Here is a 70,355-nt window from a genome sequence, read left to right on the forward strand (position 1 = left end):
CGACACAATGTGGGGTCGGTTGCATTCTTTATGATGGTTCGGGGCCACGTTGATACACTGTACCAGACTACGACCATGTACATTTACAATCCCTTCATGCACTTTACAACTGTCTGCATGGCAGCAATCTCTGGGAATATCATGATGCTTCCCTCCTTGTAGTCCTAGCCTTCTTTTTGTTCCTATCACCTGCAATGTATCCCCTTGATCATCTACACTGTAGCCTGTAGGTACGGTACAGTGTGTCGAATTCAAGACATACACGATAACCTGTACATGTCCCTGTACTCGTATCTCATGAGTCTCGTTCTCGCCCAATCAAAAGTTACATTGTACGTTTAGTATTCACTTTTATCTCTCAGCCTATACACACTCTCGCTCTCTCATTCACTCGCCCGTCTCACCGTCTCCTAACGCCAAGACCAAAAGGCGAACGGCTGTTGCCTGTTGGCTTACCTCACCAGAGCAAGCTCCATCTTGGAGCCCCGCTGGCGCAGGTGGATCTTTGCATTGAGTACTGCCTGTCCCCGGCCCCCACCCCTTTCTCACGAGTAACGTTGAAGTTGCGGCTTGGGTAGAAATATCTCGACTGTTGAGTGCCCGTATTGTAGTAGTATTCTAGTAAGCAAGTTACAGGTATGCAAATTTCAATAGAAGGTTGACGGTGACGTGACACCTTGTGTCACTGTTGCTGCAAGCGACAAACCAGCTGAGGTTTCCTCTTCACGTCGGTGTACTGGTCAAAAGTGGCTAGCCGGGGATCAGGGGAATCGGCGCTAATACCACAGTACAGTAGTACCGGTTACTTTGAGCGTTATACTAAGTTACATGTACATGATCGTACATCAGTATATCCGGTATATCCGGTATATACTAAGTGCATGTGAATCATGTGCTGGAGAAAATCCGGTAGGAACTTCAGCAAGTTTAACTAGCTTGTAGCAAGTGGCAGACTAAGGGTTACAACTTACATAGATAGTGATGAGCCGCGCCCTTAATTATCATATCTAACATTAACTCATTGTCACTATATTTTCCAGGGGGGGGGGGGGGCATGAAAGCCGAGAACGTCTAACACTAACAGCAATACGGAGGATTAGCAAGACGAAATTCGCGTTCGCGTTCGCTCTCCAAGGAAAGTCGAACTCAGTGACGGGATTCGCGTTATGAGAAGGATTAGCAAACAGAATTCGCACATGCATGATGTTGACACGACGTACATTGTCTACAGACAGTACAGCGTGGTAAATTTATGACTGCCCTGACACGAATCCGCGATTCGTGTTCCGACTACTTTTCCGAACGAAAAATGCGAAAGTTCGCAATGCAGTTCGCGAACTGAAAAATGTTTGCGAACGCGAACGCGAATTTCGTCTTGCTAATCCTCCGTAATAATTGGGAACACATCTCGTCATGTACATGGATATGTACTTAGATGAAAAGAAAGACATGAAAGTGCCCTCCTGAACAAACAAGAAAATTAGCAGTGGCCGACTAGATACATGTACCGCACTAGTTAGCAGCTCAGACTCCCTGTTGCAAACACTGCTTCACATCCGCTCTCTAGCTCTGCGGCCGTCGTGTGAGAGTGATGCCGATGATATCAGTCAGATGGCATGCTGACCAGAATGATAACAATTCCCATAATACCATTACCGCAGTACTGCTACTGCTACAATAAACATGTACGTGTACCTGTACAATCATTCGAATACATTATCTACATGTACATACAGTCATGTAGCTATGCATTCGATGGTGATTCTTGGAGCGGATTAGCCAGTCTTGTTAATACATGTACATGCAAACATCAAACCGGTTGACGACTGGACGGACATTCATGTATATTCCTGTACGCAAATTGGATCAGCCTACAGGCAAGTCCGGACCTACCTAGAAAATACACTACATGCAGACAGGTGTAAAACAGCAGAACAATTTGCAAACACTGATAGTAGATAAAACCAAGAGTACATGTACTCTTGATAAAACTCGTTATGAGACACAAAATGTTGAAACCTCCGGGGTTATCAAATACTGAACGAGGGTAGACCTGCTCATTTCCTCATACAAAATACATGTATGTGCTCTGAATCATTTGGCCACGCCACCAGGATTGAGCCTTTAGATACTGTACACAACAACAACAAATTCGAACTCAAAAGAGTCCAATCACATGTTGTCCTTTACCAAAACCCACTAAAGGAGTACAGTAGTAGCAGTAGAGTATTATAACACCCGGCACCCCTGCTGGGGCTTGCTACTAGTACAATACTCTTGGTACAACTGTTACAGTCATAGTGTACACTCTACCTACCAGTTACTGATGTGCATGTGTTGCAGGAAGGAAACACTGCTTGTGACGATCTCATCGTCGCAGTGAACTCGATTTCGACTCCCTTACCTGCTTTAGCACCGATTTTTGCCAAGCGATGCTTATCAAAGTAAGTTACCACGGAACACACTGGGAATTGCACGTGCAAGAACCTGTGATATCCACTTGAGAGCGACTGAGTTCTTTCCATGATCCGAAGTAAGTTACCCGCATTTCGGCGTCACTCCTGCATTCCGCAGCACCTACATTGTACATTGTACATTATTAATTTTGATACTGGTGTATTAGTACATGAGAGCAGAGCGTTGAACTGCACGTGCACTGACCTCCTGGTTAAATGACTATGTGGTTGCAGAGCTGCATGGCTAGATATGGTAAGGAATGCATTTTTGAGGCCCACAAAAAGGCCATGTGTCAGTTCAGATAGGCCGGTCCACATCATACATGAACATTATCATCACATCGACGTATGTGACATTGCGGAGGAAAGGAGTGACTGTACAGTTTTCAAATGATGAAAATAGCACTGCCACACTGCTATACTGGTACACCCATAGAGTGGTTTCGTCCGACGCTCAGAATCGGCTTGGGCAAGAATGCTAAAATAGAGGCATGCACTTCGCTGTAGCCCGCACAGGCGGAGGTACTCAGGTAGACTACATTCCCAACAAGTGCGCATAACAGAATTGATACGATAGTGCGGAGAGCGGCATAATTAGATCTATGCTATGCAACTCTACACATACATATGCCACTGCCAGGTATGTGAAGGGCTGCCTGATCTACGCAACGCCATCAACTATCACCGCGTGGGTTACACTAGGACAGCGTTTTTAAACGGTCTCTTCAATGTTTGACCCCTGTGAAGGTGGTCTGCCACCTTAAAAACATTTTCAACAATACTGGACACAGCAATGAGTATACGTTTGAAAGGATCTTGTTGCGAATGAAGTGGGGCACCTATTCCAGGCACTAGAAGAAGTGCTTCTCGAGTGATGATGTGGCCGAAGGGGCTGACTCAATCCACTTCTTCTCCACCTGTTCACTCGCACCTCCCTCTATGCCTAGGCTATGGAGTCTGGATCCTGCGGTGTGGCTGAATCATCCACATCAGTCACCTGATGAGTGATGTCAGTGATGATCAGATGCTCTGTGGCATGGTCCGGTGTGGCGAGTCATAGTACAGTACAATGTAGCTGGAACTCACTTACTGGGCTGCAATGACTATGTCACAGTATGTGGTCTGGTGTAGCGTGATTTCAACCATTCAGTCATGTACGTTGGCAACAGGGTGGTGTGCTCAGCGATGCTCGCACCCTTGAAAGGGTGCTCAAGCAAGCACGGAATTCTGCGGAGATTGTTGCCAGAGACTCGAGATCTCCGTCTCCTGAAGTGCAGTATGGCCTATAGGCCGCCTATGGCCTGTAGGCGTGCTGTGTTTGCCACGCAGGAGGGCTTTACAATGCTGCGGAAAACAGTATGAAATGAGTCTACTTTGATGCACTGAAACGAACGAGAAATACTTTGAAAATCCGAAACTAACTCCGAACTGCGCCGGAGGCAAAATAGGGCACTTCTGTCTTTTTGATGGGTGTGAAGCACACTCCGTGTACTAATCTTGCTGGCTGTAAATCATTATCCTGGTCCTAGTATGTTACCACGAAGGTGCTACTGTCAGTGCCAGTTTGCCATCGCTTATTCCGCAGCACCTACAGCCACATTCTGCAGCAGCAGCAGGCGCTGAACTTTCGCGGAGGTTCTTTCCAGCTTGCTGGGGTGTGAACATGTGGTGGGGAGTATAGGCTAGGTGTGTGTGTGAGTGTTGGGTGTTGTGTGTTTGTGGCACGAGCACAATAGCCAATACGATCTTGTTTTTAAACTACTACTAGTAGTACTGTACACGATCTCTATTCTTGGTTCTTCTCAGTTGAGTAGCGGTGATCGTGTACCAGCAAGCGGTGCATGTGTACAAAGACAATGCTAGCTTGTACAGTCTTGTAGGTCAGTGTGCTGCCGCAGAGAGAGAGAAGGAGTGCAGAATGCAGGGCAGTGGTGAGTTGGTGCCTCTGGTACAGTGGTAGCACTGCTGTTATCTTATCCTTTGCAGCTAGGCCGACCCTAAACCGGCCGGCCAACTGTGCAGCACAGCCTGACTTGGGAAAACTGTTGCCAGCCACTCTAGACGTCCTTATACCAGCAAGGGCGCGTGTGTAAGGCCCTCTAGTGGGCGACCAGGATCAGGACTGAATTCGCCAACAACTGGCGAAAGTCCACATTCAGCGAAAACAATAACTGCCATAATAAGTAATCGACTTCACTTAGCCTATATCGGAGCCAATAACTGCTCTCACCGTCTTGGTGAGTGGAGTGCTGTGAGCTCGATTGATACTGCTGACTGAGCCTAGCGCCAGTGGATAGCCTCCGCTTGCCATTGTGCAAGTGTGAGGTCAGTCAAGCTGGTCGAAACGCTCCTTGAACTCCGTCAGGCCACTATACATCGGGACAAGCCGAGCGAGAAAAGCCCTGCGAAATTTCATTGGGCCGAGAAGGCTAACACCTTCTCAGCCATCACCCGTCACCCCTCTCTCTCTCTCTCTCGCTGTGTCCAGAATAGCGTCTGTGGTTTGCAAGGTTCACAAGGTGCGTACAACACCCATCGATCCCGTACCGTTCTCGGCCTTAGCGCCTGGCATCACACGGTCGAGAAGAAAATATACCCATCGCCTTGGTTGGGATCTGTTTGTTTGTCAGAACGGGAGGCCGTTGGTAGTAGTGACAATTTTCGTTTGTGTTCGGCTCTGAATCTTCGTTGTCCATTGGCAAAACCTATGGCCCGACGATGCTGACAAGAAGGATGTCGTTGGGACAGTGTTGTGCGAGTTTCCTCCTAGCAGTCCTGACAGCTGCCCTGCTAAGGACGCCAGTAGCAGTAATAGCAGTGCCAGTAACCCCCGCACAGGATGTCCTATGGCAGGACAACAGCTTAGCACCGGCTGTGAGCGATGGCGAAAATGTGGAGTTTGTCAATGCGTCGCTGGAGCACACCATGCTGAGAGGCAGGTGCGAAGTGCTTTGCTCGACGAGTCTCAGGAACCTCTCTGCCGAGGAAAGACAGGTAAGGGGTCTTCCTGATTGTGGACCGTGGAAGAGAAAGAATTTTGGTGCGTAGACCCACGTCTCCTTTGGCGTGGGCAACCATTCTTTCCTCACCACGTGGGGTGGCAAGGAACGGGAGGCCTACTACTCACTGCCAATCCCCCGTGATGCAGGAAAGGAGCGTTCGAAGGTATGACGCTGAATAAAGGAAACTCGCCGGCCCGGCACATTGGGTCAATTGGCGTGTTTGTATGAGGAACAATAGCCCCAGCTTCCTGTACTGTGATTGCCCTTTCCTGCGCTTCGTGTGCAAACGCAATTAGCTGGAACACGTAGTTTGCAGCGGTCAATGACAGCCTGAGCTCGAGAGATACTTCTGTTATGGCTTGTCACCATCACCTTCATCTAAGACACGGTTGCACCAGTGAACATCGAATGTGAAGTTGACGTGTAAATGTCGATCATGTGAGATGAGCAAGGGAAACTCACTCATACAATTATTATCTTGTATTCGTCCAAAACACGACTACATAATTCTAGAGTCACCAAAGAATGGGGCTCATGCACACTGGAGTAAGAATTCACAGAGTAGCATGCGATGTTCTTGATTGCTTATAAATTATTATAATCGAGGAATCTTCCATTAGACAATCTGCATAAGGATACAGACAAGTCCCCTATCAAGAACTGCACTCAGATGTCTTACTAGAACACGGAAGAAAACTGAGGAAAAAGAAATCCATTTTGTGACACCTAATAGGTTCCGAATTTTTAACATCTGGATCCCTGTGTGACAGAAGATGATGCAATTGCACAGATAGATGCCTTTCAGTATACTGAAACACAAGACGCTGTGCCTTCAGAAACTGACACGAGAATAGCAGTAATAGCCTACATCGATACACGTATTCACTGTCATCTGACAAAAAGCAGTGCAGCAGTCATGATGCGGCTTCAGTGCATGGAAGCAGCACTACAGCCAAGCCATGACTGCAACAACAGCCATGCGGTGCTGATATAACCAAAGCAGAAAAGGAAACTGTATCCGACTTGCTCAGACGCGACCACTGCACTGTCACAATGTGATCTCGCATGAATTCAAAGAATCTGACAGAGCTTTGTTGTCATCAGTGCTGTGGACTCTCAACCTTTCACACCACTCCCTCTGCTACGACTTTTTAAGTTTCACTTTAACATCACATACACACGCGCGCGTGCGCACACACACACACACACCTATATTATAATATTAATAATAATACTGTGAGTTGATCAACAACAGCGCTACGCGTGTTCATACTGCCTGAGCTGAATACGACAATGTGTGCACAATGAAGTGTTGTGGATTGTGACCCCAAGTTCTCTCTATCTGCTCCCCTAGAATTGCTCCGAGATGTGTGACGCTGGTTTCGAGAACGCTACAGCACTGTGCAGTGGTCTGGGCACATGTGGCTATGGTAGTAAATATATTTGCCAGGAAGTATGCAAGCTGCTCACTGGTACAAACACCTATGTTCCAATCAATGGTAAGTGGTTAACACAGAAATCCGGGACTTTGCAAATATGCACACGCACACATGCACACGCACACATGCGTAAGCACACATGCACACACACACACACACACACACACACACACACACACACACACACACACACACACACATTAATTTTGACCTTTCGAGGTTAAAGGTGTGCATGTTCACATACAGACACATACACACACAGGTACACACACTCTCTCACACCCATCCACACACACACACACGCACGCACACACACACACACACACACACACACACACATACATACACACACACACATACACACACACACACACACACACACACACACACACACACACACTTGGCAGGTTTTTGTGTGGAGTTTGTGTCCGCTCGAAGGCACGGATTGACTGCAAAACGTGCAATATGTGTACAAGGTTCATGTCGTATGACATACAGACAGCAGACCACCTCCACAATACGACCACGAAAGGATGAGATGGTGGGGCGCTCTGGCGGTACGGTATTAGACAGCCATGTGCATTGGGAGACATTTCCGTCTGCTTCTTGTCACCTTCACCTTCATAGACACAAGAACGGCAAAAGCAGGACTTTCCTACGCTAACAGCACATCATACAGAGAAATCCAGCTGACTTACAGCCTGCCGGGAGTATCAAACACCTCGTTATTTTTGGCAGTACTGACGCCTGTAAGCCAACTTGGCCTTCCGGACGGAAGACCCCGTCTCTCATTGGTAAGTACTTCTACATAATTTTCTAGGAGAATATTCGTCAGATATTGACAGTCCTGTTGCAAGCTCCTACCTTTGCTTTCATAGGTGGTACGACCAAATATGCAAGCAAAGTCCCAACCCTGATTATTGAGAACAGTGTGGAGTAGTGGGTATGTGTGAGTGGAGTTGGGGGGGGGGGGGGGTGGTGGGTGTGTGTGAGTGGGGTTGGGGGGTATGTGTGAGTGGGGTCGGGGGATGGGAGGGGGTATGTGTGAGTGGGGTTGGGGGATGGGATGGGGGGTTTGTGTGAGTGGGGTTGGGGGAGGGGGGGGGGGGAGGGGTGTTGCATTCAGGGCAGATTTACCTTTTATCTCTTTTCTCTTATACCGCGGCATGTGCTTATAAAGGCTGCTTTTTCGCCAATATCTACTGTTCTCCCGACTACTCAGGTTCAGAGCAATAACATGACGTTCTCAACAGCACAGCTCCTTCCGTCCACTTCCTACCGTCTGACGGTTAGCTTGCTGAGTGACGGGCCCGATCTGCTTTACACAACACACTCATACTTCACCATCGGTAAGTCGTTGTGTTTGGAATACAATAACAAACTTTAATATCACCATGGTGACATACAGACTTAGAGCGCAAACATCAGCCGAGTCAACAGCTCCTTGAACGTGTGCGTTCCGTCAGCTCTCTCATGCTACTTGGTATAACTCTCCTGCAGCTTTCCTTTCCCTGAGCCATGCAGCTAAAAGGGTCATTTTTAATCTATGCCTCCAATTGTCCTATGTGTTATATCATTGATTCTGAGCAAAGTTGTTGCTAGCAACTAGGATAAGAAAATCTGGGTATTTGGGTGCTAGAGGAGGTGTAATTCCTTTTCTCGTTTGCACTGCTGGTTTTGATCTTTCAGATGAGTTTATGGACGCAATCCCCGCTCTCAACATTACCAGTAACGCTATTCCGGCCTCGATATCCAATTCTGTGAGATTGTTTCTGCGGTTGTCAGCACTGCCCGGTGAGTAGAGATGGTCATTAAACCAACGTAGCATATTAGCGGCAACCTCAGCGACCTTAAAAGAGCTGCACAACACCAAGACTACCAGCATGCCAAACGAAGGAATCTGTGAAAAACCAAATATTTCAGTTGAAACATAAGCAATCACATGAAATTTAATATTGGCAGTCAGAGAGATAATGTGAATTTTTATCCCCACTTGTGATATTTTAGAACATGTCTGCTGTTACTTATTTGTTGGCTATCTACAGGTTTTGACCAGTCCCTTCTGACACGGTTTGGTATCTCCATGACCTCCGAGATGCCTCTTTGCACTGGCAATGACACAGCACCACTGCATGCATTCCTAACCGAAGGAGTAAGTGCTGAATAATCCAGGCAATACAACAACGATGAACCTCCTCTGGAACTTCCTACACAACCAACACACTTCTATGCTCTGTCTCCCTCCCCTCCCCATTTTCACATACACACACACACACACACACACTCACACGCTCACACTCACACACACACACACACACACACACACACACACACACACACACACACACACACACACACACACACACACATACACCCTCTTTCTCTCCGTCTATCCGTCTATTACATTACACCCTGAATGGATCACGGAAGTCGGTGCAGTTCTGCACATTTTATGTCAGCGTGGATTAAACAATGTATCGGAATGCTGACATGTATTTTTTTAACCGATTTTGGATGCACAGACTGTGGCCATCAACGTACCAGACGTGTTTCAGGAGTCACGTCACTTTCATCTCCTGTATGGCTGTGCATACGATTTCAAGGTATGTTGTTCAGAATCTAAGGCGGAAATAATCCAGAAAACATGTTTATGCATCAAGCCTTGGAAGCTACATGTGTAATGAGCATTTAAAAATTTGCTGATTCAAATATAAATGAGCTGCGGGGATGCTCAGACATCCTGTTCCTACTTTACTGTAGTTCCCGTAGAACGTGTATGATGGTTCGCTGTTCAGTTACTTCAAATGTGGATTTGTTTGCTCTAGGTGATGAAGATCTGCTAGCAGTAACTACAGGGTTTGGTTTATATATGCTGGTGCTGTGTTTGCAGGTCACAAACAGGTTGAAGACTGCCGAAGGTAAATCCGTCGGCCATCCAAGTTTCCGCGTCAGAACGGGCAGTAAGTACATGATTGCACAGACATAGAGATCATGCTAAGCAGATAGAAACCCCCAAAACATATTTCCTGCTTGTAAAAAATAAGTCTGGTCACCTTTTTTTTGCTACGTGCAAAAAGATGTCGATAGTGATAGTATCATTGTAATACCTGTAATAGGAAAGAGTGGTATTGACTAAGCAATAATTTTATACTTAGAAGTAAGAAAGTTGGTTGCTCCCCATGCCGAAGCTCGTGCTTACCCGCCAACTTGAATTCTCACTTGACTGACTCACGGCTGCCATCCAGAGCACACGACAAGTCCATCGAACCTTGCACTGAAAAGCACGACCTCTCCCGGCGTGGGGAGCAACCAACTCTCCTCTACAATTACACTGTATTTTCCGGAGTAATAAGCCACACCCAGATGTGTTGTAATGGAAACACTCACATCATCTACCCCGTTTATCACCGGATTACTGGTGTTCAAAGTCCGGCTTACGCTTCCCCTAGCTGCATCTCATGTTTGGCATTTAAGTGGTCTTTGTAAAAATAAAAATAAAAAACACCGGAAAATACGGTAATACTTCCAAGTAGTAACAACAACTGATGACAAATATTTCTGTATGACAGGTTCCACTGAATTGGGTAACAAGTAGCATATTGAAACTCCAAATGATATTTCTTGCCGGTAATAATGATGCGAGAAAATTAGCTTGCAGAGCTCTGGAATTTCTTTCGCTCATGTGCTTTACCATTTCACCGGCTTTTTTCCGAATGGATTTGTCCTTTTTCCTGTTGTGTGATGGTGTGTGCTTTACAGACCTGAACAGGGAGATCGGTCCGGTCATAAATCTAGTTTCAAAGCGGAAACGAGTCAACGGTGTCTCTTCCCTTGAGCTCACCTTCAAACTGCCGCACACCGTTCACCCTTCGGTCATAAGGCAGATCCGCGCCGACTTCTTTTTACTTCATGATGCCATTCCGTCCTTCACGGTGTTTCAGGACATCCCAATCGGGGTAGGTTTTCACTCATTCCTGCACACGAGTACATCCACCAGAATTGAGAAGCCCTCCCAGTACGTTGCGAAGTACGTGAATGTGTAGGAAATAGCACCATACTTCACTGGAGTGTAAGCCGCACCCAGATGTTTGGTCACGAAACACAGACATCTACACTGTACATGTATATCACCGTTCATTTGACAACGTAAGCAATAACGCTATAAGCCGCACCAAATTTTTGGGGGTGAAATAGGAGTGCGGTTTTTACTTTGGAAAATATGGTACCGTGTGTCGTTACTACCAATCCTGTATATGTGTTGTAATATTAGTATGCCACACACGCTGAGCATTCTGAACATGCAAAGGGAGAGTCAGAGCTATCCTCCTACAGACTGACGACGACATCTCGGCGTGATTTCTAATGATACGTACTTGCGTACGTGTGGATTTGGTGTGTGTTGCATGCATGTACACTATTCACAGATCAGTAGCTCAGACAAGATTGACATCTCGCACTTGGTTGATGCAAATCGATGCTACAATATAACGGTGAGTGTGCCTCGGGCCCCCTGGTAGAGCAACCTCTTATGGGTGCAATATCTGAAAACTTGCAATACTGCTTTGCCCCCTTTTCCCAATAGAGCTATTTCACATCTATCACGTGACCATACAAGGCAGCCATGTTAGTTCCAACTCCACTCAACCCCTGCATCACATGATGTCGACCATGTTGGTTCCACTGTCCACATGCCATGATCACTTTCTGCATAAAACTGGTCACATGACATTGATGTGGAAACAAACACTCTACACATGCACAAATACAACCATGACAACCATGACAACCATGACAAAGAATGTGTTTCTGCAGGGGCTCGGATATGGTGCTTTCTTCATATAGAGAACAGCCAATGAGATGATGGTGATGTTGTACACATCTGGATTAGGCTATTCTAGGATGACGCTTGATGATTTACTCAACACTGCAATACCGGTTCTCGTTGGCTGTGGATTTGAATTTAATATTTTCATCTTGCATCCTATTTCTCTACTGTGCAGATGTATGCAATACCGTTCTATGAAACTCCGATGTACGGACGACCAACCGAACTGCAGGTCTGCGTTCCAAGTAAGTCTCATGGCCGTAGCTATACACATATACACACGTGTGTGTGTGTGTGTGTGTGTGTGTGTGTGTGTGTGTGTGTGTGTGTGCGTGTGCGTGCGTGTGTGTGCCACCAAGCACTCTTCCGTTTACACTCACACACACACACACACACACACACACACACACGCACGCACACACGCATAAACACAAACACACATAAACACACACACACACACACCGCTCATGTGTGTTTGTTCATGCCTGATCGACCAATTTGGTTCCATTGGTTTCTTTGTGCTGACCTGCAGTTGGAATAGCACCGCTTCCGCCGCCCGTCGTACCGCCAGTGCCACAACAATTCCAGAACTGTAAGTTTGATCGCTTTTGGCAAGAATTCTGTCAATTAAGTACTGCTTTCTGTAATCTCAGCCTCTCACCCGGCTGCTTGATCAGCAGGGTGCCTTGGTCTAGATCTGATATTGGCTAGTAGTACATGCGAGGAAAGCACTAACAGAGTCACTATGGATGAGCGTTGTGAGCGTATACATGGGTTTAATGACATTATATAGAAGGCAAGTGCTGTGTCACAGGAATTAAGGCATTCTTGAGGTAGATTGCCCTTCGCCAAGACTGTTTATTATATCTTCTTCTTTTTTGTGCTGTCAACTGTTCAGTGTATCGACTGCAAGCACGGCATGTGGAGACAACAATCGCAGTAGATTTCCCCACGATTGACTTGAACTGGACTCAAATCGGAGGTGAGGCACCGCAGAGAGTGGAGGTCGTCGGCAACACTGGAATAGAGTTCAGTGACGCATGCCAGTACAGTACCAACATTTGGGTGCCTGTTTGTTGTACTCCATTGCCAGGATGGCACAGCGGACATTGTGTGAAATGGAATTCCTTTGTAAAATACGGTATCGTCTGCATACTGAGTGCAGTAATTGGATACTCTAATTGCAGAACATTTCGGTGCTCAATATTTTCGGCATGAGGGCAACAGGCCAAGTTAGGTGAACAGAATTTTTCGGTATAGAGAAGCAGTTCCCTATTGGATTATGTGTGTTAGTGTTTGTTCGGTGTATTGAAATTTTAGGTATGAAACGGATGCACCGAAAGTATCGAAAATAGAAGTACACCGAAAATTTGTGAAATTACAGTAACCCCACGTGTGTGCACTCACCAGCAGTGACATCACAGCTCCCATACTTGATCTTGAAATCCCAGCTAGTTGCCAAAGAACGCTCTGTTTATATTGTGTTCCTGCTGCGTCCTTCTGTGTACTCTTTCACTAGCCATACAAGCAACTGAGTTCAGGGTTGGACTGAAAAGTGTTCAGACCTCTCAGTATGGCCCGGAAACAAGATGCCTATCCAATCCAGGTGTCTTTGAGGCCAGCGTTGATATGAACGTAAGTATCAATTCTCCGTAACAATGCACACTAAACTGTTCGGAATGTTCTAATTATAGCCAACCGGACTAGGCCGATTTGACGATTCGTCCTCTCTGTTCTGCAATTGCATGCCAAGCGGGTGCAATTGTCAGCATTGTACGACCATATGTGGCACATCAGATCACACTGAGACTCATCCCCTCCTCTCTCTCTCTCTCTCCCCTCCCCTCCCCTAGCCCCATTAATACACCAGGATGCATCTACAATCACAGCTAATGTACAGTTCACAATTCTTCTTCGAACTTTTCCCCCTTTTCAACTCCCTCACTTTAAAATGATTAAAAGCACACGGTGTGTTAATAATGATTGTCTGTGCTTTCTCTCCTTGCAGCTGTCAACGGCATCAATTCCGTACGTGTTCAGCAAAGAGGTGTTCCCCGCACGACCATTCCCAGCTTATGGATGTGACTTCCAGGTTCAAGTGAGTGCCTGTGATAATAATACTTGGTCAACATGCCTACATCGATTGTGTTATGAACTGCCACTTTCTATTATCATAGTTCTACATTTTTAGAAGTTGTGTTTGGCTTTGCAACTAACGTTATACGGACTTTTTGCTTTCTGTTTGCTGCTTTAGCTCGCCTACAAGGTTCCTGGTTTTGATGGCTGGGTTCCTCTTTCACCGATACGTGTTAGCTCACCGTGTAAGTATGTCAGTTCATTTTGGGATTTGCGACTCTTGAACAGTGGGGCCGGGTTGCCGCAGTTGTCGCGGTACTGCTCACAGCACAGGCGACGAGTAAATGTGTGACTTGACTGTGTGCGTGTTTGTGTCTCTGTGTGTGCATGTACCAACACAGATTACTCCATCAGTGCACCAAAGGTGCGAGTTGGCCCGCCAGAGTACATCGGGCGACCGGACGGAAACGCAACCGTCATTCTTCGCTGGCTGCCACCGGTCACGCTGCCGATGAATTTCATCTACGCCTTCTCTGTCTATCTGACAAGAGTGGACAACTTCCCAGTGTTCTCACAGCCGTACAATGTCCTTCTGAATGCAACGGTACGTACTACTGTGTGTTAGACCCATGCATACATAACACTCCTAGTGCATCTTACACGGTGATTGATTATGACCAAAACGCCGAGACCTGTACAGCTTGCTAGAAACCCGTGCATTGCGTGAGTGTACCACAAGGACAAACCAACCCGGGGCGTCAGGGAACTTATTCCTCTGCCAGCAATGCATTTCACTGTGTGGATGGCCACGGGTGGCAGCCCCGCGACAACACACCGTGTGCAGAATTATAGCGTCAGCCAACAGACGTTTCTGCATTGCTGAATTGAATATAGACTACCCCGTGTACATGCCCACATGTTGATACGTATTGGTGCGTACGTACACATCCACAGATTGGTCTCTTTACATACACATTGGTACTGTACTATATACGGGCATATGCTCCTAGTGATACCGACGTTCACAGGAAATAATAGCATTCTACAACCATGAACACATTGATAGATGGGAGAATGTTTAGTGCGTTATTTTGAGATTTGATAACAAGATCATAGTAGTCTGAAAGAGATGCTTTGAAGTGAACTAACACGTGTGCGCCACCATGAATTTCTGTTCCTGCAGGACACGCATGATACCAAATACATAGTTCAGCTACCTTGGAACATCTACTCGCTGGAGCTGGGTCATTCGTACACCTTTACGGTGAGGATGCGTGCAACTGTTTGCTGTAGATGTAGATTGTGTGTGTGCGCACGTGTGTAACTGTTATGTATGTATATGTGTGTATATTAATAAATATAATAAAGTGTGTGTATGTGTTTATGTGTGTATGTGGTAATGCGAATACAAGTTTGGAAATCTGGTCATTGTTATAGTGTGTGCTTGTACCTACTTGCATAATATCCTGTGTCCTGTACAGATCTACACTGCTGTGTATAAGAGACCTGTATACCAGAGATCCAACAGGGCTGTCTATAGTGGCATCGGCATCCAAACCGTCATTGACTTGCCAGGTGAGTGCACACATACTACATGTACTGAAAGTGTTGTACTGTAGCTGGTTGAATAGACCATCTAGGAGTGATATGCAGTCGCGTGTCGAGGCGTGAGGCAATCTGAATGTGTGTGGCACCCCTGTGCTGTGCGTCTTTCATTCTGCTTCCCGTTGCAGCCCTGCCAACATCCCCCACGCCACCGCACACCGAGGTGCTGACGTCCCCCACCGTGCAGACGGCCACCGAGGCGAACGCCAACGTCATCATCGGAATCACTGCACCGGTTGGCGTCATCGTCATCGGCATTGCCATGTACACCTGGGTGCGCTTCAACAACAAGAGCAAGCTGAAGATGAACAGCCTGAGAAAGCGCGCCACCATCAATGACGACGCCGCCGCCCGTAACTTGTACCAGCAGAACGGCGGCCTAGAGGGAATCCACGTTACCACGACGAACTTTAACTGGCATGGTGAGACGAAGGACGAATGGGAAGTCGACCCCGATATGGTAACGTGTGTTGGCGAGCTTGGAGAGGGTGCATTCGGCAAGGTCTTCAAGGCTGAGCTGAAGAATGGAGGTGGTCGCAAAGCTCTGGGTGAAGGCGAGGAGAACAAAGACCTGCAATTACAGGATACTGTACAGATCGTTGCTGTCAAACAGCTCAAATGTAAGTACGCCCACACTCTGCTTAACCCTGGCCAAAGCGATACATGACTGTATTCCATGTGTACATGTACCGCTGAACAACCCCAACTGTGCAATCTCTGCTTCCGACAAACGTATCGGTTCATGCTTATAGATATACAGTTGAAGACAACTGGTGCATGCACAATATCACGAATAAGCATCTTCTCTTTGCTACTTGTGATGTGAGATGGCCATGGCAGATGGAAAACCCGGTGAGACAGTGTGTGTGTCGCTTTGTCTTCTTCTTGTTTTGTTTTCTTCATCAACAGTGGATTATGGTATTCAAGATTTGGACTTGTTCAAGTCGGAAATTGAGCTGATGAAGAATGTTGGCTCCCATCCGAATGTGCTGAGGATGGTGGGCTGCGTCGTACAGACGGAAAAGATCATGCTGCTGACCGAATTTGCCGAGTTCAACAATCTGCACAGCTTCCTGGTGACGGCTAAGGAGAAAAACCGACTGGTAAGTGCCGTGTGAAGAACGTCACCTGCAGCAGAGGTCAGCATTTGTAATGAGAACTGCTGGACGTCTGTTGGATATGCGAATCGGATGCGGTACTGGTGGCTTAGAGCAATGGGACATGCATCACAGGAAATGGAGGACGTTCGCACCTGTCACAGATTTTACGGATTCAAAAAAGGCTACATTATAATCACTGCACAATTTTGAATCCATGATGCATGTCCACAAGGGTACTCGCGTTTTGTATTGGGTATGATCTGTCAGAAATGCACCTGGTGATGTGCAGAAAAAGGTTTGACTGGGGGGATATGGCAAGAAACCATGCTTGCTGTTCTCTTATTTCTCCGATATGTCTAGCCCGGTGAAAAGGATGCGTACTACAATGACGGAACGGAAGGTGTTCCCACGGTCCAGATCAATGAGTACCATACGCTTGGTCAAGTCGACCTGCTGAGCTTTGGACATCAAATTGCTGCAGGAATGGTACGTACTACGAAGTACATGCACCATGACCTTGCTGTACTTCAAGCTGAGCTGGCCGTAAACTGGCATTTTTCCAACCGCTACCATACAATGTGAATGCAGGCTTGGCTTTACTGTCGCATGTTTACCATCATCACGCAGCTCACGCTGCACTGTCCATGTCACGTAGTGATGATTCAAGCCGTTTGAACGCGTCACACGGTGTACACACATACCCATAGCAGTTATGCGTTGAGCCCTGACGGCCACCAACTGACCATTTCACTTTAATTGCCTCTCTCTCTCTCTCTCTCTCTCTCTCTCTCTCTCTCTCTCTCTCTCTCTCGCTGTAGCATCATCTCCAGACGATGAAAATCGTCCATCGAGATCTGGCAGCAAGGAACGTGCTAGTCGGAGGCGGCAAGATCCTGAAGATCTCTGATTTTGGACTGGCAAAGGATGTGTATCTTAATGAGGAGTATGTACAGAAGACCAAGGGCAAATTGCCCTACAAGTGGATGTCCATCGAGGCCATTAGAGACAGGCGATACACCAGTGCATCAGACATGTAAGCTTGACTTGATAATATCAGTGTGTCCTTTATCAAGTGAAGGACGGTGATCATTCTTTTATGGCGATAATTATTATCAACACGATAAGGGTGCTGCTGGGTACTGACTATCTCCTCGTCCTCCAATGATTAGCATTGTTTACTACTGTTTAGCATTGACTCTTCAGCATGCAGGCATCCTAAGCACACACAACAACATGGGCACGCTTCTTGCATTCAGCAGACCGACTGTATCGTTCATCCCACTAACAGTTATCGCATCATACAGCTTGGTGCAGAGCAGGTGCACATCATCTCCATCGCTGCACGAATGACGGCGTAAAAAGCCCTTGTTAAAACCTGTATTCTGATGATTGTTGTTGTTGGTGTTGTTGTGGTCGTATTCAGGTGGGCGTATGGCATCACGATGTGGGAGTGCATGACTCTCGGTAAGTGGTGATCTTTAGCAGCAAAACACACACACCTGTGTGCATGCATAATTCATACCGACCAATACTGGAGTTTGAACTTGAGCAATGTCACTCCAGTTTTAGCACGATGGTTTTGTCATGGTGCTCGGGCATTTCAATCGCCGTTTCCTGCCTTTCGTGGATTTCCACCTGTACAGCTGCAGTACCAGATCAATGCCAGCCACCTGACCCACTGATATCTGAATCTCAACTTTCCATTTCTGTGTGTGTGCATATGGCACGGTGACGATAGGTTCTCATCCGTACCCCACGCTGTCGAACGAGGACCTGCTCGAGTTCCTGCTGAAGGGCAAGCGGTTGTCACGACCAGATGGGATCGACCAAGATGTGTAAGTGAACAATGCATGCCTGTATCTCCTTGCAGTGGCTAGAGCATGGTTCTCAGCAATGTACTGTCGGATGGGCATACACTGGGCCAGCTCCGTCAGTCTCCCATTCACTAGTCCAATTTCCATTGCAGGAGGCAGGGGGTGAAAGAGATATGGAACATCAGTTGATATCGCACTCTGCTGGTACTGCGTCTGTGCTGTTGCTACTGGTAGCTATTCTTGGTCTGCATTGGCACATGATGCGCATTTTAAAAATAATCAAAAAAAATTATCAATGCTGTCTACAGTAAAGGCTGCTGCATGCTCTAGATTTTTAACATTTGTCCCCAGTGAGATAGATGATGGCAAGTTGAGCCTCCAGTTACAGAGTGACCAATGAAACATCGCCTCTGATACAAGTGTCTTGCATTTCTGTGCATTGACTGCAACAGGTTTGACGCGGTCGCACAGTGCTGGAGGGAGAATCCCGACGAGCGTCCGCAGTTCAGCGACATGGCCAACGACTTTGCGCAGCGCTACCAGGTCAAGTGCCACAGGACATACATTGACATTGGCTAACAGCGCCGCCGCCGCCGCAGCCACCACCACCGCTGCCCAGTAGTGTAGCATGCAGCACGCCCTGACGGCTCAGCGACCTGTTGCCTGCTGTCAAGGACGGTCCCGCATGGCACGTTGTGTGCGCGTACGCAGCTCAGGCAGTAACTGGCCGGTCAGTGCTGGCGAGGCACTCTTGCTCGGACTCCTCCAAGTGGACAGCAGTATAGACATGGCCAGGCACAGCGCTGGGCACTTTTGCTTGATTTACTATTTGACGACGACTTGAACCCGCCGAAGCCACGGATAGAATTTTACGATACTGGGTACTTCCAGGAAGAATGCCCGCTAGCAGCCATTGAGCTAAACAGAGCACTGGAGCCGGCATGTCACATGCTTCGAGCAAGGTTGGTTTGGTTTGACTTCTTTTGTGTCCACTCCAGGGTTTTGTTAAAATTCCTCACTTCTATTTCATGTGAGATTGTTTCTCAGCTGGATAGTATTTTTTGGCTTTTCTCCTTTTTCCTCCTTTGTGTGATACTTGTACAAAGATGTTCGAATGTCCAAAAACCGCTTTTTCAGTTTCGTCTTTTCGAAAGTACTTACTTTATTGTAGGTACACGGTTTTCGTCATGGTTATGAATTTACCCCCCCCCCCCCCCCCCCCGTGTTTCACCTCCTGCTGCCTATATCTATTGTAATGTAACTTCAATCGAGTTCTATTCCTCAAGTATAGAAACAGAGCAAAACATCAGATTTACCCATTATTTGAACTTCCCAACAGCTTTGCCATGCACGACTCGACCTATTGATAAATTTATATACTTGTGCGCAGAGCTCTATAGTGTAAAAGTGTCGCTGCTGGCTTTGTTCACTGGTCACCTGCCCAGTGGCTGTTGTTGCTAACGTTGAGATCATGCAATTTATAGTATACCATTTTTGTAATTGTATGACAGAACGATGAGAATTACCACTTGCAGTGCGTGGGTGATGCTGGTGGCCTGGTGACATGTGGGGAGTGCATACAATACTCCCCGGTGCGGGCCTGGTAGTCAAACTGCCCCTAGCAATTCCTGGTTACGGTCAGTGCTCAGTCCCAGCCTGCCCAGATTAGGGGAGTTTTGTTTCATGTCAGATCATGCCCAGATAGGCGTTAGCCTTTGGGGCATCCTGAAAATAAAGAAAGACTATTTATGGCAATCCTCAGACAACTACTGCCTTGATCTGACATGAAAGCATTAGTCACATCTATAATGTAACCTAACCAGACGTGTGGTGCTCTGTAACTCACTGAGTATGATATACAGTACTGGCAACTGAAATCCGACCCCCTGAGCGGTGCGCTCACATCGCAAAGAATGTGAACCCACCGCTCAAGGGGTCGGATTTCAGTTGCCAGCACTGTACATGTAGCTGTGCTCTTGTGAGCATTGAGCACTCTATCAAACTGGAGGACTTTCGCTCTCTGAAAAATAAAGCATATCTTTACCCAGGGCGCCGGGCAGCTGCTGTATCCTAAAAAGACGCTGTACGAGTTGAGTGCAAGTACATGATCATGTGTGTCTTTATCCTCTACTGTCACCATAGTATAGTAGCATAGTATAGTATTTCTCTTGGGCAGTCCCCACAGACCTATGGAGTATGGTCTCCTTACGGGGCACCCACATGGTCACTGTGTGCTGAGTCTACTGAGTCTGTAGCCAGTCTAGCTCTGGCGTTGAACATAATTATGCCATTGTTGAAAGCAACAAGACTTGTCAGGATGACACACGTAACCATGACATTAGCTCGCAAAGAGTAAAGGATCAGATGCCCGGGCGTCAAGGCCAACATTTGCTACCCGGGTCGTAAATGTTGGCCTTGGCGCCCGGGCATCCGATCCTGCACTGCACATGCATGCATGCGCTGGACTCACTTGGACTGGAGTCACCAGGTCACGCTGGGCCATGGATCATGGTCATGGAGTCGTTTCCACATCGCAAAAAAATAATATTATTGATATCAACCGTGCCGTTCAAGGCGTTGTCATTGCTATGCCGATGATTATGAATGATGTCTTGTCCAGTCTTGCCTCTTGCCTTGGTCTTGAAGCCAGTGAAGGGAAACTGTGTTGGTTGCGGAGTTTGAATGATAGTGGGCTCGGCTGTGCCTTGTAAGGAAGCAGACACAGTTGTATTGCCACTGAGCTACAGAATTTAGGACTTGGTCAACACACACCGGCATATGCACACTGCGGTAGTGGGAGAGGAAGCGAGCCGCTAGCCGTGCCGGTGCCTAGCCTGCGCGAGGAGAAAAGCTCAGCGAGCCGTCCACATTGGCCGATCCATTGTTTACCACGTCCGCGACAGATCACAAGCCGTAGGGTGCGCTGGTGCACAAAGTAACTTCCCTGCTACACGGAGCCGAAAGCGCTATCCAACTGAATTGTAAAATCTGCGCTGCAAGGAAGAGATCGACTGGCAAACGCCATGGCCAGTAAAACGGGCGCACTGACATGGGAGGACAAGGCGATTCGCTTCGACGTTTCCGACAGTAACTTGGAGAGCAGGGCGGGCGAGATGGTAGTCGACTCCTTGTCGCCCGTCGAGGATACGAAAGGCAACAAAGGTGACAAAGGCAAGCTGTGGGTAACAAACTTGAGGCTGATCTGGAAGTCGATGGAACGCCGCCCGTGTCCAAACCTTTCCATAGGACTATCGTGTGTGATCAATATTTCGAGAAAGATTTCACAGAATCGTCTCCATGGTCGAACTGAGAGCATATACGTCCTGGCCCAGAATGGTCAGTCGGAACCGAGGCTTGAGTTCATCTTCACGCACCTGAGCACGGTGAAGAGCTGCATGTTCGCCTCACTCAAGTCCATACAGAAGGCGTACGACACGAGCACAATGTACCGCAACGTCAAGATGCGCACGGTGCTGACTCAGAACGACCGGCTCATCATGCTGCGCGACGAGCAGATCTTCGAAACAGTGGACGGCGCCTGGAACCTGAGTACGGACTTTGGCAATCTGGGCACGCTGATCGTGACCAACATACGCATTGTCTGGCAGGGCAAAGCCAGCTCTACGTTCAATGTCAGCATCCCGTACAGAATGCTGAAGGGTGCGCGGATCAGGGAGTCGAAGTTCGGACCTGCCTTGGTCCTGGAGACGCGGCCTTCTGGCGGCGGCGCATACATCCTGGGCTTCCGGATCGATCCGCCGCCGCGGGCCAATGAAGTGCACAGCGAGGTGGCCACTCTGTGGAAGATCTACCGCCAGAATCCAAACTATGGTGTCTACTTTGAACGTGAGAAGCGCGACGCGGAAGATGGAGTTCCACAGCAGCCACCTCGACGAGCCGCGTCAGACTTAGTCATGGAAACCGAGGAGGAAGAAGAGGCCATCAGCAGCGATGCTTTCCTAGCGTACTTTGCTGACAACGATCGCAAAGACGTCAAGAAACCGATCGTGTTCAACCAGGACCTGCAGCTGGCAGTGGAGCGACTTCCCGAGGGCACCTCCATCTCTGATCTGTGGGAGGTCACGAAGAATGCCAGAGACGCGGAGAGGAAGAAGAAGGGAAAGCCCGAGCCGGCTGCTGCTGCCACCACCGACATGGCTGAGTGAGTTGAAGCTGATGAAGTGTGATGCAATGTGATGCAGCGGGATGTGATATGGTGTAACACACAGGACAACATGAAGTCACATTGATGAAATTATTCCACTGGAAAACTCGATCGTCAAGTACGAATAGAAATTATAAGTACCATCATCGTCAGCACTAGCCGGATGGGAAGTCGGTAAACAAAAGCCTTTGTCCGTAACTAGCTGCACATCGATGAGTTACAAGCAACGGTTGTACCTGAACCCCTCGAATGGTGTATTCTTGTGACGTGTTCGCTCCTTGCCGCCAGCTTGCCTTTACTGGCTTCATGTCAACTAATATCCAACACAACACATGCTACCAGCTGAGTTTGCAGACACTTTGAAGAACGTGATAATTCGTTTTCGGAATCATCCCTGAAAGGAAGACCCACCGCCATGTGCGTGGACATACTCAGTTCTGTTATCCCCTACTGGCCTAGTCTCTCATATCCTGCTACTGCGTACAGCCCAACACCACTGTACTATACCTTTTTTACTTGAAGTTGATCTCATAGCTCATAGCAAGATACACTCCTCGCTAGTTTCTGTTCTTGATGTCGGGTTGTAGTATGATAAATTGATAATGTCTTGCCACCTGCTGGTGCTATTCTGCTACTGTGCAATCAATCCTATAGTATGTGTTCTGCACGAATTTGCAGACACAGTCACATGTGTTTTTGCTGGACTTACCGAGTGTTAGTGACCACCAGAGGGAACTCACACGTACACGATAGTTTACTTTTTTGTGTCGGTTCTCCGTGGGTCGAAATGCTTCAAAATGTGGCACGGTACATTCCAGTATAATAATTATGCTGCGGATGAGGACATGACAAGGTCCGTAACTATTACTATTACTTTGACAAAAGTATGCGCTGCACCTCTCGTATCCTCACGCTCATACCCCAACCTGGGCACTTTCCCTCTGCCCCCCCCCCCCCCCCCCCCACTGCACTCTCTAGTCTCTGCACAACTGACACCGTACTAGAAGGCGTAGATGACGAGATTCATAACACAGTCAGTGAACAACCGACTCACCTATATTGTAAGTGATATACATAGTGGCCATGCCCGCCGATAAATTACTTGAACGAGCCCAGCAAGTCAGAGACAAACCTCCCAATGCTGGAGGTCACAGATACATGTACCGTAAAGTACCGCCAGAGCGCCCCGTCTCGCGAGAGCGCCCCACCTTGATTTTAGAGCCAAGGGAAGAAAATCGTATGGCAGATTGCTACTAAGTTTGTACGATGTGAGAACCTTCGTGTACTAAGGTCACACTTGGTATGCTTTTATGTGGAGCTCGAAGGTAAACTGGGTACGGATTGACTGCACAATGTGCAATGTTTGTACAAGGTCCGTGTCGTATGACCTACAGACAGGAATCCACCTCCACAAGGCGGCCACGAAAGGACGAGATGGTGGGGCGCTCTGGCGGTACTTTACGGTACATGTAGATGGGAGGGACACAAAGACACAGAAAATAACTACAAGCAGTTCTCGAGAGCTGAGCCAGCCAGTTAAAAATGTCACATAGAAACCTGCATTAAAAAAATTGAACTAGAATGTAAAACCGTGGAAGCATGGACCACTCTCCGCAACCTTGTCTGTTAAAAAAACTCAAAGAAACCGAGGGCCAAAAGCAAGCGATTTCTCTTTCTAAGGATTCGGAAATGTTGAAAATCCAATCTGGCATTTGACTTCTCGATCAAGAATCGCAGTGGTGTACATGTACGTACAGCCCCTCTGTAGCACCGGTGGTGCTATGCTGTGGAAGCTAACTCAATACAGAACATGAAGTCGAAAGGTTGTTGGAGAACTAGCCAGAAAACCAGTTCATACCGGGACCTTCTGATCTCACTTGTCATTCAGGACTGCAGTCAACCAGTGCTTTCTCACTGCACATTTCTTGTACCCCCGCCACCCTAATGCACACATTTGTTTTACAGAGGCGACCGGGGGTCTGTAGAACACAGCACAACCACCGAAGCCTGTCACCACCCGTACACGAAGCTTGTGATGTCCAGCGGTGAAGTATCTCACCAGACGGGGTCTATGCCAGTAACACTGAGCAGCAGGTCAGTGCACCGTCCACCTTGTTCAACTCTTCGTTGCACAGCTGCACGGTTTCGCCCAGCTTGCCGAGCTCCGCCAGTGCAGCACGGCTACGCTCAAAGCTCGCCGCTGGAACGTGCAAAATCTTGCCGTTCACGTGGACCACGTTGGCTGCCAGGTCGTCGGCAAACTCTAGGAATGTGTATGACGAGGTGGCCTTGGCGGATACGAGCTGCTTCGCCGACTGGGCCGCTCCACTGCAGCCAATGGCAATCGTGCCCGGTGCAGCCATTGACATCATAGACTTGAGGTGCAGGCCTGCTTCAACAGGGACTGCATGCACAGGATGTGATGGAAATGTTGCTGCCAGCACATCGATCCCAGCCTGGTTGGTGCGCTTCGAAAGGCCGACGAAAAACTCGCTGCCAGTGAAGAGCACATCCCCACCATCCATGCAAGCCGGCTCCTCCATGACTACCGTCTTGATTCCCAAGCGTTCGAACAATGGCAGAAAAGCATCGCCTTCACCTCGCCTGGACGTGTGTCCTGGCCGCGTCATCAGCGCTACGCCATTGCACACTACCACTGGGTCCTCTACAAACACACAGTCAGGATACTTATCATCAGCATCCAGCACGTGAACGTTCTCAGCTCCCAGTGTGTTTTGAAGAGCGGCCACGTATGCCCTGTGCTCCTGGTTGGCTTTGTCCAGATCCAGCTTCTCTCCAGGATCGCTCATTCGCAATGCATTGGCAGGCAGCGACGATGCTATTCCCCTCACAACAGCGCCTGAATAAGACAGCATTGTTGAATATACTCAGGGAATACTCAATGAAAGTAAACAGCTCAGCTCAGGCCTGTTTTGACTCCGGGCTTTCGTAAGGCTAAGCTATTACTGTATTAGCAGCTGTATTCAACCTGGTAGTATTTCTACAGTGACGAGAGCCACAAACTTGTGAGTCAATGGCTAGGCAAAAGAAGCAAACGAAAGAAACACAGTGGTGTACAGTGTCATATGTACGTGTCGACAGAGAATCAAAAGTGAGTGATGTTCATGTTTTCGAATACCGCGGTGGCATGGCATGGCATGCACATAATCATTAGTCATAACCATGATTACTGGCGCCATGGCCCAGACTAGACTCACTTCTACTACAGTCCATTCAGAAATAAATGAACTTCTAGCTTTTGGCCATAAATGGGTCAAACGTTGAGTTTTTTTAGAATGTTTTTCTGCAATCCCATATGGAATCCTCTTCCAATTATGTTTCTGAAGTTTTTTTGTCCAAAAAGCAAGCCATAGCAAGAATAGGATTTCGGCCAGGTTTTGCCCCAAAAGCACTGAATTGGGAAAAACCATCAAAATCCAGGCCGTTTGACCCCGCCTGCAACAGTGCATTCTGCGGTTCGAACCCCAGTTCAGGCACCCTTTTTGGACCCTTTTTCAAATTTCAAAGTTCGCAGCACTGCACTGTGTACGATGAAATCACGAAAAATCGCCAAATACGGGAGCTCGCCAGAGCCAGGACCCATCTTTTTATGAATGGACTGTAGTTCTAGACAGATTCTGCTCCGCTCGCGATCGCCTCGACATTTTGCCGCAAAATGTTGCTGCGAAATCTTCGATATTTTGCCGAGCCTTGCAAAACTCGATATTTTGCTCCATTTTGCTCCGGAATAACGTGTATTTTATCCACTTCCCGTACAATCCCGTACAACGTTTCATAAAATCGCAGGGTCGGTTTCTCAACACTGGTTTCCACGCACGTGTCCCTGAGTTCTTCCAAAATCATGTCGATCCACAGTGAATCCCAGTGATACGGTGACATGATCTCGTCCTGGCACAGTGTGTCCTGCTGAACGAGTAAGAAACAAGGCAGAAGGAAATCCAAGTATCTGGCATCGATTTTACCCAACATCTCGATATTTTGCTCCGATTTTGCCGGCAATTTCCGCTCTTTAAATTCTTCGATATTTTGCCGAAAGAATTGCCGGCAGGATCTGTCTGGGCCTAAATTGCACATGACTGTAGACTTTATACACGTGCATGCATGCCGGGCGTTGGTTTTTAGCTTTTCTGATGCCCGGCCCGGGCGCCCGGGCCATCAATACGGGCATTGTTGTTGTTGTTGGTGGTGTCGTTTTTTACTTCACAGGCAGGAGAATGCCAGGTTCTCACAAATGATGAAGATCATGCATTCATGGCAGTTCGGAAGTGACTCGTACAATCATAATTATGTTGACCTAGCCGGTTGTCTCTGTTCCGAGTCTTCTGCCTTTGTGGCAATTATCCCTCCATCCTTGTGGTGTAGAGCACTCTATGATCTAGGCAATCTGGGAATTCTCAGGAGTATTGTAACCCTGGCCTGGGATTACAAACAAGGCTGGTCGAGGCAGCTCGAAGCCTGCAGAGTGCTCAATGCACAAAATTTGGTTAATGACATTATGTGCAGAGCAGTATCTCATCAGACAACTTACATGTATATAATTAGCAGTGAATGCCAAAAGCTGCTGTCTGATGATCGATGATCGCTGAAATGCGTGACACTTGAAGTAATTAGTTCAAGTAACTTAGGTATGTACTCTTGGTCAAGAGGACATACTCTTGCCGTCTTGCCAACTCTTGGACGACCGTTGTACCGGTACGTGTGTGGCTGTAGACGTGATCCTGTTGTTTTTAAAAAGTGATCCTTGCACACACCTAGTACCTGGCTACCGGCACATGTACATGTACATGTACATGTACATGTACTATGTATGAGTGTGTTACTTATTGTTTAGTTTGGGCAGAGTTTGGCTCTATTCAGGCAATTTCAGGTCGGTGTGTTACCTACACACATAACAGTGTACAAGGCTTCAAGTACAGTCCATTTCAAAACTATAGACGCGTACCTAGGCAAAAACCGTTATGCCAGCATCTATACCACATAAAATCTGTGATCACTTTGTGCATAATTTTTCCAAATTGGGCGTCTGTTACCCAATCCTTTAGAAACTATATGAGAGTAATTGTGGAGCGATCCTGAGCAATATTCCGAAAACTATTCTCAAAAAGTTCCAGCCAAATTTGAAATATTTCAAAAACCCTACGCGTCTATAGTTTTGAAATGCACTGTAGGTACATGACACATGTTACACATCCTTTATTGCTGAACCCACAAATATTATTGTGATACAGATTGTAAACCATTCGAGGTAGAAGAGAAAGCCATTAAAAGAAAAAAGAAAAAAGAAAAAAAGGTTATTGTACCTTGCCAGACGGCTATTATTAAGTCATGTACCAATTGTAGTACATGACGTAGTAGTCACGCACCTACAAAATACTTTGCAGGAGAATATTTAAATTAATTGCCTAGAATGCCTACAAATCCGCAGAGCATGCCAATATTAAATAGGCCAACATATGAATAACGAAGGCGGCTATATGGACAAAAGGCGACATCGGTCGAGAAAAGATGGGCCTATTCTCTTCCGCAAGTAAGGCGCTCTGCAACCACGGAGGCACGGGATTGACCATCTCAGCAAAACAAATGCAAGTTTGCAGCGTAGCTGCGCCACCACAACAGGGTACTGGTCTTCAATGCACGAGAGCACTCCGTGCCACATACATGTAATTATGCCGTTTGTCGAAAATACGAGCGGAGACACATGTTACATGTATACAAGGCGGAGGACCACTGTGTTCTGAAACACCATGGACTAGTTAGTACAGTACCCCTGTGCCTGGCCACAAGTTAGTTAGTTCCCAGTTGCATTATCCTCCCAAGACCCAACCCGATCTCCCTTTGCCAAAGGGAGATCGGGTAAAAAACAAAAAACAACAAAAAACAACCAAAGGCTTTGGTTGTTTTTGTTTTGTTTTTTTTACAATGATCACAGCTCACAGACGACCTAGACAAAGACAAAAAATTGCATAGTGGGAGCATAGTGATGGTGAGGCGTTTTGCCCTCAGCCGACCTGAGGTCTCGGCGTCACGGGGACATAAAACGCACCAAAAAAAGAAAAAATGAGAAAATGAAAGGAGTGACAGGTACATGTATTATGTACGTACAAGGGGAAAATAGGAAAGACAGTGTTAGGAGGAGAAGGAGAGAAAAGAAGAACAGACGATATTAGGAGGAGCATGTATTGGTGCGTCCATCGAGCTATGAAGCCGAGACCTCTGGTCGGCTGAGCAATATAATGGGCCCCGCCAACACACTCCAATAATATTCACCCCAGTGTCTGGAGATAACTATGTGGATTTTGTAGAGAAAAAATGTGGGTACTAGTACCAGTAGTAGCACCAGCAGCACGGCTGGAAAACCGCTCCCACTGTCCCAGGCAGGACTTAAACCAGCAACTACAGTACTAGTACTGCAAGAGTACATGAAAACCATTTTCATGTACTCTTGCTACTACTAGTACAGTAGTAGCAAAGAGTTTAAGTAACCGTAACGGCGGGCTAACGCCCCTACATGGCTACTTCCCTTGTCTAACCCCCAAGACGAAAATGATAGTAGCCGACTGGCCGAAATTTAAAAACAAGAAAACGTAACCCTGCTGTATCTACAATCTTCCACAACACGTAATGGCACTGGGATTCAGTTGTTTCTACCCGTAACCGGGTGGTGGCAGGATCTTGTCTCGAGAGGGCACTTGCCAGGGCGACCCTTTGGCCATGGCACTGTTCGTACTGGCCATTAGCCCTATGAATAATAGGGCTAATGGCCAGTACGAACACTACAGTATGATCCAACGCCTGTCAAGTGACCACCCATAATCATCCCCCCAGCCAGCGCTGGTACGCGGAGGACTGCGAGGTTGGTGGTAGGATGACAAACGTGTATTAGTTCTGATTGGCTTTGTCTGGCATTTGACCAGTGTCAGTATGGTTATTTCCCCATTGCCTCAAAGACGACACTTCTTGTCAACCCGGACTTGGAGCAGGCGGCCGCTAATGTCTTCGGTTCTACTGGTGTTGTTATACGAACAGTTCAACTGGTGGAGTGAGGTTCCTAGGAGAGGTTCTGTTGGCCAGTCATCGTTCATTGCCGAGACTCATTTCAGACACATTGCGAATTGGGTGCGGGAGATGAGCTTTCTGGCCGACATCTCGCTCACACAGCCCCATGCCGCATATTCCGCATTTGTTCGTGGCATGAAGAGTACCTAAGTGGAGTTACCATATCCAAATCATCCGGGGTTGGATTCCTGGTACAGGCCACTGGATGATGTTATCCCAACGTTAAAGCCCTCAGCGTGTTTTGATAGAAACATTCAGCGATGCTGATGTTGGAAGTTGGCTTACGGCAAAGCCGCTGTCCTCCTGTGAATTCGTCCTGATGAAAGTCTGCCTTTCGTGATGCAGTGGCGATTCGTTACAGCTGGCCACTTGATGAACTACCGCCATCATGCGTATTGTGGAGCGAGAGAGGGAAGGAGGGAGGGAGGGAGGAAGGGAGGGAGGCAAGGAGAGAGAGAGAGAGAGAGAGAGAGAGACGAGAGAGAGAGAGACGAGAGGGAGACAGAGTGTGTGTGTGTGTGTGTGTGCATGTGTGTGTGCCAGCTAGTTCGGTTGGTGGGTACACTTATGCCAGATAGTGTTGGGTCTGTTGCCAACAGGCTCGCCTGCTTGAAGGTGTGTTGTTGTACCTGCCACCTTTGTTGGTTTCAGGGTTCATATACTTGCTATTTGAAGTATACATACCTGTTATCCATGGATTGCTTCTGGCTAGATTAACTCTTGTGTAATCAATGCTGCTAGTGAAGCTTATATCAGATCCACTCTGATTTAGCCACCCACCCTAGTAGCAAGTATTACCTTCACTGGGGGCAGGGGTAACTGCAGTTGGATCCCGGGACGGATACCCTAATGCCGTCAATCCTTTTCTGCACCTTGTCCTCACCCACGTACTGCGGTGTTGTGAGCCCATAAGTGGGATCATTTTCCAAGTCCACCCAAAGTTTGGGGATTTCAGGGGGGTGTCGGCCGTTGGTCGGTTCAATAGCCAATTGAGTCATCTTTCCAAGATTCCTTTTGAGTCTCTCTCCTCTCTCTCGGGGAGACCCACGTGACCAGTTGTGGCAGTGAGCAAGTACAAGTGTGTGTGTGTGTGTGTCATGTTGTGGCAGTGAGCAAGTAGAAGTACAAGTATGTGTGTGTGTGTGTGTATGTGTGTGTGTGTGTGTGTGTGTGTGTGTGTGTGTGTGTGTGTGTGTGTGTGTGTGTGTGAGAGAGAGAGAGAGAGAGAGAGAGAGAGAGAGAGAGAGAGAAAGAGAGAGAAAGAAAGAAAGAGAGAGAGAGAGAGAGAGAGAGAGAGAGAGAAGAGGGGGAGGAAACGAGAGGAAGACAGAGGCAGAGTGTGTGTGTGTATGTGTGTGTGTGTGTGTGTGTGTGTGTGTGTGTGTGTGTGTGTGTGTGTGTGTGTGTGTGTGTGTGTGTGTGTGTGTGTGTGTGTGTGTATGGTGTGCGTGTGTATTTGTATGTGGAAGTGAGAGAGACAGAGGGAAAGAGATGTGCAGAGACAGAGAGGGAGAAAGAGAAAAGGAGATTATTGAGTGACCACAATGTGTAGATCTACCTTTCTTACGGGTTCAAGACCTAATAAAGAGAAGGTGAAAATAGCTGTGTGTGTGTGTGGGGGGGGGTAGACTTTGTCACATTGACGCCGCGGTTTGCAGTTGCAGAGACGATCGACAAATGGATCATCTGCATTAGGCAGGGAATGACGAAAAGAATCCTGACCTCATAATATCACTACACAGCTATGTGTTTAGGAGAGGGCTGTCAAACCCCCACAGAATACTGTTTTAAAACTCTTCTAAGCCCAGTTGCATGTTGAGGGGCCAGTTGCATGTTGAGGGGAAGGCAAAAGGTAATATCGTCTGGCCAGACGATGACAAACAGGCGCAGATCGTCCCCGTACACTGCCAATAAACTACGATGCTATTACCCTACGAATGGGTGCGAGTCCATCATTTTGTTCTATCGTGTTGTGGTGTTTCTGCGAAGCGCTAGCATTCCTCTCGTCGATAGAGCTGTGGAAATTGTTCCCAGCAGACGTGATATTCTCGAAGGATGTAATTCCGTGCCTTGTGTACGGGTGTGGACGACGTGATGTGCTGCCGAACGTCACCGCTAGCTACACTGTACATGTACGTACGAGTAACCTGATCTGCAGTAGAGTCCCCAGACGCGTCTAGACCGTGTCAGCACCAGGGAGTACTAAACAGGTTTTTTAGTCCTCCCTGGTCAGCACTGAGTGCCAACAATGAAGTCGCTATGCATACACCTCTCCCTCACTCTCTCCATGTCCCAAACGTGAAGTGAAACACCACAGACCAGCTGCTTAGTGTTGACACTACAAGTATTTCCCAGATCCAGACAGATGTAAACGAGTGAAATCTCTTAAGACATCCCCAAATGCACTCCCATCAGTATATAAACCGCGATCCTCCCATATGGGAGAAGACTCAGAAGAGGTTCATCAGTTGTGGACAGAGTAAAATCTACCACAACCGGTATTTGTGAAATCGTCCTGGACCAACCAGAAGGTCGCCGTTGTCGTCGTCGTCCTCGACTTTGGGAATTTCCAGCATTCAACACGCCAATCTATTGTGGGGAGAGTGAGGCGGGTCCCAAAGAAGGTAAGTTCAATGGCATGCACCATGATTCTGTTGTGACTTTCCGACTCAAAGAGGCAGTGCGCCCTAACCTGCTATACTCGTAGTGCTCAAATGCTCATAATGGGCAGAGCTAGAGCGTAGTACCCTGTGACTTTCTGACTCGTTACTATCGCAATAGTACAGCTATGTACATGTTACTGTACGTCCCGGACGCCCTACGGCTACGTAAGCATGAGTGCACCCGCGGCCATAGCTAGCGGGAGGAGATCGCAGCTCCTCGTTGGAAATACAGTATACTATACCGCTATGACTGTGCAATAGCAGGTGACGCGAGTGGTTGGACGACATGCTCATGCACTGATCTCACAATTAGACCAACTAAGTTACTTCACGATTTGATCTTCTGCGGTCAATAGAAGCGCAGCATGTACGTACAATGTACACGTACATTGTACGTGCATGAGAGTGTTAGCGAACAAACTTCCCTCAAGCCCCAGCCAGTTACTTCCAACTGCACCGCAGGCGACGGTTACCATGCCACAGGTTGGGATACACTCGGTGTCATGTAGGCAATGCCCCAGCTGACCCTTCATATTGTCACCATACTCTTACGTGCTTGCAGATCAGTAAACGAGTCTTGATGAGTCGTTAGCATTCTGCAATCTTTCATAGGATACCAAGATACTTCAAAAGAAGTTCATTTAGTGCCATGCCCTAAAAGGTAAACGCCTCTTTTACTAGCGAATGAAACTCGTGAAAAGTGAACCGAGTAAAACCTCAAAGCAAAACAAAGAATACTAATATGGGCTATCATGACTGGGTTTGTCCTCTCCCCCTGTGGCTACAATCCCCACCCCTCGTTGGATGATGTCCACGCACTGCCCAATGAGAATCGAGCAGTTCGAGAAATCCTCGACTATTGTGCTATTGTGATCCCTGCTCCGATATCACGACGTCATGCAACCCCTGCATGGCGTGGAAAGGTATTCAAATTAATGTACATTTAGAATCGCGGATTGTGTATAGATAGATGCCGAGAAAGCTTTGTGAGAACCGCTCTCCAGTCTGTTGCCACTCTAGCCGGGCTGCACATCACAGAACACCCTATAGCCTAGTGCGACCTACAGTTCTGCTTAACGTTACGAAGCAGTGTAGACATAGACAAAAGAGACTCTGTGAAGTGATCCTGACTATTAGCTAATATTCTATGCACACGTATTGCGAAAACGGATATCTTTCCGACTCTTGTGTCAGTTACCAACTATCCTCAAAAAGAAGGTAGAACTGCTAGAAGGATTAGTACACAAAATTATAGCAGACGATAGCAAGCGACATGTACATCAAGTATTTTGCGACGACATAACGCGCTCAATTCCTGTTTCGACTGAGCGACTGGAGGGTTAGCATTACACAGCTGATATTGCTGGAATGTCTCTATCTCAGCAGACGTGCATCTTCGGGTGATGCAAATCGTGCCTTGATACAAGGTGTTGACAAGCACGCATACTCTATGTCACCTTGTGCACCTCTGGTTCTTCATCAGACTCTCAGACCGCCTCCGGTGGGCGCGTGTTCAAAAGCAAGGATCCCAAAACAGCCAGTCCAAACACAAGAATGATGTTGACTACTCAACAACATGTAGCAAGCCATAGACCTACGCATGACAATACTACTGCCAGTGGAGATTGAGACACCCGACTCACAGTGTACTAACTTGCTACCTTGGGATGCGAGTGGGGGTGAAGCAAAGTTCTTGTTTACCCACTCCTTCCAGTCGGGGTATTGAGTCAGGCATTCCGTGGCTCGAACGGCCGGCCGCCAACGTACATACTGCAGTTGTCATTGTTTGCGGGAAAAGGTGCATTGTCGACATGTCCATGATCGATAGGCCGTGAACGCAGGTAACATATGCTGCGACTACCCGATTGTTATGCTGTCCGCTCGCGGCCCCGTAATCCCAAACAGTACCTTGCCGTAATAGCCTGTAGGTTGTGTGTCGCTTGGCAGGAGTAGACCTTCTCGAAATTCGGAATCGTTTTCCTGCTGTTGTTGTTGTTGTTGAAGACGGCTATGAGGCGGATAATGACCGGCGATCAGGGCGTTGGCATGAGAGAGTCGAATGCAAGAGATAAAGAGACCAGATGGTCTTCATACTGCGTACCCACGGTGCGTGTTGATGGAGCTGCGTTGGAACGCCGTTACGTAAAGCAATGCGTCTCCAGTTTCAGAGAGGGAAAGTCCGGGTACATAATTGGAATGCAGTCCATGCCAAACACTGGGCGTCGCGGTTCAGTCGACCACTCTTTCGCAGCATGCCGTGAATATTGTCACTAAAGTCATACATAATTAAAATATTATTCCGCTGAAGCTGCGACGTTTGCTGGGACAGGAATCCGGATCCATGCACGCCCTGGATGACGACGATACAGTCATAACTACAGGTCATACGACGAACATAGCATGCGGGTATGTGTGCATGTGTGTACGTGACCTGTACCTTTCCCTCAGACTCCACCTCACTACTACACTGCACTGGGCATCAGCAGATACCAGCGCCATAATGCCATGGCATGGATGATACGAGCAGCATGTGAACGGATGTCCATTTACAACTAAGTACATGTACATGTAACTCACTAAAACAATAACACACACTGACACAGTCATGCAGTAACTGTGCATTGCACTGTGGTGTGTTCAACTTTTTGGCAGGTCTACGCTCATGTTTATGTGTCAGTCGTGAGACTAAAAACAGCAATAATAGATGTAGTATACTGCAGTCGGGGGTGCAGGAAATCCGACACGGCGCCACATGGCCGCGTAGACAAATGCAAGAGCGAGCGCCTGGCCTTTCCGTTCTTTGGCCTGTCACGCATGCAGTACATGCCCAAGTGGAAATGGGCAAAAAACGGTACGGATTGCTATGAAGGGGTCGGGTTTCTTTGGCCCTGGGCACCTGCACTACCCGTGAGAGAGAGAGGGGGAGGGCTTAGAGAAACAGTCGGCTGCTGCAAGAAGGCTCCTTAGCATCCACCATCTGGACCTGACTTGCTGTGACGAGTTCATTGTCCAAGAGGGAATCACAAATCCAATGTCCTGCTGGTGAACTTCACTTGGCACGTTTAAACAGCTTGCATACTTTCACATGCACCACCACAAGATGCTGAACTTACTTCACAATGCTGGTTGTTACTAGTGGCTCCGGGTTAAGGACCAATCACAGGCACCAGCACGTGCAAGCAAGCTGGCATGGCTACGCATACAAGGTACATTGTACGTGTGCCTATTGTGAACGGACATGCACCTTGCTGGAGGAATGCATACACACGCACGTCTCCTGGCTATTGCACCGGTGACTTGCACCAGCACGCAAGCCCTGGAGAGAGAGAACGTGATTATAATTATTGTGATTTTCAATTCGTGGAAGCTGTCAGTCCAGACCTGTAACCGCAATGCCCTTGACGCATGAAGACGATCAGCAGACGTTGGAAAGAGCCTGGTAGTACCATAGCGAGTGCTTGCTTTGCCTGCAACGGAGCATGGCAGACTTAGGAGAACGCCTGGCACCATCATAGCTTGCTTTTCCTGCACAGGAGCATACTGTCCCTGCCTGGGCCTGGGTTAGAGAGTAGTGGTAACACATCTAACCGTAGAGTAATCCTGATAGCCTTAGTATCTTCTAGAAACAATCTACAAGTCAGCTGCAGGCAGTGCGACTGAGGACACCTTCACCACTGCACTGCACGAGCGCATGCATCCGCGGCATGTTGATGATCTACGGCGGGAGAGCCAATAAGGCAATTGCAATCCTGCATACTGGACAGTGCCCGGCCGAGCTGCTGGCGGATATTTTAGTCTTGGAAACGGTCGACGAGAGGACGGTTCTTGGCACCATGGCCTGTGCCTGGCCTGGCTTGGCAAGGCTGCTGGCACCCAAGGGTATGGTATGGAGTATGCGGATTTCATGTTTACAGTTCCTGGCTGCGTCTCCTCCTGGCCGCGTGCATGCTATGGCCTGGCTGCAGATGGGATCTGCTGTGCTGCTGCGCACCGCCACTTGGGTGGTCTTTCCATGGCGAATCATTGTCCCGTGAGGCTGCATTACTGCTACTAGTGACAAGAAGGGTCAATACAAAAGGGAAAAAGACGTTCGGAAAATTATCGAACGAGCAGCGTTTCGTTGTCCTTCCTGCCAAAAAGAGAAGGGTGAGCGGTGTCGGCCGGCCTTGATTTGTCACGTGGATACCACGGCGTAAACTCTTTCCTTCTCCGCTTCATTACCCACTCTCAGACTCAGCCCCTTCGCTTTTTCGCCAAAGAGACAGCAAAAGCTAAGATTTGCCTCTGGAAATCGAAGCACTTTGTAATGCGCACGCACACGAAACACTAGATCTTCTGAACCGTGTGGACGTCTCGTCCCTGCTGACGCTTGAAACTTCGTGATCTAATACGTGGTGGTCGCGGATCAACCCTCCCTAAAGCGGATTGCCGTTGTATATCATTCTTGGTCTTCGATCAGCTTGAACGGTGCTCTTCACCAGTGTCAAACAGTCGAAAACTGACCTCAAGACTGCTAGCCGCTGATACTCGAGGCTTACATCCGGAACTACAGCCAGTACAAGTGATGGAGCAAAAAAAACGTTTCTGCGATGTCTAGAATTCGTCTTTCGTACATCACTAGCAATCCACAACTACTTGTAGATCTACATGTACAGTTTGTGTCTCGTGAACCGGTGCTCGGATTTTACTGAACTGACACAGTGATAGGCAGGCGATGATTATTGACTGATCTTTGATGGCAGATCAGTGCAATAGACTGTCAGTGCATGAAGAAAGGTGCATGAAGCACCCGTATACGGCCGTAGTCCTGTCTGAGACGCGCAGCCTAGTCCTGCACCTTCCTACGCCACGCGCAGACGCCTGTATTTCAGACACGGCTCTATGAGTCTCCTCGGCGAATTTGGCGTCAATCCAGTGCCGTGCACTTGCGTCGCGTGATGTGGACACCGGACACATTCCTTCACGTTGCGCGGCTGCTGGGAGATCATAGCCGTGTGACCCCGGGGTCTGCTTTCCCTCGGGCAAATACGACTACTTGTCAAGTCCTGCGCTGAACACTAGAGCAATTGTGTGGCGATTCGGCCTCGAACGTGCAGCTCACACACATCCGCCTCGCTCTTTGAGCTCGCCTGATGAATACACACTGCAATGTGGGGCCAGGGGTACAGCTACCTATCCCCCCGCCTCAATGGCAGCAGACAGAAGGGCCGGGGCTAGCAAATCTCACTACCTTTCGTTGCGGGAAATACGCGGGGAGTGCAAGGGTAGTGTAGGCTTGGCAGCGAGCTATCAGTCTATCAGAGATGCTTAGGCACGGCAATTCTATTAAACAAGGGATCAAGTGGAAAGGTGAATCCTAGTGTACGTCCCTCGGCCAGGTTGAAGTCGTCAGGACTAGTAATCAGTTCAAGTTCAGCTGAGTTGGATAACTTCGAAAGACCACGAGCCAAACCTTCAGCGATTGAGGTGTGGATAGCGTTGAATGATTGGTAAGTACCTGATGTAGATCAGACAGACACAAACAGCGTCCATTCCGCCTGTACCGGTCGGGCAGAATGAGAGATAAGGCAGTCCTAGATCCTGAGGTGTTGTTTTCATTGTTGTTGACAACAATTGATGGTTGCAGGCAGCTCAGCGGGTGATCTGTCCACCCTTAGGGCTACTAGTCTGTAAACGGCTTGCTCGGAGTTCGAAACCGTCACGACTCGGGCCATCTGGGAATTTTTAGCGGCGGCTTGGACCAACATTGCTGCTTCTGCATGAAGAGCATATTATAAGGAATCGTGCAGAACCTTTGTAGGCTTGTTGCATGTAGCTAGATTGTTTTTGCATCCAGGTCATCAGGACCTTGTTTACGTTGCAAAGCAAATGGCTGTCCGCTTCTGCTCAAGTTCCAATTGGCTTGACCGGACCAGCCCGCCCTGTCCTCAATCATGCAGAAACTTCTTTATCTCGGTCCGCAGTTGTTGACAATTGACAACTCTGCTGTTGTTCGGCACGCACTGTACATGTGCGGAATAATGTCTGTGTGCTGGCGTACAGCAGGTTCATCGGAACACGCACAGCAAGTAGTTTCACTGGACAGCAGCAGCAGCCGTGACCATGGCCAATCCGTGGCTGATTGAGACGAGAGGAAGTGCATGGCTGCTGCCGGGCGCGAGTGGCCGAGGTCGAATGCTACTGAACGCCTTGCTATTGTTGCTGATTGGAGCGGCCGAGTTTGGGTAAGTCAGTGTGATTCATCCCTTACGCCCTTGTTTTAGTATGGAGTGGGAGGGTGTGGAAGCCAAGGCGATCATTTCATTTTTTCCGGGGGGGGGGGGGGGAGTAGTGAGATGTCTGAGTACCCCAAAAAATGTTATAGAAAGCCTCGAAGGCCCGAGTGGCTAGCATCAAGGGAACTGAAACCGCGGCAAGGTAGCTGATGCCGGCGTGGGCCGGGGGTCATAGGGAATAGTGTTGGGGGGGGGGGGGGGGTATTCAAGTAGCCTGCGCCAATTGGGGACTCGCACGTGTTGCTCACTAACTTCTGGATGCCACAGATGATTTGTGGTTGCAAAAAGCAAAGCAGACTACAGATGCCTACAAGCGGTGACACAAGACTCAGACGATAGCTCACTGAGCAGTAGGCAATACACATCTGCTTGCATAGTTGGTGTAGTTCAAGTAGTTTATAAAACTACCGTTATGTCGCGTATAAAAGCAGATGCTTACGGCCGTATAAGCCGGGGTTCAAACCATGCTTCCATTAAAGTTATGCTTCTATTCAAAACATGACGTCAAAATCTTCAGTCTACACTGCACAGTGCAGTGAAATGTAATCACAATGCACAAGATCAGTGACCATTTCATAACAATGGTCATGCATGTAGTGTGGCGGTGCACATACATGTACTTGGACGTATGCTTCTATTCAAATCGTGCTTCTGTGTCCCGGCGCTCTTCAAAAAATCGGCTTCTATTCGAGTCATGCTTCTATACGGGTCATGCTTTTATACACGACACTACAGGATGCAATGCACTGCACATGGGGGGGGGGGGGGGGAGCATTCACTGTTGAAAGAAGACAAGGATAGACGCAGGATGACGTCCAAGGTGCAGCACTGCATATTCAACTGCCCTGCGGGCCTTTCCCGCTGATCCGTTGCATCTCCCTGTATTGACATGCATGCACACGTGTCCGAGAACTCCCAGACCAGTGTCTTGTCGCAAGCTCACAAGCTCCCGTATAGTCTCTACCATTTTTGCACGGACAACGGGGCTGATGCACCAAATGCTGCCAGCTAGCATGAATGCTATAATACAGTCTTCACTTGTTTGGTGTGCTCCTTCTCTGTGTCTATAGGGAGAGCTATATCTATGTACGAGAAGCATATCGACATTGGAATGATCCATCTATCAGCTACTTTGACCAGGGCCTGACCGTGGAAAGCAACGCACCACAGGACTTAACCTACAGGGTATTCGAGATGCCGGCAGACATTCAGTACAACTCATCACAGCTTCACTATGATACGTACTTCTATGTTGTGTTCCGATGGGAAACGAACCCGGAATGCACCGCTGACGTCGTTTTCTATTCGAACAGTTTTACAAGGACCACTGACTACACTGATGTGTACAGTAACAATCCTGGCCAATCAGCCACACTTGCTGCCGCACTAAATGGAGATCTATCAAACAACGTCGTTACACTGTCGCACAGTGAAGTGCAGATTCATTTCATCTCAATGGGTACTCCCCCGACTGATATCGGTTTTTCGGGATCCTTTGAAAGTAAGTCATTGCTGCTGATGTTTTCTGCCATTGCTGCTGCTGCTGATGATGATGATGATGATGTTTTCTGCCGTTGCTGCTGCTCAGCGTACTGATCGACATGACTTCTGGTGTTGTATTAGCTGAACCCAGCCTGTCTGTGATTCACAGCATGGATAATACCAAACATCATATATAGAGCAAACATACATTAATAAGTATAACCTCAGCAAAGGTGGTGTCGTGTTCAAATGGGCCGGGCAAACACCGACTGTAAACGCCTTGTTGAGTGGTGCAGGTTACTAAGGTTACTAAGTACGTGGGCCGGTCTGCTCATTGTGTGCACCGCAGGTGTTTGTAGTTTGCGTCGGAGGAGGAAGCGAGCAGCCGGCCAGAAGAAGCGTGCCATGCGCCGCCACAAGCTCCGCAAAGTATACCAGCACAGTGGAAGACTGTCAAAGAATGAAACACACATCGATCGAGTAAGTGATTGGCAGTCCTGCCATCGGATAGCAGAGTCTATCCGAACCACTTCTCCTGGCAGTGTTGCGGGAACTGTTGCACAATCAGATTCACCAGTATCTTGCTTATATATGTGTTAGTGTTGGACAAACTATGGCCCGGATAACATGTACTGCACCATGTTCCGGGATCAGTGTTAGCCGCACCGGGGTCTAAGCCGCACCCCCTTTTCGGGCCCAAAACTCATAATTATCTCTTTTAGCATTCGGAGTACGAGCCGCACGTCCGATTTTGAATTTTTGGCCATCCAAACTTGATCGGCACTAGTACATACAAGACGTTTACCAATGGTTATTAAAAAAACAGCTGAGAAGCACGACTGAAGTTCCAGCAAAAAGTTCTTTGTTTGTCCCTGACTCTGAGCTGACAATACAGAAGCATCGTACAACTGCAATGATGGATTTCTGTGCATGAAAAGTATATAAAACGTAGTCCAATGACATCGTACATGCATGTTATGCATGGGACGCCATATCACCGGTTGATTCATGGCCAGCATTCGGAGTCTAAGCCACAGGGGCGATTTTGAGTACTTTTAGGTGTTGCAAAGTGCGGCTCACACCCCGGAATATACGGTAAACCTTTGGGCCTTTCTTTTCCATTTTAATCCTTGGCTCTCCATGCGAGTCTAATATACAGTACCTGTTGTTGTTGGTACTTCTGAACTTGTAAATATCAGGCTTCTGTTCGTGAATGCACAAGGCGATTTCCAACACCTTCAACTGAGGTGAAGGAGAAATATTGGAAGAGGTGTGAGGCGACGGTGGGAGTGGGGGAGGCCGGGAAGGAGTCATGAACTTGGCAGTTGGTGCATTTATACTGGGGCCTTTGGGAACTGCTTCCGGATTTCATCTGAGTAATTGTTCTTGTTGCGTGCGTGTGAATTTCCACTTGTGCAGAGCAAGTACGAGCACATCATGAAGTTCAAAATCGCAATGCTGCTGGGGAAAGTGTCCATGGCCGAGGCGTGTGACAGCAACTGCACCACTCGGCAGCTCATGAGCATGCACAAGTGCTGCGAGCACTGGCAAAAGAATGGTATAACCCCGAACGCATGCCCAGGCCGCAGGCCATCAGCAGCTAGCGACCTGGAACTCTGCTCTCCGCACTACCCTCTTCAACAAAAGAGCCGCCTGCATAGACACGATAACAGCCGGGAGCATCGCAATCAACTCAGAAAGAGGCAGCAGAAGCAAGCAATGGTGATCGAAGCTAAGCCACAGAAATGAGCCAAGAGACTTCGCTTGCAGCGAGAGCGGGCATGATGCGGAGGCCACCCCAAACAACACAACTCATCTCTCCAATCTAGATGCTCCAGTCATGTCCAACCATGCGGTGGCGGCTTTCCAGCAGCCAGTGCCTTCGGATATGGCGTGCAATTGACCTGCAGATTCACTAGCCGCTGACGGGCAGTCATCTGTATGCACCCTGACTTCTATTTAAGCACACTTTATAGACCGTGTTTCTGTCCGAGCGATAGCAACGTTCACCAAGTAGGGGTACATAACTTAGGTAACACAGACAGATGTGTCGCTAGCTACGCCATGTAAGCTAGGCACATTCGATTATCATTGTGTTCAATTATTCTAAGCATACACGCGCGCACGCACACACACACACACACACACACACACACACATACAGACAAACAGATATAGCAGCAAGTAGCACTGAAACCGTACACTTCTCTGGCTGGCAACATGAAGCAATCGCTAGCTATGAGCACAGCCACACGTTAGCTGCCATGTGCACAATCCGAATTCTCTGTTTAACGTTTAACTTAAGGTACTCTCTGCCACCCTTGAACGAGAAAGTTTCATGGCACAGTTCATGTTATTTGATGAGGAGACAATGTTGAGCACTAGCTGAAGTGCATGACTGCTCGGGCGTAGTTTACCTTCGCTTTCTTTCATTCTGTCCCAGTCAACCTATCACATTAAATATGCGGAGATTGGCGGTGCTTTCATTAAGTAAGAGTATCTATTGGTATACATGACATACTTCTAAATACTTGTAAGTATCTGAATAGGTTAGACAGTGTAGACACGCATTATGTGCTACTCATCCATTTAAAATGCTTGCTTGCTTGGAAGAATGACGTGCATATGCACAACTAAGCTACGGAGTGTTTGGCAGCTTTGGTGGGCCAGTGTGACAGTCGTGAGATCTTCTCAAGCCGATTGTCTTCCAGGAATGGTTCCTGTGATATTGTTGGTGCAATTGGCATGACGCAGCCGGATCCTCGAACTATGTTAAAAGCAGGGGTTTGCACTTGAACTGAGCTGCCGGTGTTAAAGTCGTAACTGGCGCATTCGCAGCCACTCCAATCCAGATAGACGCGAACGATCGGTATGTCAGTGGATTTTTTAAACCGAGTGTGTCAGCCGGCTCGCACTTTTGGAATACTAGTACCCACCGGTTGTCTCGTTCCCCATCCAGGCGTGTTGCAAACGAGAATCTCAGTGGTGCAAGAGCAAGTTTGCCAGTTGAGCGGACGACGCACAGCATGCCAACACCCAAGTATAGTGTTAAGTGACCAATGGAACGTACAACTGTCCTGTATACAACGCCAGGCTCGCCCCCCAGGTGTGTGCATGTCACAGTTGAATTCCATCAAAACCTGTATTCTAAACGTAACTGCAACAACTAATTGCTCAAGGACAACTCCGCATCGGTCACTAACTTCACCAGAGCAACCTACCGCTATACCCCGTCCTATCCTACAGAAGTGGGAGATACACACTTCACAAGTCAGTTAGGGAGCATCTCATAAGTTCGCATTTATTTTGCAAACGTAACGCATTTCGAATAGACTTTACCCCCCTACCTCCCCCCTCTATTCGAAAGTCTTATCGCACATTTTCTGTGTTTATCTACTGTACACGTCCATGCCCCATACTATGGTATGCTTATGTACATGATTGTACAGTCATGTACATGTACATGGATATGAATGTTTTGCTAGAGCGGTCGTGAATGGCATACAGTAGTACTGCATTTACTGAGTACAAGTACAATCAATGACAGGTACACGCACATAAACATAGTTCCTCCACAACATAACAACTGTACTGCTGTAAACCCTGGCCAGGTACATGGTTTGATCAGGCTGGTGTGACATTTGACACCTCTGAGTAGCCTGCATGCATGCAGTGCAAGGGTTAGCTGATCTGCAAACACAGGTAGATCTCAACCTAAACACACTCATTTGCTGCAGGGATCTAGCAAGGTAGTAGATTGTACAGTTCCAGAAAATGTGCGAACAGTCATCTTTCTATTCGAAAAGGGCGCTACCCCCTACCCCCGTTTCGAAATGCGTTACGTTTAGAAACAAAATGCGAACTTATGAGATGCTCCCTTAGAGGACAGTAGTGCACATCAAGAATCTCAGCCAGCCAACACCGTTGTCATGGTAACTAGAAAACATAGTCAGAGGTGTCATAGCTCGGCATAAAATAAAGTACTGAGAGTCTGATACTGAGTATGGTCGATGACCTGGCACCGTCCTGCTCCAACAAATATCCAATGTGCAAACCAACTCGGAAATATCAGACAAATGCGGAAGGAGATGACTTTGTGAACGAACTGCATCAAATTGTCCTTTCTTCTCTCTGTATTTATTATTGGCTCAGTGTCCGAGATCAATTCAATGTGGCTTCCCGTGCCATTGTCCTGATCACGTTGAAAGCCAGGAGCCCTCAGGCGTACGCCCCTCGGGTTAACTTGCCAGGCACAAACACGCCTCCCAGCACCACGCACGAACCAATAACATGACATTGTACTGATATGCAGAGTTCCACACTCTTGGGGCCCCAGGGCCTTGATCGACTGCAAGGCTCCGCCAAAAATGGTCACTTTGCATGAGGTACATGTAGATGATGTGTGCAGCACAGCGTGTCAGGTAGGTAGGGGTTTCCAGATTATCTTTTTGAATACCGTATTTCCGCAAATAGTAGGCCGGTCTACTATTTTTTTCAAACTCGTCCTAACCCGGCCTTATAATTGAGGACGGTCTTGTATTGGAGGACGGTCTTTTACTCTTTCAACCCAGTTTGACCCCCCGGTCTTCTATTTTTCGCCACACAGTTTTACCCCCGTTCTTCCATTTTCTTCTACACAGTTTGAGCACGGTTTTCTATTTTTCTCATCCTCATTTAGTAGGCCCGGTCTTCTAATCGGAGACGGTCTTGTATTTTTCAATTGCTCCCTGCCCCGGCCTTGTATTCGAGGAAGGCGTTGTATACGAGGACGGTCTTTTATTTCCGGAAATACGGTAATGGAGTGTTTTTTGGATCTTTGGAATTTTTCGAATTTTGCTGTTTTCCGTGATTTTTCGCAAATTCGACAATTTTCCGGAACATTTTGCCAAATTCTACCTTTTTTATACCTTTTTTCGAGGTGTGTTGAAAATCTGAGGGACCAAAGGCACCGATCACTAGGCTCGGGCGGATTATGCTCGCGAAATCATGGAATTATGCTTTCATGGATTCTCGCATTATGCTCGCGAAATCCTCATATTATGCTTTGGCACGCAGGGATACATACTCACTTTGTTGTACTTATGGAGCCTCAAAGTTCGGAAACTTGATTGTGCCTTTTCGTACTTGCAAGTGGCCATTAGTACAACAAAATACATGAATATCCCCATACCAAGATGACCATGCATGCTAGAGATCAACATGGAAAGAGAAAACATGACTCCTTCTATTCATTAGTTGATTTCTTTTGTAAAAAGATTTTTTATTGCTAAATTAGTTTGAGTTACCTTTGAAAATTATCATGTTCAACTGCCTTCGTAATCGTCATACTCGTCCAACCGATGTCACGCTCACCCTGCGAAAAATCAGCTCATCTCTCCCGTAGCTCCACCTCTCCCAAGTTCCACCATGACCGAACATCACCTATACCTCATTTTTTTTTAATTATTAGAACAATAACCATAGCTTGCACAGTCGATGGTCTCGATCCAGCGCGCTTCTCTGCACACCTTTTCGGACTAGTTGCGAAGTAGTTTGTGAAAATGAAGAAAGTTGCGATTTCTTGCAAAAACAACGGAAAGTTGCGACAAAAGTGGCCAGCATCTTTGGAAAAGGGCTACTCTAAACCCTTTACCATGCGGACCACAAGCACTGATCAGTTGCATTGTACACAATTGTGTAGCTTACATACTGGAATTGTGGTACAACCATGTAGTTATGCTCCTACCTCCGAAAGGATGCCTCATTATGCTCCAAATTTTCAACCTCCAAATTATGCCAATAATTATGCCGGCATAGTCCGCCGGTGCCTACCGATCACGTGCTGCGATGGGCCTGAAAATTTTCGACGTCAGTGCACGTGGCGTCTGATCTGAGCTCAGCGCTCTCATGCATATGTTACGTCATCGTTGCCATGGCAACGGGTAGATCATTTTCAGGTTTTGAGTGATTTTTGAATATTTTTTTCCTATAGCATCATTTTTTGGATTTGAATCTTGATGCTCGAGAACAATATCTTGTATCTCAATAATACGCAATTTCTTGCGAATAATCTGGAAACCCTTACAGGTAGGACATACAAGTCATGTAGATGTGCCATCGCTCAGTCTCATTCCGGAAAAAGAAGTGCATGACAGATACTAGGTACACTGTACTAGTAGTACATGTACTTCAATGTATACATGCGAACATCCTGTGGTTCATTTTCGAGGGGAATTATTATTTTCATAGCTGGCATGCTTCTTAAAGGGGAAGTTAAGGCAAAAATCAAAATTTCACCAGTTGTAGTCTTTGGGGTGCTGAGTCGAATGGTCGTGGTCCGAGGAAGCTGAGACGCTCCCTTCCTACTTGAATCCCAATCGAACTCGCGCACTTCCACCGAAACTGGGTGACTGCGCCCTACGAGATGGGGATTTGTATGCAAAATGTCACTAAAAGCGCCATTTCGTTCTTATAAAAGCACGGATGACCGCGATTGGCCCATATGTTGTAGTCTTTTGGACGCTGAGTCGACTGGTTTTGGTCCGAAAAGGCTGCGATGCAGCGTTCCGCCTTTATTCCCAATCGAACATGGTTGAACAAGCGGTCACGTGCTCCTGCGTACGCCAGTCACCTGGTCACCGTGCCTGCAGGGTACAACTTACTAGCCTGTTTGACCTTTTTTGGGTGCAGTCCTGTCACTCGAGTTGAACTCGAGTTGAACCTTGGTGTGAAAGTTGTCACCTGCTGGCGTGGTGACCAGGTGATTTGGGCACCCAGGAGCACGTGACCGCTTGCTCAACCATGTTCGATTGGGAATAAAGGAGGAACGCTGCATCGCAGCCTTTTCGGACCAAAACCAGTCGACTCAGCGTCCAAAAGAGTACAACATATGGGCCAATCGCGGTCATCCGTGCTTTTATAAGAACGAAATGGCGCTTTTAGTGACATTTTGCATACAAATCCCCATCTCGTAGGGCGCAGTCACCCAGTTTCGGTGGAAGTCCGCGAGTTCGATTGGGATTCAAGTAGGAAGGGAGCGTCTCAGCTTCCTCGGACCAAGACCATTCGACTCAGCACCCCGAAGACTACAACTGGTGAAATTTTAATTTTTGCCTTAACTTCCCCTTTAAAGGGGAAGTTAAGGCTAAAATCAAAATTTCACCAGTTGTAGTCTTCGGGGTGCTGAGTCGAATGGTCGTGGTCCGAGGAAGCTGAGACGCTCCCTTCCTACTTGAATCCCAATCGAACTCGCGCACTTCCACCGAAACTGGGTGACTGCGCCCTACTTGTAGATGGGGATTTGTATGCAAAAATGTCACTAAAAGCGACAACTTACTAGCCTGTTTGACCTTTTTTGGGTGCATCCTGTCACTCGAGTTGAACTCAAGTGGAACCTTGGTGTGAAAGTTGTCGCCTGCTGGCGTGGTGACCAGGTGATTTGGGCACCCAGGAGCACATGACTGCTTGTTCAACAATGTTCGATTGGGAATAAAGGCGGAACGCTGCATCGCAGCCTTTTCGGACCAAAACCAGTCGACTCAGCGTCCAAAAGACTACAACATACGGGCCAATCGCGGTCATCCGTGCTTTTATAAGAACGAAATGGCGCTTTTAGTGACATTTTGCATACAAATCCCCATCTAGTAGGGCGCAGTCACCCAGTTTCGGTGGAAGTGGGCGAGTTCGACTGAGATTAAAGTATGAAGGGAGCGCCTCAGCTTTCTCGGACCAAGACCATTCGACTCAGCACCCCGAAGACTATAACTGGTGAAATTTTGATTTTAGCCTTAACTTCCCCTTTAGATACCATTAATTTTTATCATCCTGACTCGCTGAAAAAAGGTTCTATTTTTCCTAGCGGGTTGTAATTGGCCTTAGCCAGCGGTTGTGCTACTCCAATGCAAGGACGGTGCTGGTATTCCCATCCGTTGAACCCACTGGCCCGCTCTAGAAGCTGATCACGGCGACCTGCCTTATTTTAGCTGTGCTTTAGAAAGGTCGCATGATTTCTGTAAATACATGACTTGTGCTGGTCCACGGTTGAGACGGTCGCTACAAGAACGGGTATCATCCCAGAAATCCACTGCCACTGACCTTCATGTACATTGTAGATCTGCATTGTAGACTAAGATAATACAGTCATGACTCTTCATCTTGTCGAGCTGGACCAGCCCGCCGCCGGGCCAAGGGCGTTGATTCTATTCCGATTGAAAAGGCTGAGTTATTCACGGCTGACGGGCTCAGCCGCTGTCTCCGACCCTGTGCCATCATCACCTTCAAATGCCGCTCAGCGGTGGCGGTGGCCACTGAGCTCGGCGATCCATTTCACCCTCGGACATGAACTGAGTCAGTGAGTGAGAGTGAGGCCTGAGGGCCACTGCACCAGCAACTACGAGTCCTACACTGTCATGTAAACAAGGACGTGTTATATACATAACTTCAATAAAGTACAACAAAAATAGGTGTTTGCAAGATAAAAAGAGTGCGAGATCGCCTAAAAAATCTGTGCATGCTAGCTGCTACATGCAGGCGCTAGGCGATAGTACATACTTGTACTGAGTCTGTCTTTGTTGTTGTGGTGACATCGCTCCTTTTCGCCAAGCGACAAGGGAAAGTCCCTGTTGGAGACACAATAATGTACGGTACTTATCCACTGATTTGAAAAAGCGTCAGCACGCGATGGTGCAGTTTCGTGCTACCCAGTCCCTGGAACGATCCGCTTGCCACAACGACATGTCCATCTTGTGTGCAAAAACTAAAAATGGATTGATACAAGTCATGTAAAATAATACAGATTTGGAGAGATCCCCAGCTTTACCTCAACTCTCTGAATGAAATTGTTTTGCAATCGGGCAGTTTAGTGCTGGGAGCACCTCGCGCTGGTGAATCTTAGTCCGTATGACCATGGCCTATTTGCAATAAGTACTACTAGTAGGAAGTATTTTCTGAGATCGATTTCATAACCGTTTTGGATCGGTGTGCGAAAGTTCGTGAACACTATCGACTGGAGGAAACTCATCGCCTCGCTTTGATCCTATTTCAAATTTACGTAAGTCGTTTGCAGGTTTGGTCCACCGTAGTTCAACTGTTGTGTCAATAGTGCATGCGATCTACTGTGGGGATTCGTTTAAAAAACCCTGATGTCATCATCATACATATCATACATGTCATGTAATTACATTAAAACTCCCTAAAGACGGGCAGGTTGGGACCGAGCACTGCCCGTTACTAGGAATTGCCCGTAACTACAATTATTATAGGAACATACATACATTACTTCATGCAAGTACACATTTTTATGCCAATCAATAGCTTTTGGGGCCATTTTGCCAATTTTGTGAGTCTAGATGGGTCAGAAAGGTGCCCTGTAGACGGATGTGCCTGGATTAGGCTATTCAGGGCAGGTTTACTGTCTGTATATGTACCAAAATTAGGGGTGTCAACGAGTAGTAGGGTACCCGTGCTACCCGTAATTTGATCGGGTAGTAGGGTAGCAATTTGCTCCTGAGAACCCGATCGGGTAGTTGGAGTACGGTGTTTTTGCAACAGTGCATGTGACCAGCACGGCTACGTGCTTACTGTACACTTTCTATGTAGCGCAAGTGCACACTCACGCTACAAACTGTGTCGAAAAATACCCGATAGGGTACCCGTGCTACCCGGATAAAAATACCCGAACCCGTTACCCGGCCAAATCCCTACCTGTTGCAGCCCTAACCAAAATTATGATGTTTCTCTGTAGACTGACGTCTGCAATGAATCACATTGCCCGAAAGTTAGTGCGGGTGTGATGACTAAATGCGAAAGTATGTACTTACTTATTTACAGACTTTTACCATAGTAGCAGAATGGCTCAGACCATGCAGTGTTTGACAGCTACTCTGGATTATATGAAAGGTGTGGTGTGGAATATACCAACTGCAGGCAAACTGTGCGATACAGCTGTAGTGAAAGTTATGTTTTCATCTGTGTCCAGTCCACCGGCACTGCCTTGCTGATTGGTCTCAGTCAGAGATTGTGCGAGGAGAATGGCCATGCCGTCCATGTACTCTGTGCCCCCCCCCCCCCCAGCCCCATGTGCTGCTGCCGCCACTGCTGTTGCTGTTGTTGCTGCTGCTACTGCCACCGCTGCTGCTGTTGTTGCTGCTGCTACTGCCACCGCTGCTGTTGTTGCTGCTGCTACTGCCACCGCTGCTGTTGTTGCTGTTGTTGCTGCTGCTACTGCTGCTGCTGTTGCTGTTGTTGCTGCTGCTACTGCCACCGCTGCTGCTGTTGTTGCTGCTGCTACTGCCACCGCTGCTGCTGTTGTTGCTGCTGCTACTGCCGCCGCTGCTGCTGCTGCTGTTGTCACTGTCTTCACGCGCACACTGTACAGTAAAATGTACAACTGCACACTGGAAACACTGCATTGATAGGCAGCGTTGACTGTTTTGATTACAAACTAATGTGTCTGTGTGTTATTGATGATTTCATCTATGCTGTTCCTTTTGTATATCTTTGTTGATTGTGTTCAGTTTAACTGCCGTCATCGACAACAGCCAGCACTGTCAGTTGATAGCTTTCAAGTAGTGGCGTGAAAGATGGTGCGTGTTTCTACCAGAACTGGTGGGCTGCAGTCGCTGTTGACCGTAGTGGTGATGGCAGTGGTACTAGTAGCTAGTCACACTGCCACTCTGTGCAGTGGTCAGCACACGTACGCCGTCACGTTCCCCTGCACCGTGCACCCGGGCCAGGCAACGGTGATGAACGTCGCCCTGTTCGCCGGGAGCAGTGCTGTCAGCGTGCGTGCCGAGCTGCAAGCGGTCGGCGGCAATTCGCTGGCAGCCGCGAACGTGGTCATTGCTGCACGCTCTCATGCCCAGGTGTCACTGCCTACGCCTAGTAGTGTTAAGGTTGGCTCGTCAGTTGTGCTCCTTGTGACGGGTACCGGTGGCCTGATGTTCACCAACAAGACCACCGTCATGGTCGCCAGTAGCTTCTCTATCTTCGTACAGACCGATAAGGGTGCGTATCGTCCTGGCCAGACCGTGCGTATGCGTGTAGTCACTGTGCAGCCTAATCTAAAACCATACAGCGGATCGTTCAATGTGCACATTGCTGATAACAGTAAGAATCGCCTGGCCCAATGGCTGAATGTACAGCCTGTGAATGGGATATGGAGTGAAGACTTCCCCATCTCTGAATATCCACCACTGGGTAACTACACCATAGAGGTGAACGCATCCACAGCTCAGACAAGCACCCAGTTTGAAGTGCGTGAATACGTCCTGCCGAAGTTCACCGTCTCTGTATCGACAGTGCCCTACGTTGCCAATGATGAGAGCTCGGACATTGTTACCTTCATCAGCGCTCAGTACACGTACGGTAAAGCTGTCGAGGGAACTGCCAAGGTGGAGCTGTTCCTCAACAATGTCTACCAGCGTTGCAGTGGAAGGAGCAATCCGAGAATCAGCCGTCAAGTGACACTCACCGCTGGCAAGAACGCTTCAGTCACGCTGACCAGGGCGCAGTTCAACAGTCTCTTCTGCTCGTCTAATAGCTTTCAAGGCTACTTCCAAGGTCACCAGCAGCTAGTGGTCAATGCCAGTGTCACAGATCTTGTCAGCGGCGAGACACGCCACTCCAGCAGCAGCGCAGGACTCTTCTACTACGCCAAGCAGCTGGCGTTCGACAGTGCAGTGACAGCGAATACCTTCAAACCTGGCAACAAGTACCTGATACGCCTACTGTACAGCACGCCGGACAAGAAGCCTATCAGCGGTGCCAGCATTTCTATTACCGTCAATAGCAACGGCGCGGAGCAAAAAGCCACACTGACAACAAGGAACGGTGTCATCAACCACATTATCACTGCTCCCAGGAGCTCATCGTACATGAGTATCCGAGCTTACCCGACCATGGGCGACATGAACAACTACTACCGCTCCGTGTATCTAAGTCCCTCCGTGGCTCTTTCACACACTGGCTCCTTTCTACAGCTTTCTGCGACCAAAGCCAACTATGCTGCAGGAGAGACGGCAAGCTTCACTGCCACGGCCATTGTTAACTCGACATCGACTGTCTTCAGTCAGGTAGTGTACACCGTGCACTCACGAGCTACTCTGGTGCACCACGGCGTGGTACTGCCGACCGCCGGCTCATTGACTGCGTCGTTCAGTTTCGTCGTCACGCCAGCAATGGGTCCTTATGCCAAGGTGCTTGCCTACTACGTGGCTAGTGGCGAGCTGGTGGTTGACTCGTTGTCGGTGAGTGTGAGTGGCGTGTTTGAGAACAATGTTCAAGTGTCCTTTGGCCGGGCAGAAGCTCGCCCCAATGACAACGTCACACTGACTGTGTCTGCAGAGGCTGGTTCAACTGTTGCAGTGTCCATTGTTGATCAGAGTGCACTTCTTGTCCGGCAAGCAAACACCATAACAGCGAGTGGTGTCAGTGAGGAGCTTGCTCGGTACGACAGGAGTGGTCGACCTATCTCGTACGACGGGCCTGTTTGGGCGCTCATCGAACCCGCCATCGTCAATCGCCGTCGTCGACGCGATGTATTACCAGGCCCATGGTACTACTATGGCACTACGGCCGGCTCTATCCTGCGCAGCGCTGGTATATGCATTATCTCCGATCTCAATGTGCCAGACAATCCTTATGTGCCATTTTTCCTCGCTGATTCCCCTGATAGTGGTGGTATTAACCCCGAGGTGGCTTCCTTTGATAAATCTGGTGGGGGGTCTTCAACGCCCACAGTGGGCGAATCACTTGCCGTACCAGACCACACCCGTGACTTCTTCCCCGAGACCTGGCTGTGGGCCACTGCGAATGCATCGGCCAGCGGCACAGCAGAGTTTGAGACAGTCGTTCCCGACTCTATCACATCGTGGGTAGCGAGTGCCTTTGCTGTGTCGCCGAGCAAGGGCATGGGTGTAGCACCGTCAACCGTCAAACTGCGCGCTTTCCAGGAGTTCTTCATCTCGCTCAACCTACCGTACTCTGTGATTCAAGGCGAGGAGCTTGTCCTCCAGGTCAATGTGTTCAACTACCTGGACACCAGCCAAGAAACACTGGTCACATTAGACTCCACGCCCAGCCTGAAGGTAACCGGTGCCAACGCTGGACAAGCAGCAAGCAAGACTATTACAGTCCTGGCTGGGAAAGCACAGTCAGCCTTGTTTATTGTCAAACCGACCATATCTGGTCGTCTTCCAATCACCGTCACGGCCCGTGCTGGTTTAGCTGCCGACCGTGTCATTCGTCAGCTGCTCGTTGAGCCGGAAGGTGTTACAAAGTCCTACTCGCATGGTGTATTCATTGACCTGACCAACACTGGCTCAATGACAGAGAAACTGCTCCTATCACTTCCTACCGAGGGCTTAGTTCCTGGCTCAGCGCGGGCGGTCGTTTCAGTCGTTGGCGACATCATGGGGCCAGCACTTTCCAATCTGGACAAGCTCTTAACCATGCCGTATGGCTGCGGCGAGCAGAACATGGTAGCGTTTGCGCCCGACGTCTTCATCACACGCTACCTCACCGCCAGCAGAATGACCACGGGCAGCATACTTTCCAAGGCCAAGCGCTTCATGATGTCCGGCTATCAGCGTGAGCTGCGCTATTGGCGCAATGACTACTCATTCAGTGCTTTCGGGCAGCGAGACAGCGTCGGCAGTCTATGGCTTACTGCATTCGTCGTCAAGTCTTTCTCACAAGCGTCGCCGTATATCTACGTGGACCCCAATGTCATATCCAAGTCCCTGCAATTCATCCTGGCGCAGCAAACCAGCTCTGGTTCTTTCCGCCAGGTGGGTATGGTGCACAGCTCGCATCTGAAAGGTGGTCTGCAGGGGGACGTTGCACGCGCCGCCTACGTTCTCACCGCCTTGGTCGAAGCTCGCACTGTTCAGAACCGGCCGTCGATTGCTCTCACCAGCGCAGTTGCTAAGGTGCAGTCCTACATTGAAGGCCAGTTGAGCCTCGTCACAGATAACTATACACTGGCGCTGAGTACGTATGCTCTGAAATTGTCCGACAGCAGCCTGGCATCGGAAGCTATCACTTTACTACTTGCACGTGCTGACCGCACTGGAGGCACACTCAGTTGGCGCGACAGCCGCAAGCAGATGGTCAGTTCTCGCTGGCGCTCTCCCTACTACCGCGCTCCAGCAGCGGATGTGGAACTGACGGCCTACGGTCTACTGGCGCTGGTGCTGCACAAGCGCATCGCCGATGCCTCTGCGGTTGCACGCTGGCTTTCGTCCCAGCGCAACTCATACGGCGGATTCGATTCTACACAGGATACTGTTGTTGGTTTGCAAGCACTGGCTGATTTCGCCATGCTGGTCTCTGCCACACCACCAACCATGAACATCAATATAGCCTCGGAGGGTGGTGCATCGGCATTCTCACAGTCGTTCAGTGTGAACAGTGTGAATTCATTGGTACTGCAGCAGACGGAAGACTTCCCAGTGCCGTCCACTCTTGCCCTCAGTGCTACCGGGTCCGGCACGGTCATTCTCTCTATTGAGGTGTTCTACAACCAGTATACCGATGACGTCAATGCCTACACTATGGATACGGACTGCTCGCTGTGGAAGCAAGGCGAGAGACTCGGCGCTACTTGCAAGTACTGCACACGTGCTGCTGCCACCACCTACGCAGACACGGGTATGTCACTGCTAGAGATTTCCTTGCCGTCCGGTTTCAGTGCTGACATGGATACGGTCAACCAAGCTCTTTCCAGAGAACCCATGGCTGGGCGCGTGGAAACTCCCGACCGCCGAGTTGTCTTCTACTTGGATGAGATCAGCTCTCGTGATACGTGCGTCTCCTTCGATATCGTCCAGAACTTGATTGTTGGTCGGCTTCAGGCCAGCGCCGTGCGTACTATCAACTACTACAACCCGTCGGTAAGCAATGCCAGGCTGTACAATGTGAGTGCAGAGGTGATCCCGCTGTGCTGCCAGTGCCCGACGTGTGATAGCTGCTCCAGCACCAGCACTACCAACTGTCCACAGTTCAGTACACGGCCTAGCGGCAGTAGCGCTGCTGCTCTGCCTGCTGTCACGACAACAACCACTGCTCTGGCCATGCTTTGCTGCCTAGCCATGACCGTGCTCTTCTGATAAGCTCTGCTGTGATTGATACATGGTTGACTGATACATGAACAGTACACGTTGATGCACACGTCGGTGCTACCCCTGCTGCAACAGAACTGAATGATCACTTGTTCCTCGCTCTTCTTGGTTAGACATAATTATACTTCTTCCCTTGACAAAAAGCAGTGCTTGTCAGCAACGGTTTAAAACTATGCGTCTGTTTTGTTTGTACGTCTGCCACTCTCTCCATTCTGATTTTACTTTCCCTTAGCTGTACCCTTTAAATAGACTTTTTAAAACATTCCCTTTACTCTTTAGCTATTTTTGGAAATCTCACACCTTTGCACATACGCCGGTTGTATTGTAGTGAATGGTGTAGACTTGACTCTCTCAGCCACATGTTAATATAGCTACTCGTCCAATGTACTCAGTAGTTCTTAGATGTATTGTGTCTCTGTTCAGCCATTGTACATGTACTGCATGAATTGCATAGAAATTAGAAAAGACGTATCATGCTTCACCGAATCTTTGCTTTGCCATCACAGTTTCGCTAGCTCGGCTCCTTTTACCACAATTGAAAGACTAGAGTGGGCTGCAGTTATACAATTTTACATGTGAGTCCGTGAAGGGTATCCCGTACGTGCATCATGTATTCCTGCAAGCATGGCTGTGTGCATGACTGCTGCATGATACTGTACTGCATTGCAACACGCTGTCGTTTTTAGTTACCTAGCTTGAAAAAAGGCCAATCGGGTCCTTGATTCGAGTTTGGTAGTTGCAGAAAATGACAGTACAAAAAGAAATTTTAAAGAAAAAGACAGTGATGTTGGCCGCCAAGAGATGTGAGGGGGTCTCACACACTAATGGGGCTAGCACTACGTAGATCCGGGAAAAGACTAGTACATTGTACACGACTGCATGCTGGTAGGTAGACAGAAGACCCAAGCGAGAGACCGGTTTTAACGTGAATAATCACGGACAGTGGCATACCTGTAAGGCACTGGTCACACGACAGCATAGTCGGGTACATGCATGTTGTCACATCTCCGTATAAGTTAACGCTAATGGTCTATCTGCTGGCCTCTCTCTAGCCTAAGGGCGAAGAAACAAAAACACGAAAACCACCCTGACCGCACTACGGGGAGAGGGGTGGGAATAAAAAAAGAAAAGAAAAAGAAGATAAACTTGTAAATACGGCGGGGCCAGCCGCTAAGACTACGGAACACCGGGACGAGCAAGAACATGAAGAAGTGTGAGTGTACAAATTAAAGAGTACAGGTTCTGGCAGAGAATAGCTGGAAGGATGCAGTCAATACTGTACACCGGCACGAATCAAGTACGGAAGCTGAACAACTTTGTGCATTAATAAGTGAATCATGGGGGAAGTCCCTAGTTAGAAAACAAGCTATTTAACCTAGTACGACAACAAGCAAAGAAAACAGCTGAGAAATAAGCAGGCAGCATGTGTTTCATGAAGTTACTGCCCGACAACAGCAAACCAGCCAGACAATAGTTATTAATAATATACTGATATCAAATAGATTGATTGCTCTGTTGCGCCGGCAGTGGCACGTGCTTGCAAGCAACGCGTGCACACAGCCAGCCAGGTTACATGGTAACGTTTTTAAACTGCAAGTGCTTAGCACAAGTCTCCTTCGGCAAACTCATCATCATCGAATAGTTTCTCCTCACCAGCTTCTTCTTCTTTGGTAGTCTCATCCACAGGAGGAACGTCAACTGCGCTGGAAGAAACAGGTTCGTCACTTGTGGTCGCAGTGTCCTCCCTCTGCTGGGCACCACTGTTGCTTCCAAATAGATCAGAGCGATCTCGAGATGGATCGCTTCCACCCTTACCGCTGTCGGCTGGATCGCTGAACAAGGCTGCGCGTTCGTCGGCAGGTGGCATCCTCGCTGCCGCTGGGCTAGCCTTCGGAGGCGGATGATCGGCCGGCCTACTACTCTCTCTGCTCGTAGACGAGGCCGCGGTGCTGCGGGTGTTGCTGCTTGACGATGCTGGCACAGCAGGCGGTGGCGCCTCGCCAAACAGAGCTGCGCGATCCTCGGCTGCACGGGCCGGCGTAGCCTTGGAGGACACGGCCGCACGCACTGCCTCGTCAGACCCGGGCTTGCTCGCCCTCGAGTAGGTCTTAAGCTGTGCCCCCTGGGGAGGAGCAAGTGACGGGTCAGGCGGGGCCAGGTCCTGTGGTCCTCGGAGCGCTCGAGCGAGTCTTGCGATCTGTGAAGCACAACGGATTCGCCACACCAATGTCAGAATTGTGCTTTTGAGAGGTTTGAAGTATCGATGTGTTTAGGTTTTAGAAGACTCAAATAAGATGTTCAGTCATGGCCTTAGACCATCCCACTATGCCTGCCTGCAATCCCTGCTTGGAGTCATGGCCTTAGACCATCCCAATATGCCTGCATGCAAGCCCTGCTTGGAGTCATGGCCTTAGACCATCCCAATATGCCTGCATGCAAGCCCTGCTTGGAAGCGGAAGGGTGTAACAGGTGTGCAATGTGACAAAAAAATCAGCAATGACAATTCAGTTACCTCTGTGCTAATGAAGGAGAAGTACTGGTCAGATGTTATTCTCTCTATCGCCTCGGTGTCTCCATCATCGTAGGCTTGCAGCAGGTCTTCTGCGAGAGCACCCGCATCAGAATCGCCAAACCCATCAATTCTACAGGGAAAAGACAAGAAACCAGTCACATACTGTACCTACAAAATTGAAGCATTCTGCTAGCAAACGGCAAACAGTAGCATAAACATGAAGTAACACTTAGCTACAGAATATATATATTAAAAAAGTGGCTTTACAACACCATTACCCATACCATCTCACGGATAGTAGCGATACGTGTAAGAGCTCAGAACTGACACGTAAACATGACCATAGACTAATAGAGCATACAGTTCTTACAGCACAGATTTCAGACCAAGGCAACCGTATGGCACAGAGCAGACAACAAAGATGGGAAATGTGTCTACTGCAGTCAGCGAACAGGCGCACATACGAGCCACTACTCACCCACATGCATCTCGGAAGAAGCGTTCACCAGCAACATAGTCATCCCGGCAGAGGTGCACCAGGACTATACTAAGGGCAATCTGCGCACACATGCACACACGCATACAAACACACACAGACCAGAATGAAGTTGAAACTTTCCAAAGAGTGCAAAGACCCTTCAGAGTTACTTATATTACGTAAGCACAATGCACCATCAGACACCCTCCCTCCCCCCCCCCCACACACACGAGTCGACGAACTAAGTTACTTGGTACGCTGGATACATTTTTTAAACCCAACCTAAAAGTAGACGCATGGAGAAAAAGGAGCAGAACATACCTTTGAGAGTTGTGCTATAAAGCTTACTATGTAAGTTTCGAACCACGTGAAACAAAGCGTATACAGTACTAGTAAGTCACAAGCCTGTTGGAAGCACTTTCCTCACTGCCATATTCATCTTACCTTATGCATGATCTGATGATTGGATAGTTTTTCATTCAAAACAAGCTGATGCTCCATGGCCTTGACACAGTCATCAAACCTGAACACACAGAGAAGAGGCACACGGCCGACAAACTAAAACAAAGTATTCCCGCAAAGGGTTTATGAAGGTATTTTAAAAGGTATTCTATATGTAATGTTCAATTGGGCGTGCATGCTCGCACCTCGTAGTATACGAGTTTGTTTCTTTCTGTCATAAACAATAATCAATGGAGATTCACTGGTGAACATCATAACGGCTTCTAAACCTATGACTTTTACGACATCTATTTCATCGGTTGCTTGCTGCATGGAAACTTCCTTTCTCTCTCTGGGACTCCCTAGTAGCTCATTGACATCACGCCAGCCTGCCCACACTACCAGTGGAGACTCTCAACAGGAGCACAGGCAGAGTAGAACACTCACTTTCTATACTTGACCATCAGCTGCACAGCCTTTGCCAAGCTCTCAGTTGCCTGACGGAGCTTCTCTGCATCCTGCATGTGAACACATGCACACACACACACCACCACATCCACACAGTTTAGACAAAGTAAAAGGGTACCGGTGTGTGTGTGTGTGTGTGCATGTTAGACTAAGATGAGTGAACGCATAGCCCTGGGCTCAGTCGGAAATAAAACCACACTCGTGTCCAAAAACCACCCAGACCAAAATTAATAATCTGCTGTTAATAATGGACCCATTGCGCAATGACGTAAAAACACCCTTCACAGCCAAATATGGAATGCATGAGCAATGCTTGTGAGTATGCTGGGATCAGGAGTGCACTGTTCAACCCCCCCCCCCCTCCCCTCCGGTGGCTGTGAAGGGTGTTTATGGTACAAATTACGTCATTGCGCAATGGGTCTATTGTTATTCACAGGCACAACAGTTGAAAACAAGCACCAATAGGCAATAGGCAAGTCTCACCTCACTCAAGTCCGCTGCTGACAAATACATCTCTAAAGCCTTCCCGCCATTGAGGGGTTCAAGAATCCTGGGCGACGTACCAGTACCCATGTTGCAGACAGCACACAGCACATGACACAAGACAAAACACACATACACACACACACACAAGCAAGTTGAAGGGACAGAATGCAGTGCACACATATTTAGCTCACAGCAGCAACGAATGGTAGAGCTACAGTGTTGGCGACTACTGATTAGGCCAATGCCACGGAACGACGTACATGGACACCATAATTTCCACGTGATCATCTAACTGCTACGTCGTACTGTTCAAGGACAAGCAGAGAAAACGCGCGTGGTCAAGATAAAGTGGACTCATAATGACCACTCATCACAGAGACGCATACGTACGGCATGTGGAATGCTGTGACAGGCATGTACACCGCATTATGAAGCATATCGCTGCAGTGAACAGATCCCACAGCACTTACTTGCCAGCGCGATCCAGCATGATGCCGGCAGTGTCCACTGACCCATTCGCCCGGAACAACAGCCTGCAGCAGATTGAAAGATGAACAAAGCGCACGTACATGCATACGTTGAAGTACAGTATGTACGTATGCTGGCTGCTTCCATCGTGCAGCTCGTGCTTAGCTGCCAACCTAGCTGGCACTTGACCAATTCACAATTGTCAACCTGCAAACATGAGGAGCATGCCGAACCATTTCAGTCGGCAAGCCTGAAAGAAAGCACCATTCTTTGCCCAGTACACAGTGTTTCAGGGGCTGATGGTGGTCATGCGTTTGTCAAGTGGATGGGAATTGTGAGCTCTACGCTGGGATCAGCTCAGTAGTGGTCATTATGAGAAAAGAATCCTTCTGTTTCAAAGGAACGAATGTCCGAGCCTTCCATTTATTGCACATCATAATTGTTGAAGTCAGCCACCCAGCCGCATCAGAGACATCACAAATCTTACATGCTTACCCTGCTTGCTCAAAGAGATTTGCGGCCTCTTCACCTTGCTTCAACTCCTATACAAACCAGCAACAAAAATGCAAGACAGGCTGCTGTAAGATACAGAACAAATGTTTTGACCAGAGGCAATAATTACTTGTACACATGTACTTTCCGAGCAGCATTTAATAATTAGGAAATCAATGCGATGGACTGTAAGTGACTTAGAAAAGAATATACGCGGAACCAACTGACCTTAGCCATCATGGCCGCCTGCTCAAAATACCTGCAGAAAAAGAACACAGCGGCAAGCAAACAATGTCATGAATGTGGCATACACACGGGCTACTGACAATTGCTATCAGCCACAGCTTCTTCTAACACTAGTATGAGATCCAGCGCTTAAAAAAAATTGAATAGTCAAGGGTCAGGGCAAACCCTGTCTGCAGTCATTTCATCCTGTTGTTGATGTTGACTCTAAAAATATCATTACTGAAATCCGAAGCCATAACAAAATTACGGTTCGCGTGAGACTCGGTCAAACGGAAACAAATTGTATCCATAGGAACGCCACTACCGCCAAAGATCAAAGCACAGATGCAGCTCCTAAAGCAGTAGGATGAGAGTAGATTAGAACAGCCACAAAGTGGTCAAAGACAGAAATTCCCATTCACTGCATTCATGTCAGGCCACTGCTACAGTGCTACCAGTACAAAGTCTGAAGAGTAGTACAATAAAGGAAGAGCGCAAACAACACCACAACGTCCAGCTGGCTCACCTAGCGGGGACAATACGGTACTTACTTGGCGGCATGGAAGTCACTGTAGTTATCAGCAGTGACGACAGCACAGCGTCAATGCAATAGGAGACAATCGATCAGCACACAGAATACAACAGGCAGCAGAAATACAAGAAGGGAAAAAAGAGGCACAGGAATACAAAAATGAATATTGCTAGATCATAGCGAACACGTATTGCATTCCATGAGTTTACACCAACACAAAGGCAGCACACGACGATTATGTACATTAAACCTTGACAATTCTACCCTCGTTTTGTGTAACTTCAGATACGTCCATGTCGATGTGTGGTAAGGAAATTAATTTGCTTGCTAAAAGACGTAGACACCGCCCAAAAGTCCATTTTCTCCTGCATTCTCTAGGTGAATTTCAAAGTTTTAGGAAATTAGAGGCCACATGCCATGTGATAAGAGTCATACTGTAGCTCAGTTGGTTAGAGCATTGCTCGCGAATAGCAAGGTCCCCCTGGTTCGAGTCCCGGTGGTGTGACTGATGATTTTTTCTTTCATATCTCGTTTGCAAGTGTTGAGTTTTGGAGAGAAAAGAGCAGTACGTGGCATGTGGCCTCTAATTTCCTAAAAATTCTCTAGGTGTTCCAAATATTTGCACATTTTCAGTGGCATGGGGAAAATTCTGGGCACATTTCTGTTTCTGCCCTTCTAAGCCGATTGCTTCTGCTGATGGTGTTGTGGACGAACCTTTCCAGGGCCCGCGTCCATCTGAACATCATTTTTGCAATAACGTACACGTCATTGCCCAAAACGACTCAGAGAAGGGTTGCAGTACTGCAACATCCCAGACAATTGATGTTGGTGACTCCCGTCCCATCAATCAAGCTCCGAGACGTTCGGCCCCTACTAAGGCAAATGAAGTACGGAAACACGTACAAGACATGTTGGACAATGATGTGCTAGAACCCAGTACCTCCCCTTGGTCCAGCCCTGTGGTTTTAGTAGCGAAATCTGATGGCTCTACCCGGTTCTGCGTGGACTATTGGAAGTTGAATGCAGTGACACTGAAAGATGCCCATCCTTGCCCAAGGACAGATGACACCCTAGATCATCTTCGGGGCGCCCACTTTGTCAGTACTTTGGATCTCCAGTCAGGTTATTGGCAGGTGCCGATGGCTGAAGATTCAAAAGAGAAGACTGCTTTCAGTATGCCCGGTGGCTTGTTCCAATTCACGCGAATGCCCTTTGGACTCACAAATGCTCCGACCACTTTTCAGCGACTAATGAATGCAACCCTGCGCGGCTTGACCTTTGATGCCTGCCTTATCTATCAAGATGTCATTATTTTTAGAACCTTTGACAAGCATCTTGATCGTCTCCGTAAAGTCTTGTCTTGCCCAGTCAAACTTCTCTACTTAAATCTTGTTCTAGAAACTGTTGAATATAACTCTTCTAATCCCAACTCTAATGGTGTACTTGTCAACTACGACTTTGCTACCCCACAATAGACAACATTGCCCAAACTGGGTGCGAAATACAACCCTGGCCCGGCTAAAGTCGATCTTCACATTGTCGACACAATCGACACGTTCGATATAATACTGCACATCCATCTTTTATTCCTCTAGTACAGGAGAGAGAAGGAACAGCACACTATAGTGCATTTGCCAAATCTGGGCCCATATGTTTTTCACAGTCTCTCTTTATTGCTAGTCAAGATCGTTAAGTCGATGACTTATATACATGTACAATGTGGGTTAGAACAGAACAACAAGGACAATCAATACGATGGCCGTTTTTTGTGTTTTTGTTTAAGCCTAAGATGAAGTGAATGCAGTGAAAAGAGATCAAGATACTTGAAATACGTGCAAAATGAAATTGTTAAGACACAGATATTTGACAGATCGCGTACAATATGCATTGACACAATACGTATGGTACTATTGTGCAACACATGGTTCCGTTGCTGTTCCTCTGCTAGAGATCCCCCACACACGTGCTACGCCGCGTGAATACAGCCTCTCCAAGCAGCTCCATCTTGGGCAATCATGAAGAGTTTGTCAAGATGGTGCATATATATGATGTATGTGTTGTCTGATGATTGCCTTAGCATTTAGCTACGTGCATGAAACGCAGCGTTACAACGTATGTTTCTATAATTGGTGAAACCATTCTTTTTGACCTTTGTGGTTACGCTCCGCCCCTGTGGTGTTGAGCACTGCTGAAACCTGGGTATACCCACTTATATGTAGATTTAGTGTATCAAGAGCCCTGATTTGGCGAATGGACTATAGTAACGTTTCTTTGCGCCCCGTCAGAGATTAACTCTTGCAGTGCACATTCTGGATGCAGATTTACTTCTGGAATTGCCCGAATGAGCGGATTGCGGCAACAGACAACTAGAATTTGTCGTGATTTCCGTACTCAAAATCCACTCGATAAAACCATGGAAAGAGATCACATAATTATACAGATCTTTGTTCGAACATGATTGAGAAACGAGAGATACCAGGTTCAAGTTCTGCTTGGAAGCGGAAGGATTTTTCCCAACCGTGCTGCGACCCCAGTTAATTGGGAACTCGTGGCCTGGCATGAGTAAAACATGGATGTGGCAAATGGGATTTAGGCCTTTGGCCTATGGTTGGTGGATCTGATCTATCCTCCCCCACCGTTTAGGAGCCGCATCTGACGCCTGATAATGGGGTGGTGGCGTCCCACGGAAGCGGAAAGGTGGTTCTTGATCAGGGAGTTGGACGACTCCTTGTTCTTGACCTGCCCGGTACGCGAACCCGTCGATTTTTTTGTTTTTGTTCGAATCACCCGTACATACAGTCAACTTCCCGAATAACGACTGCGGATATAACGACAATTCGCGAATAACGACAGACTTTTCATGCCCAGAGCAAAGTCCATTCTAACTGTGCAGTCAACTTCGCTTATAACGACACTCGGCCCGGCATCAGAAAAGTGTCATTATTCACAAAGTATCGTTATACCCGAAGTCTCATTATAATTATGTATTACAGTTGGATGGGACTTTGCTCTGGGCATGGAAATTCTGTCGTTATTCGCGAATTGTCGCTATATCCGCAGTCGTTATTAGCCAAGTTGACTGTATACATATAATGGGACTTCGCGAATAAGGACACTTTTCTGATCCCCGGCCGAGTGTCGTTATACGCAACGTTGACTGTATGCAGTAGGCGCGAGTGGTGCCAAGAGAAATTAAAGAATGTAAGTTTGGAGCCTGCACAGTCAAATATCGACGGTATGCCGTCGATGGACTAAAACGTTCGTAACTCACTCAAAATTTGACGGATTTCCACGATCGAAATATCTGGGGAGAAGCCGAAGAGCTCAGCTTTCTAATGCAACAATCGCCGAAGAGCTACGATGTCGCGTTGCAGAGATATCGCGCTCGACATTTCAGTCACGGCAAAAGTCGAACTTTTTCTCAGTGGCTGGCCTTGAGTGAGGGATTTCCCCTTGGATGACATGCTGATTCACCCAGGCACGCTTCCTGCACGTGGTCAGCATAAAACTAAACTCAGCGCAAACAAATTGAGCGTTCGGCGATGAATTCATGAATGAGAGTGAAATGGTTGGCGTCGAGGACATTTGCTCGTATATCCAGCTCTGTGGACTGTTCGAGGCGCTGTGGCGTTGGGTATGTGACTGTTGTGGGGTTGAATTTGAGCTCTAGTTACTCCGCTCGCGAAGAGCTTTCCAGGAAGCCCAAGATTATGGAAATCCAAAAACGAACACCAAAGTTATGCCCAAAATAAGGTAAAGAATATATCGCAATTGCAGTTGCATACAATTATCAGGATTATTTGGGTCTCCAAAGAGTTAAGCGGGATTCACAGAAGCTTTTTTGCGATGCGACACGCGATCTGCGATGGATGCGTGCGATGCGAACTCGCGAAATACCATTCACAGAAGAAGTCAGCGATGCGACAAAGTCTTGCTGATTTGGGTACGTCACCATGATATTCGCGCGGTTTGATACAACTTGTACAAACTTATAGGCAACTCTTGAACCTTTGTACAACTTTGCTGTAGAAAAGGTCAAAATCGTACGCCAAATCGCTTGTCGCATCGCATCGCAAAAGTTGAGCCAACCTCAACTTCTGCGATGGCCTGCGATGGCCCAGTTGCGGCAGTTGCGTGGGGTGCGACATGGCTGCGATTTGGGGGTTTCCCGGTTTCGCGTCTGTCGCATCGCAAAAAAGCTTCTGTGAATCCCGCTTTAAGCGAAGGCTATATACCTGCTTTATGCAGGTTGCTGCCAACGCGAACAAGCAAAATAATAATAATAATAATAATAAAAGTAGAAAGGAAAAGGACATATGGAAACGAGTTAAGAGTAACTCTCCACCACTGTAACTAGATACTATATACAGTCAGAAAGTCAGAAAGTCTGTCAGTTTTGTGCCTAGTTGGTGCACTTTCTGACTGTATATAGTATCTTGTTACAGTGGTGGAGAGTTACTCTTAACTCGTTTCCATATGTCCTTTTCCTTTCTACTTTTATTATTGGCTCAATACCCGAGTTTTAAATAATAATAAGTAAATTCTGGATTGAGAATTGGAAATTCCGCCTTCACTTCGGAGTTGGTGGAGTTGGATTCCGTGGATTCTAACAACAAAATCCACGCAGTCGAATGGCATATGCATCGTAGGGGATTCTAGAATGGACAGAATTGCGTGGAATTGAACGTTCCCGACGTGCAACGGGCATCGTTTTCAGTCATCACAAGCCTCACTGCAATACCTATTGTTACTCCCAAAATCTAAAAATGATCGAAGCTTACGGGCGTGATACAGTGGAGATTGGATATAACGATACTCCTTCGGGAGAGAACAACATGTCACTATATTCGATCTGTCACTATAAAACCCGATCTTCCAATTTAATAAGCAATACTGGTATGCATATCAAAATGCCAGGAATTGATTGCAGATGCGCAATGTGCATAACTCATGTGGATTTCAGATGTGCATGTACATGTATGTGTCATTACGGCATGTATATGTACATCGTACTTCGGCTCTGCAGTACAGTGCACCGTGTCACGCTTGACCTGGAGATCCTCGCATGTGACACAGACATGTTCCATGCATGCCAGTCCACCTGATACATGTAGCGGAATTGTGGCCTATGTATGGGGAAAGTCGTTATACTCGACGCATTTTCAGGTCGTTGGGCACCAAAAATGTGTCACTGCTTGTAAATCCGATCTGTCGTTATTTTCGCGGTCGTTATACCCGATCAAAATGTACGCAAAGGACTTGCTAAACGACTTGGGCAACAGAATTGTGTCGCTTAACTCAATTTGTCACTATAATTATGCAAGGTCGTTATATCCGATCTCCACTGTATGTGTATTATTTGGTTGAAAGAAATTTCACAATTGAAAACATGTACTAGTACCTAACCTCTATGTCCCTTTGTGGCTGTTAGTATAGTATCCACCAAGGACTGCGCACTTAGCATTATTTATCTCCCATTTTATAATTGAGAATTTCTTCTAATTATAGGTAGCATAGGTATAAAGAAAGAAATACGTCGTCCTACCTGCCACAACTTTCCAAGGCCTTGGCTGCCTTCACAAACGCAAGCTTCGCGTCCTCGTGTGCTCTAGCCACCTTGAAGCAGTTGGCTATGAAAGACAACCATTTATTTGAAACAAGCTTTTCAAATCCAGATCAATTTGGAGAGTGGATTGACAGCATAACAAACCTGCATCTTTGAAAGCTTGAGCTGCTCCCTCGTGGTCGGGTTTCCATTTGAAGAACCCCGTTTGGAGACTGCAAACACAGTATAGCAAAGTTTGAGAATGCTGCCTCTTGCTTATGGAGCCCTACTTTTTGCTCACCATTTGTCTCCAGCCGCCAAATGCTTACGGCCTTCCTGCACTTTCGCTTCATTCCTCGACGCCATTCTGACGCTCACTCACTGAGCAGTACTCGATCACTGAGCTGAGGTTGAGGTGTAGATAGACTGTAGTGTACTAGTGAACTGGTGAAAGGCGTGATCTGCACACTGCACTGATGAGTAGATTTACTGACGTAGATCGATGATCGATGAACTGGCATAGCATGGTGATGTGAAGCTTGAAGATGAAGGTCAGAACCAGGGAGTAGTAGATCTATGCACTACGTAGATCTACTCCCTGGTCAGAACGACAGAAGGACGCGACTTTTACTACTCCCTGCAGCTGCACTGGTACATGGTGTAGGCTACGGTATCCCGGTATGGTTTGAAAAATAATGTACTGTACAACGCGTAGGTCTACACACGTCACGTCATTTTACTACAACGCGTAGGTCTACACACGTCACGTCATTTTTTTTCAGGAATCCGGCCACAGTGCAGTGACAGCCGCACCGCGCCTAGCGCCTGCACATAATCAATTAATCATTGCACAAATACATACGATGACATCAGGGAGTCGTAAAATACCGGTATTTTACGACTCCTTGAATGACATAACAAAGCCCTAAACACGTCACGTCATTTAATAAAGTCATAAAGACATAATCATAATGGCATACATTATTATGATCGATAGTTGATACGTACATACGCATGGCATGCACTGGTGCCAGGCATAATTATTACCATGTGCATAATCAAGAGTACATAACTCTATGTCAGTATGTTCTCTTGATATTGCACTGGTACCGCATATGCATTACCATACGTACCCGGACCCGGGGTACCCGTAGGCCGTACCCGTAGGCTTGCTACACAGTGGCAGGGCTGGCAACTGAAATCCGACCCCCTGAGCGGGGCGCTCATATCGCAAAGAATGTGAACCCACCGATCAGGGGGTCGGATTTCAGTTGCCAGCACTGTACATCCACGAGTTTTTTATTTTATTTTTTTAGTACTCTGCATGTACCATGCATGATGTACATGTACAGCCGTACAGATTTTTGTACGTGATCATGAATCACCAAAGCGGCTACGCATGCGCGTTTGTAATGTAACCTCAAGCTTGCCGTTCGCTGTGCTCGAGCAGCTTCTCTGCGTTTTCTGTAGTTTTTTCCTTGCTCTTTCTTGCAACAATGGGCTCTTCATGAGCTGTTGCGCCCCTTACTTAGCTACCAGGTGGGGAGGATGTCGTCCGGTAGTCGAGCCAGGGTTTATGCTGATGTGAATACACACAAGGCTAGAGAGTATTGGGATTACGAGGCACATACTATCGAATGGGGGTAAGACTCCTGTGCTATAAGCTATGTCCGTAGCGTTCTGTGCCAATATGGACGTGGTGTTCTCGTGTTTACAGCAACCAAGATAGCTACCAGCTTGTCAGGAAGCTTGGTCGAGGCAAATACAGTGAAGTGTTTGAAGCAGTTGATGTAACGAAGAATGAGAAGTGTGTGGTGAAGATCCTCAAGGTACAGGTCGATTTTGGAAATAAATTTTTCTTGCAACCATCGACTCATCGAATGTCGAACTTTGCCATGTCTTTCTTGCGGTATAGCCGGTCAAGAAAAAGAAAATTAAGCGTGAAATCAAGATCTTGGAAAACCTGCGAGGAGGTCCGAATATCATTCAACTCTTGGATGTCGTCAAGGATCCAGTTGTGAGTGACATTTGCTATTTTTTTCGTACTGAAGTTAGGTGAACTACCATTTTTCATGACTACTAGTACATAGATAGTGAGCTGTAATTCAAAGGCATGGCTTTATCATGGAGCTTTAAGCCGGGTTGAAATCACGGTGCCCTATCTTGACCCAGTTTGTGGTGGAATATGTTTCCTTCACATGTAAATCGTTCAGTTTTCCTTGTCGATTATATGGCAGCTACAGGTCAGATTTCTCTTCTAGTTGCACTAATGGGGAGTAAGGCAATGTTCAATGTATGATAATGAATACACTGTATGCTCTGCTGAGCTTGAATATGGCACATCCAAGTTGATTTGAATTTCTCCTATAGAACGACAGCTGTGCATCATGTGCGAAACAGTTGCACACATAATTTTACCACTGTTGTCGGCGTTGCTGTTTCTAAGTTGCGAGTTGTTCTATGACTGAGGGGCCATCCGTAGTTTGATTCTGCATTGGTGCTGATTGCATAGGTGTAGCCGTCGTGCAAGCATCGTACATGAGTAGTGCGCAATGCACCATAGCTGTACCCTCTATCTTACCCCACAATATCTGCATTCGCTCACGGAAATTGTGGTATAACGTAGAGGAATATCAACTAGCCCGGTTCTTACCGCTCGCTGTTTGCCGTTTTCGTGGATCAGTGAGCTAATGGGCATGGGCACAATACTGCGAAAACTGTGCATGCATCATGGCTTGTTTTTCGGATACTGCACTTTGTGGGGAACTGTTTATCTGTTTTACGCTAGTCATATTCATTGTTTGAATGGTGTCCTTTTTCCATCTCAGTCCCGGACACCGGCTCTGATCTTTGAGCATGTGAACAACACCGACTTTAAGGTGAGTGCTGCTGTTGGCCGGCATCGCCTGCATGACTATGATTCAGTGTCGTGTGCATCGATTTCTTATTAATCGGACTACTGATGTGCTAGTGTACTTCTCCAGTGAATGAAAGGTTGCAGCTAGCTGGTCATCAGTTTGAGGGAATGAAAAGGGATCAGGGTAAATCGCATAGCAGTGTTTCCTGATCCGTTTCATGGTGTAGCAGTGTATGCTAAGAATGCACACAGCTCACAAAGTACAATCTCAAAGTATTGGAAACGTTGTTCATAAGGCGAGAGCAAGGAATAGAGAGGGCTAGATAATGGGCCTGGGTAGCTATGGCAAATATGGGCGTGCAGGGACAAAGGGTGTCATACGGGAACACTGGAAGCTACGGGGTGCAGGCCTGCAAGGGAAAGAATGTGAGAAGAATTGGACGGGAGATAGGACTTAAGTAAGTGCATCAATTTTGAAGTCTGAAAGCAGTCCTTCATTGTCGAAGGATCTTGAAATTAGTGTGTGTACTTGACACAAATAATCGTACAGTAGTACCACACATTTTTTTATGTGCATCATGCTGGTGTGGCTTCGCTTTATTTCATGTTGTATGTTTACTCTTGTTTTTCTGTTGACAGCAACTTTACCAGACGCTGTCTGACTATGACATCCGGTATTATATCTTCGAGCTCCTGAAGGTAAATGCTTGCATGAGGCTGGATGGTACATGTCTTGCTGTGACCAAATGGGAAAGGGGCTATCAGTAGTGTGCT

The 70,355-nt window shown here is 47.7% G+C and overlaps 7 protein-coding genes across 10 annotated transcripts in view; 5 read left to right on the forward strand and 2 right to left on the reverse strand.

Moving 5' to 3' along the window:
• Positions 1-4,243: 4,243 nt before the first annotated feature.
• Positions 4,244-19,842, forward strand: LOC135828324 (uncharacterized). The gene is made up of 26 exons (XM_065340775.1): positions 4,244-5,450; positions 6,813-6,957; positions 7,525-7,691; positions 8,120-8,246; positions 8,587-8,691; positions 8,943-9,049; positions 9,420-9,500; positions 9,788-9,857; positions 10,657-10,853; positions 11,322-11,387; positions 11,898-11,967; positions 12,255-12,314; positions 12,621-12,704; positions 13,242-13,357; positions 13,731-13,820; positions 13,977-14,043; positions 14,200-14,402; positions 14,982-15,062; positions 15,280-15,373; positions 15,532-16,023; positions 16,313-16,506; positions 16,864-16,989; positions 17,322-17,536; positions 17,927-17,967; positions 18,242-18,338; positions 18,770-19,842. Exons 1-26 carry the CDS (start codon positions 5,175-5,177, stop codon positions 18,894-18,896), a joined length of 3,498 nt encoding a protein of 1,165 aa, XP_065196847.1. The 5' UTR covers positions 4,244-5,174; the 3' UTR covers positions 18,897-19,842.
• Positions 19,843-20,898: 1,056 nt separating this feature from the next.
• Positions 20,899-23,171, forward strand: LOC135828334 (Bardet-Biedl syndrome 5 protein homolog). The gene has a single exon (XM_065340783.1). It carries the CDS (start codon positions 21,341-21,343, stop codon positions 22,481-22,483), a length of 1,143 nt encoding a protein of 380 aa, XP_065196855.1. The 5' UTR covers positions 20,899-21,340; the 3' UTR covers positions 22,484-23,171.
• A 321-nt stretch (positions 23,172-23,492) lies between these two features.
• Positions 23,493-25,613, reverse strand: LOC135828344 (N(G),N(G)-dimethylarginine dimethylaminohydrolase 1-like). The gene has a single exon (XM_065340794.1). The coding sequence runs from the start codon at positions 25,356-25,358 to the stop codon at positions 24,552-24,554; it is 807 nt and encodes a 268-aa protein (XP_065196866.1). The 5' UTR covers positions 25,359-25,613; the 3' UTR covers positions 23,493-24,551.
• Positions 25,614-32,014: 6,401 nt separating this feature from the next.
• Positions 32,015-42,620, forward strand: LOC135828351 (uncharacterized). 4 transcript variants are annotated; one of them, XM_065340818.1, is made up of 5 exons: positions 32,015-32,183; positions 38,265-38,446; positions 39,568-39,998; positions 40,329-40,459; positions 41,399-42,620. In XM_065340818.1, exons 2-5 carry the CDS (start codon positions 38,325-38,327, stop codon positions 41,726-41,728), a joined length of 1,014 nt encoding a protein of 337 aa, XP_065196890.1. In that variant the 5' UTR covers positions 32,015-32,183; positions 38,265-38,324; the 3' UTR covers positions 41,729-42,620. The 4 variants fall into 4 exon arrangements, with proteins under 4 accessions (XP_065196890.1, XP_065196897.1, XP_065196885.1 ...); XM_065340825.1 differs by having other exon boundaries at positions 38,268-38,446; XM_065340813.1 differs by lacking the exon at positions 32,015-32,183 and adding an exon at positions 37,422-37,711 and having other exon boundaries at positions 38,268-38,446.
• A 6,055-nt stretch (positions 42,621-48,675) lies between these two features.
• LOC135828379 (CD109 antigen-like) lies at positions 48,676-55,654 on the forward strand. The gene is made up of 2 exons (XM_065340832.1): positions 48,676-49,007; positions 50,473-55,654. Exon 2 carries the CDS (start codon positions 50,539-50,541, stop codon positions 55,063-55,065), a length of 4,527 nt encoding a protein of 1,508 aa, XP_065196904.1. The 5' UTR covers positions 48,676-49,007; positions 50,473-50,538; the 3' UTR covers positions 55,066-55,654.
• A 336-nt stretch (positions 55,655-55,990) lies between these two features.
• Positions 55,991-67,179, reverse strand: LOC135828391 (gamma-soluble NSF attachment protein-like). The gene is made up of 13 exons (XM_065340841.1): positions 67,026-67,179; positions 66,890-66,957; positions 66,725-66,809; positions 61,199-61,216; positions 60,651-60,681; positions 60,426-60,472; positions 59,933-59,995; positions 59,460-59,526; positions 58,956-59,026; positions 58,512-58,590; positions 58,068-58,147; positions 57,590-57,719; positions 55,991-57,274 (listed from the first exon to the last, which is right to left on the reverse strand). Exons 1-13 carry the CDS (start codon positions 67,088-67,090, stop codon positions 56,678-56,680), a joined length of 1,401 nt encoding a protein of 466 aa, XP_065196913.1. The 5' UTR covers positions 67,091-67,179; the 3' UTR covers positions 55,991-56,677.
• Positions 67,180-68,145: 966 nt separating this feature from the next.
• Positions 68,146-70,355, forward strand: part of LOC135828409 (casein kinase II subunit alpha-like) — an 8,502-nt gene continuing 6,292 nt past the window's right edge. The window contains exons 1-5 of the mRNA XM_065340863.1: positions 68,146-68,367; positions 68,442-68,553; positions 68,640-68,741; positions 69,553-69,603; positions 70,221-70,280. Of these exons, the coding sequence (XP_065196935.1) occupies positions 68,273-68,367; positions 68,442-68,553; positions 68,640-68,741; positions 69,553-69,603; positions 70,221-70,280 (420 nt within the window). The 5' untranslated portion in view covers positions 68,146-68,272. The remainder of the gene's footprint in view (positions 68,368-68,441; positions 68,554-68,639; positions 68,742-69,552; positions 69,604-70,220; positions 70,281-70,355) is intronic.

This window comes from Sycon ciliatum, chromosome 1, assembly GCF_964019385.1.
Source record: "Sycon ciliatum chromosome 1, ocSycCili1.1, whole genome shotgun sequence".
Lineage (NCBI taxonomy): Eukaryota > Metazoa > Porifera > Calcarea > Leucosolenida > Sycettidae > Sycon > Sycon ciliatum.

Coding starts and splice junctions, on each gene's coding strand:
- LOC135828391 (XM_065340841.1), bottom strand. CDS start 67,090: ATGGCGTCGAGGAATGAAGCGAAAGTGCAGGAAGGCCGTAAGCATTTG. Junction 66,958..67,025: donor TTGGCGGCTGGAGACAAATG/GTGAGCAAAAAG, acceptor CTGTGTTTGCAG/TCTCCAAACGGGGTTCTTCA. Junction 57,720..58,067: donor TTCTTCCGAGATGCATGTGG/GTGAGTAGTGGC, acceptor TTTTCCCTGTAG/AATTGATGGGTTTGGCGATT.
- LOC135828324 (XM_065340775.1), top strand. CDS start 5,175: ATGCTGACAAGAAGGATGTCGTTGGGACAGTGTTGTGCGAGTTTCCTC. Junction 7,692..8,119: donor GAAGACCCCGTCTCTCATTG/GTAAGTACTTCT, acceptor CCGACTACTCAG/GTTCAGAGCAATAACATGAC. Junction 9,050..9,419: donor ATGCATTCCTAACCGAAGGA/GTAAGTGCTGAA, acceptor TTGGATGCACAG/ACTGTGGCCATCAACGTACC.
- LOC135828379 (XM_065340832.1), top strand. CDS start 50,539: ATGGTGCGTGTTTCTACCAGAACTGGTGGGCTGCAGTCGCTGTTGACC.
- LOC135828334 (XM_065340783.1), top strand. CDS start 21,341: ATGGCCAGTAAAACGGGCGCACTGACATGGGAGGACAAGGCGATTCGC.
- LOC135828344 (XM_065340794.1), bottom strand. CDS start 25,358: ATGCTGTCTTATTCAGGCGCTGTTGTGAGGGGAATAGCATCGTCGCTG.
- LOC135828351 (XM_065340818.1), top strand. CDS start 38,325: ATGGCCAATCCGTGGCTGATTGAGACGAGAGGAAGTGCATGGCTGCTG. Junction 38,447..39,567: donor ATTGGAGCGGCCGAGTTTGG/GTAAGTCAGTGT, acceptor CTGTGTCTATAG/GGAGAGCTATATCTATGTAC. Junction 39,999..40,328: donor TTTTTCGGGATCCTTTGAAA/GTAAGTCATTGC, acceptor TGTGCACCGCAG/GTGTTTGTAGTTTGCGTCGG.